The 72,089-nt window shown below is 40.5% G+C and overlaps 3 protein-coding genes across 3 annotated transcripts in view; 2 read left to right on the top strand and 1 right to left on the bottom strand.

Moving 5' to 3' along the window:
- Window positions 1-1,704, top strand: part of LOC139714612 (uncharacterized) — a 12,155-nt gene extending 10,451 nt beyond the window's left edge. Inside the window, exons 8-9 of the mRNA XM_071626293.1 lie at window positions 1-131; window positions 1,549-1,704. The exon at window positions 1-131 is cut by the window's left edge and continues 11 nt beyond it. Coding sequence (XP_071482394.1) covers window positions 1-131; window positions 1,549-1,704 — 287 coding nt within the window. The remainder of the gene's footprint in view (window positions 132-1,548) is intronic.
- Window positions 1,705-16,910: 15,206 nt separating this feature from the next.
- LOC139714611 (uncharacterized) lies at window positions 16,911-26,308 on the top strand. The gene is made up of 4 exons (XM_071626292.1): window positions 16,911-17,119; window positions 23,884-23,987; window positions 24,825-25,013; window positions 25,897-26,308. The coding sequence occupies exons 1-4, from the start codon at window positions 16,911-16,913 to the stop codon at window positions 26,013-26,015; spliced, it is 621 nt and encodes a 206-aa protein (XP_071482393.1). The 3' UTR covers window positions 26,016-26,308.
- A 19,755-nt stretch (window positions 26,309-46,063) lies between these two features.
- On the bottom strand, window positions 46,064-51,636 carry LOC139714609 (palmitoyltransferase ZDHHC12-B-like). The gene is made up of 5 exons (XM_071626289.1): window positions 51,472-51,636; window positions 51,071-51,204; window positions 50,066-50,209; window positions 48,166-48,332; window positions 46,064-47,433 (listed from the first exon to the last, which is right to left on the bottom strand). Exons 1-5 carry the CDS (start codon window positions 51,581-51,583, stop codon window positions 47,109-47,111), a joined length of 882 nt encoding a protein of 293 aa, XP_071482390.1. The 5' UTR covers window positions 51,584-51,636; the 3' UTR covers window positions 46,064-47,108.
- Window positions 51,637-72,089: the final 20,453 nt, after the last annotated feature.

Genomic DNA, 72,089 nt, shown 5'->3' with positions numbered 1-72,089 from the left:
CTGAGGATGACCTCTATGTGACCTATGAACTCTACTCCGTAACCCACGACAGCAGTAGCACCCTTGTGATTGAGACGCCACAGGCTCCGTACCTGGTCGCTGTCACCATTGAAATGATCAAGACGCTACAGGTATGAGATAGCAAATAACTGTGAACCATTGACCAGAATTCGTTTATACAAGTTATGACTTTGTATTTGCATATGACAAATCATGTTCACCAACAGACCTCCAGTAATAAATGCATGCTGACACGTGCATGTGCAAGGTATACATGCATATTTCAAGCTTGTTCGTGCTTGTGGACTTTGAATTGAACCCATGCATTTCATTTAAACCAACTACAACATGTACTTTAAAGATAGCCCTTCCCTTTTGCATTCCTTCCCAAATAGCACAGAACATGATATATTCTACCAGAATGACAAGACTATTGTAAATCTATAACATTTATGTGATATTAGAAGGTTGTTAGCCGTTAAAATTCAAATAATGCACCAAACGCTCACCGTAATGTATTTTGTGTACTAGGCACAGCTGCATACATTAATCTTCCTGTGGTTGTAATAATTATACTTATACTTCGAACAAAAGATATGCATATTAAAACTGTCAGCTAGAAATGAAGAATTCACTAGCTTCTCTTACTTTGTTGTCGATAGCAAATAACAACACACCACTTACATGAACCACATGTGCAACCAAGTGCATCACACAGGTCTGTAAAACTAGACTAGTAGTTTAGATTTGTAATTTTTTTGTAGTACGAAAAAAATATTCAAATCTTAACGGTCAATTTACTAAACAAATAAAAACCCTCTTGAGTTCAAAATTTACTGGAGGTTTCCAAATAATGTTTTCTTCAATACCTAAGTGTTCTCACCAATTTTTCAAAAATTTGCATGTAAAAGGGATTGGCTGTCTTTAAAGGGGATGGCTAGTAACTGATCAGTGAGAATCAGTGGGAATTCTGGGGGATGATTGTTCCAATCCTTGTGGGATTCATAGAGCACATGTATGATATATCTATTGTTGTGTGAATATTGTTCGCTTCAGAATGGTCTCATATTCAAGTAATGTGCAGTTTACTGTTTCAAGGTTAGCATGCTTGTACAGTGACGGGGCATTAAACTGAACATTACTTGAATATGAGACCGTTCCGAAGCAAACAATTTTCACATAACAATAGATATATAATGTACTCTTAAATGAATCCCACAAGAATTGGAACAATCATAACCCAACATTCCCACTGATTCCCACTGATCAGTTACTAGCCATCCCCTTTAATTCAGGCCAATATATATTAGTGAAATGGAAGAGTTTCAATGCAGGTGAAGGTAACTGGTTCACGTGACTAAATGATTACAAAATAAAAGATGGAAATAGTGGGCAAGTTTCTGTTGAAATTATTGAGACACTGTAGCTTTAAGATAACAAATATTGGTCATAGTTTTAAAGGCAAAACATAGTTCTCATACATGTATGTCAGCAGGGACCGTTGAATTTTAGTCTCACAAAGTTGTTCATCTCCCTTTGATTCTGTAGGCGGAGATGAACGGCATGATCTTTCAGACGTCAGATTTGAGAATAGGGGAGAATGGGGAAGTAGTGGAGTGGAACAATATCACCTTTGACCCCAGGCAGTTCAACGCAGAGACAGAGGAAGCCAGGCGGTACACTGACCTTGCCACGCTCGCGTAGGACAAAACCCTCCGCATCATCCTAGTGACGTAGATGCAGTCTGTATTGCAAGTACAGAGTGGCGTCATTCACATTATAGATGCAGATGGTTCTCTTTACGACGAGGATGAAGAAGCGGCCATTTCATTTGCTGGTGTTTGATTGGAAAGGGGTGACACAGATGCTCCTCTGTTGGCACAAGATTTGAGCGCACAGCCCAAATAACATCATGTGGGGACCGGCTGTGGATCTATATGTGAGCACAGCAAAGCTGAATCGTGTAATCCAGGAAAGTCGTCTGCAGATGTTTGTGAGAGCAGACCACGTCAAGAGCGGTGCCAACTAAACAGCCTCTTATTTAGGGAAAGCCTATTATACTGGTCAGCCTGTTCCTGCCCAGTAGGTATTGTGAGCTAAAAATCGGATATGTCAGAGAAGATATACCGGTAAATACATTTTTCAAACCTCCAATTGAAGGCCATTTTCTTACCAATTTCTACTGCAGAAGTAGAGGACTCTCTATATATCAGGGAGCATGTGAAGTCAGCAAAGTAAGAAAAGCCAAACTGTACTTGGTTTAATATGAAGATAGATATTTCTAGTGAAAGTCTATTTCTGTGAAGAATATCAGTTGTAGAGTTTAGCCGGGTTTCTTGATAGTTTTTCATACTCTGACAAGATGTGGAGCGAATTTCAAAGTTAGAGTAAACTAATATCCCACTGTACATGTATCAGTACATGCCAGATGCAAGAAAGTAACTCTTTGTCAAATTACTAGATTCGACTTACTTCTCAACATATTATGCCATGACTCGCTTTGCAGTAATGGATGAAGGCAGACTTTTATCGCAAATGGTGGATTTTGTGTGCATTGGTGACTAAACCTCCTTCTCTGCTCATGTGATACTGAATGATGTACATTGTACAGTGGCTGTTGGCTCTTGTGCAGCCATTATGATTACACTACCGGTAGACATTACAAAAAGCCCTAAGGTCGGGCCCTATGGTGGAGACTTAGATACTAAAGTATTATGTCATGAGGTTTATGTGCAATGTATGATAGTTTCACAATATTCTGCCATACAGTATGCTCCAGTTGTGGTTGCTTTAGAATCCTAATCTCAACCAGAAAAGTAGGTGTCATTACACGCATAAATGATATTTTTCCCACTAAAAGATAAAGGCGATACTGACACAAATGCAGTATTCTTACTTTGAGATATGCTGAATATTTATCTTCCGTAGATACTGTAAAGTAAGACATTTTTGCAGCATGAAATATTTTGTGAATTGGAGCTGACGGCCTTTTTCGCAGCGTAAAATTTTTGTGAATTGCCACTGGCATTCAATGCATACACTGTAGACAAGAACTTTTGTGAGTATTTAATTTCGCAAATCTTGGCTTTAATGGACTTTGTGAAATTAAAATGCACACAGACAGTTCTGGTTTTACTGTAAGTCCATGAGATATGTGAATTGTTCATGTTTGAATCATCTACATTGAACTTGATTTTGCAACTTTGAAAAGAAATGGTATGTGTAAATTTGCTGAAAATATTTCAAAAATGATCAAATGTACATGTGTGATCAGTAATGAAAAAGAGGTCTGAAAAGTTCTGTAACTTCCGTTATTGTTCCCTATTTCCTTCTTAAACCTGATATAGCTGTATGATTGGGATAGAAAATATTTAGAAATATAATTCATGAAAAAGGTGTTTTTAACTCCTTGTACATGTTTTCAGCTTAATGGGATGGTACAGTATTGGTGGAGATGAAAATTGGGCTCTTAACTTTTTGCGAGCTACCAAGAAAACACTTATGATATAGTACAGAGCATACCATTTTAAGAGAAATTCAAAGTTTATTTGATGAAAATCGGGTTTGGAATGACTGAAACAACCAAAAACAAAGTAAAACAAAGCAATCGTAATAAAGTTTGGGTCCCACACTTTATTAGAATCGCTCTTTTTGGATATCTCAGCCATTTCAAAACCAATTTTCATCAAATAAACATTGAATTCCTCATAGAATTACATGCTCTTTCATATTTCATGAGGTTTCTCATTATCTCACCAAAAAAATGTTAAAAACCTGAAATTAGGTCTCAACCAAAACTATATGATCCCTTTAATACCACACTTGTTGAGTGGGATACTGTACATGTAGGTTTAACTATACCATGAGTTTACATTTTCAATGCCTACCTTGTACTAAATCAACAGGTTTGTTACTAGGGGTGCCAGTGTTTGAAAGTGAAATGTTTAATGGCACCTTATTCTCAGATATGGATTTGTGCCTTGAGATAGGTAAACAATATGTGCATGTCTTTCAAATATTGTTATGCATGGTATGGTAAATACTGTTAAGGGTTTGTGCATGATAGAGACTGTACAGTGGACTGGCAAAAGATGGTCTCCATATTCCAGCATGACAAACTCTTGGTATGTTTTTGTTTTGTTTTATTTTGTTGGTTTTTTTAGTAGATTTTGATGTTGTAATCAACACCTTGATTGTGTTGTTTTGCTCTACTAACTTTGAATTATGTTTTTATTTTTCCTTTCCATCTTTTTGAATCAGTTGTTATAGAGGAAAAAAAGTGTTGGCTGCTTTGATTGCATGTTTAATAGCAAACTACTGTATATTATGTACCATTTTGTTGTCATATTCCAACAAATGGTATGGTTTATTCAGTTGCCAGTTGCAGAAATTTACATTTAAGTGACTTACAATGATGATCATATTCCAGTACTACTTTGATGCTCACAGTGAAATTAAGGTCTTTGTTTAGCTTGCTTCAATCTGCTACCAGATCTTTCAGTTGTTGTTTTTGCATGTGTAGGAATGCAGCAATGAAATACAGCAGTTTATGACTCCTGTTCAGAAGTACAGAAATGTAGAATCACATATTAAAGAGTAACCAATAGTACTAGCTTAAAATGGAATTTGAAAAAGATATGAACATTGTTCTTCAGATTTACAACATGTTGCATTAATGAAGCAGCTATATATATATATATATATATATATATATATATATAATGATTGCAAGTATGTAGCAGAGAAGTCTAAAGATTTTAAAAGCATGCTGAAAACTACATGTTTTGAATTCACTGTGAAATAGCCTGCTTATCCTTGACCCTAAGGAATGTATTTCAAGTAATGAATGCAATTAGTTACAAGGCAGGCAATTTCACTAATTCAAGTTGATACAACTGTACAAAAATTTGTTATTTGTTTCTTTCTTCTTTTTCTTAACTTTTTTTTTATTAAACAGGGCCGTTGACATTGATACTTGAACATCTCAGGCCTAGATTCTGGTTCAGTTTAGTAGTGGTGCTGTTGAAAATGCTAATAGGGAGCTTTAGATTTTCGACGCGCGGATGTTCAAAGGAAAAAAAACATGTTCTGAGCGTGCGCAGTAGCGTGCGTAAAGTCAATCTATTTTTAGCTTGCGTCGCCTGGGTTTTTCACTACGCGTACTGGGCTATTTTCACCTCCGCACAGTTTGCGACGTAGAGAGCTTCTTCATGCACTGATCATATGGGGGCGCGATTTTATTTTTTATACGTTGCGTCCCAGCGTAATCTAAAGCTATTTTTCCACACGACGCAGGGAGAGGAGAACGTCCAGCGCAAGCGTCGGCTCAAACGTCCGTGCGTCAAAATCTAAAGCTCCCTAATAGCATGAAGAATATGGCATTTATTTGAAGCGAGAGATTCTGCAAATTTCTGCAGAAACTGCTTAAGAAGTCTTTCACAAAATTTTCACATTGATTCCTGGCATGCTGTGCCTTGCCTTTGTTCTTTCTAGATCATTTTATATATTGAATTTACTATCCAGGGGAAAAAAAGAAGAATGAATATGCATGCCGTGGTAATACATTTCCAGACGGTGCGAAGACATCTGGGGAAAGGAGGGGAATTAGATCTATCAAAGAACAAGTTTCAATTCCACTGGACCTGGTTTTGATGATATGAACTAAGTCAATGACCAGTGTAGGTTGAATCTAGTGGATATTCTGGAGCTTTTGATGTGGGACTATATGGCATTCAGGATGTGTGTAGGGTTAAGCCATCATGACCGTCTTTGCTCCATTCTGATTTGTTAGGTGTTTCCAATTTCTGAGAACAGGGATACTTACATCTACTGTACTGTGTGAGCTGTCACACATGTGCTGTACCTAAACATACAGCAGCTTACTGCTCCATCCTTTTTACACACCAAATGCTCTTTCTAATGAGAACAGTCCTGTTTTTCAGGATGGAGAGATATTCGGTTTCATGCGTGTGTCGATCAATTTTACGTTTCACCTACCTGTACCATCCTGTGCCTGCTGTGATAAAATCCTTATTTTTTGTCACTGTCTTTCATACCTCAGATTTTCTCTAGCCACATGTACAGCACTAGCTACAATACAGGATTGATGTAATTCAGTAAGTGCATTTTGGGGCTTTTTCTACCCACACTGCGCTTAAAGCAATTTGCTAATTTTGGCAGTGAAACTATGTGTCGTTATGGAACTATTTTCACTTTTAATCTGCGTCTCAGCAAAAATTGTGTATGATGTATGAAATTGTGATTCCATGTATGTGTATCAAGATGCAATAAGTAGTTTCATTTCATTTTCATTTTATTTCAACACGGTGATAAAAAGGAAACTTGCTCAGCCATCGGCTGTTATTCTGCAAGTCCGTGCATGTATACATTATAACAGAACGAAACATAGATTCAGTAACAGCGTAATATATAGCGATGATTGAAATAAGAACAAAAAAGAGAAAAAAAAAATCACGAAGAAAAGGAAAAGTATATCTACATATAACAGCATATGAATAAAAAATACAGACATTGACAAGAGATTGATATAAAACAAATGTCAATAGTACTCATCGCGTAACATAATAGGAAACGTTATGATAATTGATATGATGTAATATGATATATAATGCAGTGGATATCAAACTAGAACTGCTGCTGTTTCAAATAAGACCTGAAATTATTAAAACTCATAATCTTGATATTATCTGGGAGATCATTCCACACTTTACATCCCCTGTACTGTAAACTCCTACGTTTGAAATTAGTTGAAAATCTACATAACTCAAATTTTAACATATTACATCTGAAAAAATAATTTGTATATTTAAATGAAAACAACTCACACAAACTTTGGGGGTAAACCCCATGAGCAATTTTATACATTGCGTGTAACATTCTATATTTCTGTCTTATTTTAATAGTGGAAATACTTAACTGATCATATATCAATTGTGTTGAAAACCTCCAATTAACCTTCAGAACGGTACGCAGTGCCCGATTTTGTAATCTTTGCAATTTATAAATCATCATTTTACTGCAATTTGACCACACTACATCACAGTAGTCAAATCTTCCTTGTACAATACTCTTATAATATATCAATGCTGTCTGTTGTGTTATATAAGGTCGTATCCGTTTCAATAAATATATTCTACTTATTATTTCCTTTGATATTTTTCCAATATGCTGTTCCCAATTTAGATGTTCATCAATAATAACGCCAAGATATGTAATATGTGTTACTCGTTTAATTTCATATGATTCAATATGCACGTTAAAATGCTTTACACTTTTTAGTCGTTTTTTGGTACCAAGCAATAAACATTCACATTTATTTACATTAAGTACAAGTTTATTCTCTTTAAGCCAGTGATTTACTGCTTCCAAATCCTTGTTGAGAGTATCGGCCACAGATTCAGCATTCTTATGTGCAGTGTATATACAGGTGTCGTCAGCATACAGAGACACCTTACATTCATTAAGGCATTCCGCCAGGTCATTGACATATATAACAAACAACAGAGGACCTAAGGTGCTCCCTTGTGGAACGCCACACTCAATAACTCTCATGGGGGATTTTACACCATTCACAACAGTATACTGAACGCGATTGAACAAATAGTGTTCTACCCATTTCAGTGCATTACCGGTGACACCCAGTCTTTTCAGTTTGGATAACAATACCTTGTGGTCAACAGTGTCGAAAGCCTTTTTCAGGTCCAATGTTACTACCCCAACTAGATTGCCTCTATCGAGCTTGTCTAGCCATTCCTCTGTTACTTTTAACAAGGCAGTGGTAGTCGAATTATTAGGGCGAAAACCAGACTGTTGGTCGCAGAGAAGATGATGACTGGTCAAATAATCATATAGTTGAGTAAATATTATCTTTTCAAAAATCTTGGCAAAAACAGGTAAAATACTGATTGGTCTATAATTTCCAATCACCATTTTATTCCCACCTTTAAAGACAGGTGTAATTTTAGAAACTTTCAGTTCATCTGGAACAGAGGCTTGTTTGATTGACATATTCAGTATATGTGTAAGAGGTTTAACAATTAAATGAGCAACCGGTTTGATGAGCGACATTGGGATATCATCGTTTCCACAAGCTTTTTTCACTGACATCTTCATAATTACTTCAAGAGTTTCATGCTCTTCTATGTCTTTAAATGATGATAAACATGACTCATTACAATGATCGGACAGGTCGTTGTCAAGATCAACATAATCAACGCCGTTCTTAGTGATACTATTCTGAAGTGTTTTTCCAATTTCCGCGAAGTAATCGTTGAAGTTTTCAGCCAGGGCTTTTTTCCCATAGTATCGGACACCATCTCGTTCAATTTCATCTATTCTTTCATGACTTTGTTTCTTAGGCATCACATAACTTAGCGATTGCCATACATCACTGGATTGACCATTACTTGCCTTAATAGTATTGGTAATAAAATCTCTTTTCGCTTTACGTATTTCAGTTGTTACACAATTTCTTGCCTTTTTATATCGATTCCAGTCGTCTTTTTCGTTAGTCAGTCCAGCTTTGCGTTTCAACATATTACGATCTCTGATGAGTTGTAGCACATGATCAGTAATCCATGGGGATTCCTTTTTCTTAATACGTTTACGTTTCAGTGGAGCATTATGGTCTATTACTTTCAAGAGTTCTCTTTCAAAAGCAGAGTACGCAGTACTAACATCAGTGGCATTATATACACAGTCCCAGCGCAATTTACTTATATCTTCTGCATATTTAACAATATCTACTTTTTTAATATTTCTGATAACTTTAAATCTATGTGAGTGTTCTTTACACATTTTTTGTTTACCCCATGTACAGAAAACCATATAATGATCACTTAATGAGACTGGAATCACATCTACCCTTCCAACTTTATCCAGGTTATTAACCAATATAACATCAACCAAACTAGAAGTATCAACAGTAACTCGTGTAGGTGAAGATACCACTTGGGTTAATCCGAAAGCTTCAGTCAACTCTTTCAGATGCTTACTTTGCCAGGACTGATGACCTGTAAGCATGTTACAATTCAGATCACCTAGTATGATATAATCCTGTTGCAGATCGTCCAGTTTATGAAGTACAGATTCAAACAAATCAAACACTCGTGCATTAGCGTTTGGTGGTCTGTACCACACAATAACAACAATTGATTTTACATTCAATGGTTTAACCTCAACTGCAATCATTTCCAAAGATTCATCACATAAATCTGGCCTTACATTATAACGAATCGCATTTTTGATATATATTGCAGTTCCTCCACCCATGCGATTTCTATCTTTTCTAATCACATCATATAAATCAATATCAATTTCTGCAGTAAGTATCTCTTCATTCAAATGTGTCTCACTTAGAGTCATCACATCAATATCAGACAAATCTACAATTTTATGTATTTCATCAATATTTTTAGTCAGGGACAAACAATTCAAATGAGATAATTTCAATCCTTTTTCAGCTCTGAGAGATTGAAGTTGTGATTCGACAGTCAACGATCTCTCTTTTGTTTTTGAGATGTCAATATCACTTTGTATTTCAGGGTCCTTTGATTTCATATCATCATATCCTGGTAATTCTGCTAAGTAGCATCGAGTACATATCCAATCTATATCACTTTGAAAAACATCATTACTTTCACCACAACAGTCTAAGTGACACCATTCACGACATTTAACACAAAGAAGTGCATTTTGATTATTTCTGACCATTTTTTTACAGAGTATGCATGGATAGCTTAGTCCCATCCTGTCTATTTTCCTTGCTCTTTTGAGTAATGTTGATTCTCACCTCGAATCATTCCAGTCTCTCAATATCTCTGGAGTTTCTGATGGTGATCTTTCTGTCGTGTGATCCAGGGAGAGACAGCAACGCTGTGATTTTTCCATCGTTTGTCCAAACTCTCTTCACTGTTGATTTCTGCTTGGCAGCGTTGATCAGTTCCCGTCGATGTTGAGTCAGGTCTTCTTGGATGAAGATCCTTGTACCACGAAGTCTGGCCTTGGCGTCGAACACTGCTCGCTTGGTGTTGTACGTGCTGAACTTGACAATGAGTGGTTTTGGCCCTTCAGTAGATCTCGCTCCCGGTCTCGACTTCGTTGTGATCCTGTGACTCCGTGAAATATCTGACAGGCCAAGTTCGATGTCAAGGTGCTCCTTCACGACACCACGAACTACTTCATCTGTTTTCTCATTTTGCTTTTCAGGTATTCCGTAGATCCTGAGGGACTCTCGCCTACTGTACTGTTCCTGCTCCTCCTGTATGTTTTGCACATCAGCAAGGGACTTCTCCAGGTCCTTCACCTTTTTCTTGAGTGCAGACACTTCGTTCTCTTTCGCAGCGATATCGTGGTTGAGAGCCTGGTAGATGTTTTGCGAAACTCGATCCATGATGGCGTCGGCTATGAGGGTGACGAGCTTGTTGAGAATTGGCTCAGAGGTGATTACCTCTTTTATGTGGTCCCTGATGGCCATTGTATGCTCATGGTCAGTTTCAATGGCTTTGCTGCTATCATTGTTCGCCTTGATGGTTGGTTGACCAGCTGCGTTGAGGGAAGAACCATTGCTGTTCTCAGTGCTAATTCGGCCGGGAGCGTCCCCGTGCCGGGCTGACAGTCTCTCGCTACGTCGATTTTCAGAGGATGGATTCGCTCCGTCATCGGATTTTGTCTCCATTTCCTTCCTTTTCTGTTTCATTTCCACAGCAAACCAGCCTTATGTGCAGCATCGAGTGTTCTTCATTCCCTTACACAGAGATGTTCACCACATTAGGGTCACAAAGCCAGCAAAAAAATTAGAAATTCCAGCGATTAAGTTTGCACCTGCATGTCCACTTCTTCTCACATGTAGATAAAATATGCCAGTTTGAGTCTTGATAAAAATATGTGTGCCTCAATATTTGGGGAGTCTAAGGTGTTTCCCCCTAAAATTTCAATAGGAACATGACTGCAATGAATAAAAGTGTGTTCTCTTTGGGAGGGGAAATTTTTTAAATGTGTAGCCCAGAATTCTTTTCACCAATCCACCTGCTTGAAGTTAGTCTTCCACTTAGCAGTAGGGGAAAAAAAAAGTTTTAGTGCCAGTTATGTTACATCACCATGGTAACTCAATGTTTATGGAAATGTTTGCTCTGGATAGTCAAAATTTTTATGGCATGATTAGCATATAATTCTCAAGATCCTGAAATTATTTCAGTATGAATGCTACCATCTTGAAACAGAAGGCTTTTAAGACTTGATTATTTAGTCTGTTCAATTAGATTTTTGAAAGGAAGAGCGGAAGAAAATGTCCATACCAGTTGTCCATCTGTGGAACATTTTATGTTCAAATTGCTAAATTGAAAATGAGAAGAATATTGTAATTGTATGTGTCAAATTTGTGTGAATGAGTATCTTATCAACTTCAAGATTTATATAAGAGGTTTAAATCAGAAATAGTATGTATACATGTATCAACATTTTGTGTGTATGTGTCTTTTACTTTCAGTTGAGAGAGCACCTCGCAACACAACCCAGATTATATGTACTTGTCAAAATGTGATACAAAGAGTATGTGTAGCATGGAGCTATGTGTATACCTGTCTTGGCAAGACATGCTGTTCTCAGTTACCCTTTAATACTGCTTGTGTGTCTTACATGAGTGATCTGTGAGTGCAAAACTTCTTTGGTAAAACACTTCATCTTGTTGTAACATAGTAGCAATAAGGTCAGATGTGCTTATTAGTCATATTCTCTCGTCCATTTTTTTTTTCTCTCTCTCTTTTTGTGGTTACTGTCAAGAAAAAGAGTATGGATGATTTCGCATGAATGTTTCTTGTCTCTGTTTACAGCATATCCTGATAAAAAGTCCAGTTTTGAGGTGTGGCATTTCATGATTAGAGCTCCGATACAGTATTGTGAAACTATTCATACTAGTATTTCAAGCGTAAATTGTATAGACTTTACCGACGAACACTCAAAGGATTCTCTATTTGAATATTATGATGCATTATTTCTTGTATGGGTTTCCAAACTGTAAAGACAATGGAACTTTTTTTTTTTTGGGGGGGGGGGGGGGGAAGGGGGGGGGGTGGAAGAAAAAATTGTTGTATTTGCTTAATCCATAGACACTTACAACCTCCCTTCTGAACGTGGACTTGGGTATGTGCAAATATATTGCGTGTTCTTGCGCTGAAAGTTGTTCTACAATTTCTCAATGCTGTCATAATGCAGAGCTAGTGGGACATGATTGCTTTATCAATTCAATTATTTCTCATTACTTTATGAATAAATTGAGTGATATTTTCATGGGAAGAGAATTGACACTATTTTTCTTACTGTTTATTATAATAGTAAGGATGGGTAACTTATGAATGTGTTGTGGTATCATGAAATACTAGTACTTTGGTCATTTTTGCATGGAGGGATTAAAAGGTGCTGTAGGCTACCAGCTAATCACCAGTACAATACTTTGGCTAAAGAAGACAGCAGACTTGTTGAATCACCAGCAGATGACCTGATAGGTAATATGATTTCATGACCGGTGTGTCTGACTATTTATGAATACTTTAGGGCAAGACTCCTGATGCATGTGTGGATTGAACATCAATGACAGGGGCGGATCCGGGAATTCCGTAAAGGGGAGGCGCCTTTACAAAATGAAAGGCCCCTCATTTTTTCCTTTTATTTCTTATGTTTTAACAAAAAATAAAGAGGGGATGCACATGCCCGGCGCGCCCCCCTCTGGACCAACCACTGAATGAGCTACTAAGAATTGGGATCAGAAGGTCATGGAGTCATAGCCAAGACTGAGAAATTAACACTTTGGGTCATTTTTTATGAAATTTCTTTTAATTGTAGCTGATTGAGCCACCATACGGGAATTCGCCATTGCCATTGTGGATGAATGTGGAGGAAATCATAATTTGATTGCTGAAATGTTTTTATTCTTGCCATAACTCCAAAATAAGTATTTGATGATATTCAATCTAATCTGGTAACAAGATATGTAAAGAGAAAATGACAGGGTAAGGGCATTTTTCTTAGCAAGTTACAAAATGCCGATCATATTACGAAAGTAATATACAGGTCATTGAGGTCAAGCAAGACTGAGTATTACCTGTATCAAATTTACAACCCAAGTTTCCATGTTGAATTTCAATTTTCAATCCAATTACTGACAAATCCAAGGCAGACCTCTGAGAGTTCGGCAATTTTAACCTTTTGAGTACCACATTTTATTCCCTGTCCAAAGATATGTGCGTGAAATTTGTGCACATTTGATTCATCGACATAGAAAGGGTTAATGAAAATTATGCTTTTTCAGAGACTTTTAAGGATGCTTATTATGTTTTGTGGAAACATTTTGTTGCCTCCTCTTGGTACACCTTATTAGGGCTCACTGTTTGCTCAGCTCCCCCCCCCCCTTCCCCTTGCTGTTGTTGCTATTTCACTCTTTTCCTTTCTTTATCCTTCTGTTGTTCCTTATCTTCTAAGGTGTTGCCTCCCTATTCATCCTTTTCCTTGAATGGTTGCCCCCATGATCCTCATGATCATTACTGACCCTCCTCTGCCTTATGTCTGTCCACCCTCCAGCTATAATCCCCCTCCCTTTACCTGTTGGGCTCCTTGCCCATGACCTCCTACCCTCTCCTTTTGTTTTCTTTGTTTTCTGTACCCAGCCTATCCCTGACTATTCTTGTTGTGTGAAGTCCTTAGTCTATGTGATTGCTTTCCTGACCTGTTTGTCATTTGCCTCTGACCAAGATTCTGCTAGGATTGAAAGCTCAGGCCCCTTTTAACTGCATTTTGTGGAAACAAGTACATCACCTTATAAGTGGAATGCAATCCATTATATTGTCTCAGTATCCAGAAATTATAGAATATTTTTGGTATTCGGATTGCATCAGTTGTTGAAATTAACTTCATTAATGCACAGATTCTATTTTATATATTTTATGTTTTGTTAATTTGATCACACAAAAATGAACTTCATGACTAGATGCTTTCATTGTATATTGCCTCTAATGATTTCCTTTATGTATATGTACATACCATATTTATAAGAGAAATACACCTGTCTTTGAATTTGTAATAAAGTTTGTCAGTTTATTCTATATTAAACACTTGATCTGGAATGTTGGTGTGTTTCATATTCGAGATACTTCATCTGTTTCTTTTATAGAGAGAGAAAAATGATTCAACAATCATATATATATGTCAAGTCAAAGAATGTGTGTTTGTGTGTGTGAATATATATATATATATATATATATATATATATATATACATGTATATATAGTGCAAGAGATAGTTCCCTTCCCAAACGTATGTGGTGACTCATTGTGGGTAGCCGCATAGAGTGAAAGAAATTAGACTTGAGGCGGATGTTGCTCTTGATCTTTTTCTCCCTTTTAACCCGTTGAGGACGGTTTCATTTTGCTACAACACACATTTCCCATAGACGCTTGCCCGAGTATACTCGGGACTTGTCCTCAACCGGTTAATCAGTCGAGCTTTCAGCCTGTCATCGGGCCTTCATCAGTGATGATGTTAGATTGTATTTTCATGTTGAACTGAATGATAAAGGTAATACTTCCGAAGATTGGCATTATATGACATTGCATTATATATCATGACATATTAGGCCATTTAGATAGTCTTGTTCCGTTGGTAGATCCTGATGAAGGCCTGATGACAGGCCAAAAGCTCAATTGATTAAAAGGGAGAACAAGATCAAGAGCAACCTCCACCTCAATTCTAATATATATATATATATATATATATATAAATATATGTATATGAAGGGTTTGTTTGCAAAAACCGATAAGTCCAATTTTGAAGATTTTGAAGTGCGATCTCTGTCATTAAGTTCAAAATAATACCTTTTAAATGATATATTGTTCACTACATATAATGGTATATTCTTTAAGTTATGGTCAAAAGAAGCAAAAATTTTCTTATTATTCTCTTTATTTTTCTTGACCTTTAATCGCAAATATCTCCATTTGACAAATATGGACTTATCGGTTTTTGCAAACAAACTCTTCATATATATATATATATATATATATATATATATATATATATATATATATATATATATATATATATATATATATACATATATACATATATATGAATACAATGTATTCATAATGATGGACATGACCCTATGATTATGTATACCTAATCATTGTTTTCATTCTATCACTGTTTTTTTTTCTTCTTCATATGTGATATCAAGCTCTATTACTGTCAAATGGGTTGTTGATCATATATCTATCGTATACTTACTGATACATTGATTGTACGTGTATCATTATGTTAGCATTTTTCCCGCGGAGGCGCAGTTTCTGTGAAGAGAAAGAGAGAAAGAATGCGAGTCCTTCGCCAGAGTCGAGCGTCTCTTTCCAGTCATGTGTGAATAGTAACGAGGCGCAATAACAGAAAGGCTGCAGCTCCCGTTGGCTTATGCGGACAGTGAACACAAGAGGGCGACATAAAGGCCAATACGGACACACACAAAAAAAAGGACAAGAGCCTTGTCTGGCTGAAGAGGGGCATCGGCGCTGAAGCGTTCGCCCGACCGGCCGGGCGGCTGGCAGCTGGGCTATGCAAGAGTACTAGAGCGTGGTACGCTAGTTGGTGACCCGTGTACGGCTAGCTTCGTACCACATTTCGCTTGTTAGTTATCATCATACCATCACTGGTTGTTACTTACGGTGTGTATTTTGATGACACGTCCTTGTCCCGTCTTCTGGCATAAATTCGGGCCTAACTTCGTCATAACAGCAATCGGTATGTACCACTTTGAAAACATGCCACGTTAGTAAATAAACGTTGTTACATATTCGGCAACGTTTTGACGCTATTGCTAATATTGGTAGGCATATTGCTGTAGAAGTACAACTTGTATACAGCAATAATAGCGTCAAAATGTTGACGAAATATGTAACAACGTTTATTTGTTAGACTTCTAGACAGTCTACTAGAAGTTCAGTTAACCATGACTGGTCCATGGGCATGGTTAGACTTAAATTTACAGATAAATTCGAAATTTAGCATGGTTAGAAGCCTAGATAGAGTTGTGCATGTTCCTCAATCGTTTAGCACGTTTTATTACTAGGCATCCAGCTTGCCCCCCCCCCCCCCCCCCCCCATCCCCAGGATTGCTTTATTACTGTATGATCTAACGTTAGACAGAGAGATCTGTCTGTCTGGAGAAGTCTTTTTTTTCTTAAACATCATCACTCTCCTGGGGATTCAGTGAAGCCAGACGCAGTCTCCGGCCGCGGAACGTATCCCCAGACGACCAGTCGATACAGACCGATCTTTTGCCTGGCTGGTCAATGGATGATCGTGGTCATGCAGCAGTCTTACTAATCATACGTGTATCGGCTGACTACATTTTATATGCATATCGTTTATAATAACTATTAAAACTAGAAGTAGAAACTTAACTGTTTGAATGGGAGAATTAAATGATGGAATGCGATATCATATCAGATACGAACTGCTACCAGCCCAGGGGAGGATCCAGGGAGGACAGCAACCGGCGCACGCCCCCCCTTTATTTTTTGTTGAAACAAAAGAAATAAAAAGAAAAAAATGGGGGGAGGGGTGCGTGCGCCCCCCCCCCCCTTTATTTTTGTAAACACGCCCCCTCTTTACGGAATTCCTGGATCCGCCCCTGCAGCCTGAACACGCCAAGCGTTTGGCTGCAGTATAAACTGTGAAGAAGGAGCGCTCCGGGCGGTTTAGTTGAGTTTTATCATGCAACTCATTCACCTCCTGATTATAAATCAGCAGTGCAGTGTCACTGTAAACCTAAAAGATGCAATTGAATTTTATTCTCATCATTTTGCTCCTGCTCAGAGTGAGACTGACTCGACCGAGAGACAAGACTGAACATGCCTGGGTCGGGCAGACTGCAGCTTCTGGACACCAAGCAGGTACTGGGGGAGCATCTCTTCTCCAAGGTGACGGAGCTCCACCCTGAGAAGGCGGACCGCATCACGGGGATGCTGCTGGAGGCAGAGAACGAGGACATCATGAAGATGCTGGAGGACGACTCCCTCCTCCGGCGGAGGATAGAGGGCGCTCTTCGGGTCATGCAGGAGTGAGTTGCATTACGTATGAACAGAGAGTAGAATGGTTCAAAAGTCCCTGACCTATCTATTTACAATGCAATATAAGGAACAAAATAATACACTGAAATTGTGAACCTATTTGACATTTAAACTGTACAGTTATGCTGTAAGGCCCATCCCAGTATATTGGCTCAAATTATGCAAAAATCAAAATGCTGAAATTAAAAGTTATTTGATATACATGTATTGTTAACTTTCTGAAAGGAAGCCATGAACTTCAGAAATATTTTTCTAACAAAAGAAACTTTAAGTACAGTGGTGTTGTAGGTCAGGAGAACATTGATTCACAACCTCAATTTTCTTGCTTGAAACTTACGTTACCACTCACTTCCAAAGAAAAACATTCAATGAATCTTTTCTAGAGGCTGTGACAGTGCAAATAAACGTTACAATTGTTACATTGTTGAAATATAGTTCTCAAACTTTCAAGCAAATGGTATGCTCTACAGTATTGCTGTTTTGAATACAGAAAAACAAGCTTTTGAAAATACATGATCGAAAAAATCGTTGAAAATATATGGAATGTTTCTAGATATTCATTTCTCTGCAAAAGTGATGTTGAGGGTACATTGGTATCATAAATCAACACAAATCAACATGCATTTGGATATCACGGCCCCTTTAAGATAGATTGTGGTATTCTTGAGTACATCCAACACATCAGATATTCATATTCAGGCGGTTGGTATGGATGTATTACAACTTTTATGTAAATTTGTCACTTGCCTGGCAGAAGAGCCTTAACTAAGGCTTGAGTGCTCAAAAAAAATCACAAATCAATGATATTACATTATATAAAACAGCTTTCTAAACTGTTGTTGTAAGCCGGGTTAATGATGACGCTGACAGTCTCCATGAGTTGAAATTGCAATGATTTATTGAGCAAATCAAACAGACAGTCTAAACTCCGCACTATCCTCAGCTACATGTCGAATACAGAGTGAATAACAGATACAGGCCTATTAACTATTCAACATAGCAGAGCTCGTAGAGAATACATTAGTATACCATTCATTCTCTCTCAAGTGAAAGGTCAAAGTGAAGAATCAAGAATCAATCAAATCTGCGTCATTATATTCACATGAAAAATAAAAGTTGCGTTGTGCCCATGCCAACCACACGCACACTGCGCCATTGGCATGGACACAACGCGCCTCAACGCATTGACGCAACAATAACATACCGCATATTTCCATTTACCACAAACTTCCCCGCGATTATATAACACAACCATGGGTTATATAATCCCAATTACATCATATCATTTTCATAACATTATACATAATAATACATAACAAAAAATTCCCCGCTCTTCATGTCAAATCATTACACTTTACAGCAATTCCATATAAGAGCGGATTAACAGCACAGAATACAAAATATACTTCAGGAAAGTGTGTGTTCCCCGCTTTTCCAGTCAAATATACAAACGTTGAAATACTACAAAATTGAACTTTATACATGAAATCTGCCAAGAGCTGAAACTCTTGAATCTTCCAAATTTACAGTAAATCATACAAACTCATATTTGATACATGGCATAAATGTTCCTCGCCAAGAGAATAACACATCAATATGTTACAATTTTCTTCAGTTCTGTTTCGATGTAGAACTCAGCGGTCCCACATTGTCAGTTATGTAAAGAATATCCGAGAAAACAATGCATAAAAACCCGTCAAACATGCCGTAACAGAACATGTTCTATACATTGTATACATCAATGTGTATAGTTCAAATTTATCAAGACGCAATATATAGACAAGTCTCTTAATACACATGCCAAATGCATACAACACAACAACTTCCCCGCGATTATATCATACGACCCGTATGATAATAATCGATTTCCTAAAAGTAATGTATTTCTCAATGAATCAATATAACACATACCACGAAATTCACAGTTGAAACAAAGTGAAGTCACAGAATGTTAGAATTCACTAACAAAAATAAGCTTCCCCGCTTTATTTGTCATATCGTCACAGTCAGCGATTTGCTCATTTACAAAACTTACCTTGATACCTTGATACCTTGATGTAGTAATCCCTTGAAGCAGCTTGTACATGAAGCTATACTGGGATGAACTCGAACTGTGTGTCATGAGGGGGTGTCATTCAGTGTATGTACAGATGTCTCACTATCATACAATAAAATGTGAGTATAGGTGCTCAGTGCGAGTAAAAACAGCGTCGATCCTCTTACACAGTGGCTGATCCAGCAGGAGGCTGCATTGCCCTGAGGATGGGCAAAGCAGCTCCTTGGAATAATGTTGGGTTGGCGGTGCTTACTATGGGTCCCGGCAGGCGATTCCATAGTCTTATGGCTCTTGGGTAGAATGAATACTTGTGGGAGTCAATGGTGGATCTAGGGATTGTGTATTTGAGTTGGTGATCTTGTCTTCCAATGTAGTTAGCTGGGGTGATATCGGGTGGGAGGGGCATGGCAACCAGGTGATGTTGGATTTTGTGAAAAAGTGTGCATTGTGCAAGAAGGCGGCGAGAGTGAAGGCTATCCCATCCGAGTGCTGTTACTAGGGCTGTGGAAGATGATGTTGGGCTGTAATCACATAGGACAAAACGGGCTGCAGACTTTTGTACTTGCTCGAGTGAGTTGATATTAATAAAAGTGAAAGGATTCCACACTGCAGAGGCGTATTCTAGTTGTGGACGGACCAGTGCAGTGTAGGCTCTGGCCTTTACTTCTTTAGTACATGGAGACAGGGTTCTGCGGATGAGTCCCAGGGTTTGGCTTGCCTTGTGCCTGATGGTCTGGCAGTGCTTGTTCCACCGAAGGTCAGCCGTAACCGTCACACCTAGGTACTTGTACTCGTTGACTCTGGGAATTACTTGATTGGAAAGGAGGTACTGATAAATACTGGGAGTGCGTTTGCGGGTTATTGAGAGGATGCCGCATTTCTTCACGTTGAAGTTCATGAGCCAGTTTTGGGACCAGGCCGATAGTAGTTGAAGGTCTTGCTGTAGTAAGTGAAAGTCATCATCAGTCACAATCTCACGGTAGACAACACAGTCGTCCGCAAACAACCGGATGGAGGATTGGATATCATCTTGTATGTCATTTATGTACAAAAGGAAGAGAGTCGGGCCAATCACAGATCCCTGGGGGACTCCTGATGGTACAGCTCTCCATGAGGATTGTGTACCATCAATTACCACGGCTTGCTTCCTTTCACTGAGAAAGGACATGACCCAGTTGAGAGAGTCTCCTGAGATTCCATAGTACTGGAGTTTCGTACGCAGGCGTTGGTGTGGCACACGATCGAATGCCTTCTGGAAGTCCAAGAAGACTACATCAATCTGGCTGCGTTTTTGTAAGGTAGAGGACCAATCATGTACTGCTGACGAGAGTTGGGTGGTTGTAGAAAGCCCTTGGCGAAAGCCATGTTGAGCATCAGTGAGGATGTCATTTCTTGCTAGATGCTTCGATACATGACTGAGTACAATGTGCTCCATGACTTTACAGCATATACAGGTGAGTGAAATGGGGCGGTAGTTGGAAGGATCACTCCGGTCACCTGATTTGTAGACTGGGGTAACTAATGCCTCTTTCCACTGGGGTGGGACTAAGCCACAGTTGTAGCTCTGCTGGAAGACAAAGGAGAGAGCAGGGGCAATCTCATGGGCAATGATCTTTAGGAGCTGGGGAGGAATCTGGTCTGGACCACTTGCCTTGGAAGGGTCAAGTTGGAGTAGTTGCTTTGCTACTCCTGTCCTGTGGATATGTAGGTGTCCTATTGATGGGTATGGTGATGGACCTTTCTGTGGAACTTGGACCTTTTCTGTGGAACTTCACACAAATTAAGGGATCATTCAAAGCATGAATTCTCGACCAACTATATCTCATTATCAAATGTTCCTGAATCACTGAACAACCACTAAATATTGTCAGAATGCCATGTTGTTCAGCTTCCAACAAAACAATGAAAATAATAGTTTAGTTCCTTCATTTTTCCATGTAGTAGTGATTTCAAATACTTTCTTATCACTATTCCAATATCTCATTAAAAACTTCTTATCAATCACATATCAAAACAACCATTGGTTTCTCGCATCGATATTGCATTTCTAAATGCGCATAGTTGGGTCTAATTCCATTGCTACTTGAGATGGTACACAAGTTTCAGCTGCAGTCATGAACGTATACACTGTAAGCGAATCAACTCATAACAAATTCCATGAACGGACAGCGGATTTCTAACCTGCAGCGACCAACCCCAAATCCGGTCTCCAATTTGACTCCCAGGGCCCCCATACCGTTCCCTGAACATGACATCCATGTTTCCACACGTTACAGATAGGTATGCATGCCTCCCTTGTTGTTAAATCATTGACAACAATGTCACCATGAGAAAATTTAATATTCTCCCCTTTTGGAATTGATCGCTCCTTTGGCGCTACGTGAGTGCTTAGTGGCTGCACTTTTGCATGCTTCTGGACATCCTGACCTTCATGTGATAATTCGGGACCCCTCTCGGTACCCTCTCCTACAGGTTTTGCAATTAGAAGCACCCCAGCATCTAAATCCTTAGCATCAACCTGTTCATCACATGACTCATGTCCATGTCCCCCAGCATCAATTTCTGCACCACCCTCATCTACATCAACGCAACCCAGAATCTGCGATCCCCCATCCAAAAGAGATATGACATCCTCCTTCTCCTGTCCAGCTGTATCTAAGGAAAGATCTAGCTGCTGAGCAACCGGGTCAGTGAACACTCCTTGTGTTCCAGCATCAGCACTCCCAGTTTTCAGCCCATCTCCCTCTAGCATACAGTCTTCACGGAGAACTAACAGTGCTTCTCTCCTAAGCACTTCAAATCGGCATCCCCGATTTTTCATGTGCAAACGCCTCAACAAAAGACGTTCCCTCTCATCCCGTGTTCCACTGATAAATCAACTGGACAGAGCTCCGTCTCTAAGCTGCCTCAGAGCCGCAGCTTCCTTCTCATCGTCTGCAGCATCTACCAATTTTGCATAAAGACGCATGAGAGCCCTACTGAAGTCTGCCAAGTCTTCACTATCATGTTGAACACGATTATAGAACAAGCATCGCAAATAGTGAGAATTCTCTCGACTAAAACACAGACGGAGAGCTTTTACAATCTCTGTGAAACTCCTCCGCTTCTCGTCAGACAGACAATAAAGAATTTCCTCTTTTGCTGGCCCCGTAAGGTTGCTCACCAAAACCCAAGCCTTCTCCTCATCACTGAAATGGAAAGGTTCAATAATAAAATTGAATCCTTCCATCCAGTTAGAAAAAGGTGTTTCAGTGCCATCTTCACAATACCCACTAAACTTTTCAATCTGAGCATGGTCTAGAGCGAGATTTATACACAACCCTATTGCCTGTCGATATGATGACGAAGAGCAATTATCACTTTGCACGTCCTTATAAACAAACTGTTCACACATGACTAAAGACGCAGTTAAACTGACCAATTATAAGACACGTCATTTTCAAACATGAAACGTAATGCCCAAATGGCATCATAGGTCAAAATCTGCATTAAGTCCAATCGGTTAATTAAGTTCAGCATCATCCATTATTTCAGTTATCAAATACTTGTTCAGTGCGTGAGATTCTATGCCATCGCAGCTCCAACCGTCGCATCCCGATCGATGTTCAGCCGCCCCCGACGCACGCCAGCACTCCGACGTCCACAGCAAACCCGCGACTCACCATCAGCTCCAGTCTCCAGCCCGCCATCGACAAGCCTGATCATCTTGAAGCTGCCTCACAGAGTAGTGCTGCTCTACCAGGGCTGATCAACGTAGACCATCAAGATCACTCCTGCATACTCCTGTCCGCTACCAAAGTGTCGTCAAAACAGCAGGTCTCCTCGGAGCGAAACGTGGATCGTTCTTCCGTCATACTCGAGGCTGTTATTCGTTGATCAGGGTTCTTCAACTCGATGAACCGTCAGAACGTCGCAATCCGCCAGGCTGTCATCATCCCACTCCTGACACCATTTGTTGTAAGCCGGGTTAATGATGACGCTGACAGTCTCCATGAGTTGAAATTGCAATGATTTATTGAGCAAATCAAACAGACAGTCTAAACTCCGCACTATACTCAGCTACATGTCGAATACAGAGTGAATAACAGATACAGGCCTATTAACTATTCAACATAGCAGAGCTCGTAGAGAATACATTAGTATACCATTCATTCTCTCTCAAGTGAAAGGTCAAAGTGAAGAATCAAGAATCAATCAAATCTGCGTCATTATATTCACATGAAAAATAAAAGTTGCGTTGTGCCCATGCCAACCACACGCACACTGCGCCATTGGCATGGACACAACGCGCCTCAACGCATTGATGCAACAATAACATACCGCATATTTCCATTTACCACACTGTCAAATTATGTCGCATACCAAAATTCTATTTGGGGGTCAAAATTTCATGCTAATGCCCTTCTGCTGGGCTGGCAGACATAAGACCTTTTTATTTACAATTGCTAGGCTCTGTCAATGGAGGACTAAAATGTAAATTGAGAAAAATATTCTTTAGTGAACCTTAGCATGTTTACATTACTTCACTTGGCTACCTGTGCCTTGAATTTCATGTCTGGAAATCCTTACTGAGAAACTTTGCAGTGCTTTTAATGTGACAAAGAAACAGTGCCCTGTTGGTCTGTGATAATGATTCAGATCGTCATCAGAAGATATATTCAACGTCAAAAGTAACCAAGTGGTGTTCGTTTTCTCCAGACAAGACAACATCTGTGGTGGTGGTGGTGACAGGGAGAAGTATGGAGAAGAACTGTATTCCCTAATTTCTGAAATAGAGCCCATCCAGTGTGCAAAAATAACAGGTGGGTATGGTAAAGGGAGAATTTTTGATAAAGTAGCATCATAATTTTGTTTTGTTTTGTTTTGTTATGTCTTGTCTTCACTGAGAAATGCATTTTTTTTTTTTAACCAAGACAGCGGATGTTGATTTCCATAGCACATAACACTTGTTGACTGGATTTGAAAATGTCAACCTAATGGCGTAAAAACTATAAAAAGCAAAGTAACAACAAGAATTAGTGAGAGATGAGACAATGAGATGTGAAAAATGTCACATGAAATGTGTGTATTTTCACATTCTTAGTCAATTGAGAAGCATGAACCTTTGTATGCATGATACCTCCTTGGTGTCCAGCCAACAAAATGTAAAATCAATTCATAGATGTGTTTCAGCTGTCTCTCTGGCATTGAGAGAACAATCGCGTATACTTACTTCAGCAGGTAAGAAATTTGAATTAAAGTATGTCCTTTCAGGCCATGCTTCTCAATATTCTGTTAACCTGAGGCCCACTTTGGCTCCTCCAAAGTCTTTTGAGACCGAGTTAGATCAAATGTAAATCCTTTTCTTATTTATTTATTTTTTATTTTTGGAAGACGTCACGCCCCACTGGCTGAGAAACACAGTTTTGAGATATCCCCCAAGCAAATGTGTAGAGAAAATCAGGAGTAAATCTTGTTAGTCTAGAACCGATAGAATTGCAGGTCTTTCTGTTGTTGACTTTGAATGCTAGTACTTACAATGTTTGATTACAAACAAACATTACTGTCATTATTGCATGGATCCACATGACAAAGTTGTTACATGATATCTAATAAAAAATGCAAATTCATTATCAATCAGAGTTCTTGTCATTGTCCAGGCATGCTCCTAGAGCTGGATGTTCCCCTCATCCGCCACCTGCTCTCCTCTCCGCCGGACCTTCGGGGTGCCGTGCAGAAAGCCATGGCAACGCTACGAGCAGACGGCGGCCAGAGGGAAGAACTTGGAGAGAAACTCTACAGGATAGTCGCTGGTCGATATGATGCGGATTCAGCTGCAAAAATTACAGGTACAATTCCTCTGAATAACGGTTGCACTCTGTGAGTGACGATCTTTTTTTTTTCTCCTTTTTTTTTTTTTTTGTTAAGGAGGAAAATGTGGTATACAATGTGGAGAATCATTCTACCTTTGTTCCAACTTGATTGATGTATTGAAAATATGTTTATTTTAAGGAAATGCATCAGTAGTTACATTCACGTGATGCTTATCATTAAATATAGAACTTGTAGGAAGTTAGCAACAAGCTACACACAATGATAACATCCTGATCCTTGTCTCATGCAAACCAAAACTGGCTGGCAGATTTTAATTTTAACACCAGAGGTAATTCATTGCTTGCAGGAGTTACGCCCAACCACAAGCTTGTTTTAAAACCATGTTGCATCACATCAGCCCACTGACATCTGGTACATGGCATTGCTGGGTGCCCTACACTACCCTTATCATTGAGCTATGCACGTCCTAACCACAAGGCATCTTGTGGGTACGAGCGCAGTGCTCATTTTCTTAGCTTTCCCATCACATTTCCATATTTTAAAGTTGGAGGCACTTTGGGTACGTCTGTCATCAATGTTTGCCAGCTATGAGTAATAACGTTAGGTTATGGCAGCTCCATATAAATCTGACCAGTGACATTTTGTGTAAGCAGCGAATGACAGCACCATAACATGCAAATCATCCAGTCTTTTACCAAGTTTGCTTCACTTGAGATGCCTACATGAGGCAGTGTTGAATAGGCCCTACTCATAACTTGTAATGCTAACTTATGACTCATCAGAGATAAATCCAGTCTTTATTGAAATATTTGCCTTCATCTTGACAAACACCTCTTCAGAACAAATTCTTCCTGTAGTCCTAGATGACCTGTACATACTCTTCAACTTTCATTTCAGGGATGCTCTTGGAGATGCAGGACGCCCAGCTGACCCGCACCATGCAAGACCCATCCCTCCTGGAGGACAAGATACGCCTGGCGGAGGAGGCCCTCTCCAGGCAGCAGCAGGCAAGATGACCTCCGACCTCAACTGCACCCTTTGCATACCAATGGGACAAGCAAGGCCAAGTTTGTAAAATGCATAACAGAGAAGTTTTACAGTTTGCTGTATGAGAGCACAAACCTTAATCTTGCCTTCATCAGAAACGATATGGCACCATACTGGAATGTCGCTCTTAACTGGAAGAGGGATGTACTCAGAGGTGTTCAACATTTATCTTTTTTTTAATCTAATTGGAGCTTGACTTTCCACCATAAAGTTTCAGCATATCTCTTTACACAATATTTTATGTCTTGAATAAGAACATAAACAGGGCCAACGAATAATGCTTTGGGGTTAGACTTTGGAATAGTTCTTCCTATTTTGTACTGTGTGGAAGACCTGTCCCAAATTACATCAACAATATATTGCTTTGGTTTCCTGCAATCCTGTCGACTTACTTGATATGGATGTCTGTGATTTGTGATTGTGGATATGAACTTTGTGGTTGGGATCGTACAAGATAGTATCAACAGATTTGTAATCAATGTACAAATTGGCTGGCAGCATTTTGTGTTGCAGTTAAATTGTGTTGAGAACAAATTTGTGAGATTTCCCTCCCAGATATGAAGTAAGCCTGTTAAGATCCTGAGGGGCAATAATATTAACTATGCCCCAAATTAAAAGCAGTCTATATCTGTTTTTGTACTCAATAGAATTAAAGAAAATTTTACTTGGTTTATTGCAATCAATTTACTTGGTTTATTGCAGTCATGCTCGCCAATTCACACATCAGATGCTGCCATAGACGTTTACACTGTGATCACATCATACATGAGTCACCTCTTGTGCTATGGAAGCCAAGTGTTTATAGTACATGTACACATTTCCGCGTATGTACCGTGTATGTAGTAAACAGAGAGTAGTTTAGTGCTATGGGGCCGTTTAGTGCTATGGGGGCAGTTCGGGTCCTATGAGACTATGGGCAATTATTTCATTTATGATCCCGATGTCAGCCAATCAGACTCTAGGATTCATCAAATGAGGTATGTAGTGAAATATACCTGTAGCAGTTTGATGTATACTAGTAGGATTTAACGAGAACTTACCTTTTGATGTTCGCATGCATAGTAAATATTCAAAACTACAAATGTGACTACTCTCTGTTGTTCATATTAGAGATTCTACACTTCCATTTGAATTTTTTTATGGGTGAAGAGGGCATGTAATAACTTCCTCTTCAATATTCATATATGAATCTAACCACCCTACTCTCAACCAGCTCACCCGCCCTGGTCTGGGGCGACCAGCGGCAGGGGGTAGGCTGGGCTTGTGTCCGGTCTGTAAAGACGCGAGGGGATTGGTCAGTGCACTCACTGACTCATCTGCCACATTGCCATAAATTAATTTAGCTAAACAACAACAAATCAAAAAAAAAAATATTACGCCAATTTCATACTGCTAATCCTCTTGTTAATTTGGCGCTGAAGACACAAAATTCAACTCGGCATGTAAACATTCGTATATATAGTTTCCGTTGCAGGACTTACAAACACAGCATCGATGCAAGGTGTAGGGCAGGGGGAGGGGATTAATAGAGGAAAGGGGGTAATTGTCAGCGGCCACGTAACCACTCAACAATATAGCTCTTTGCAATCTTCTCGCCTTATCACCTTATTGCTGTACCACCAATGGGTAGGGGCCAACTCACTAATACAGTGAAACCCCGTTATAACGAGTTCGGATATAACGAGGTACTGCTTATAACGAGGTGATCTTGCTGGTCCTGTTTTCCTTTGCGTGTTAATCTATGGCAGAGCGCTTCGGTTATAACGAGATTCCGGTTATAACGAGGTAATTTTCTGTGTATCATGATAAAGGAAAAACATAAGCAATCTGATCGGATACAACAAGGTTCCTTTTCTTGACTGAGCGCCTCGAATGCGCGACGAATAAAACACCGAAAAAAAGGACGAAAACAACTAACCATCCACCTTTTTCCTGCTCTGCAACTTACGTGTGCAGCAGCTCCATTTCGCATGTTGGGCATTCACCCAGGTAGGCACCCTATATGCAGGTATAGTGTACATTTTACGTACATACACAACATTCCGTGAACTACTCAGTACTCGTCGAAGCACGGAGACATGGCTGTAACACACAACGATTTGTGTGTGTAAATCTTGGCACACGGGAAGCCATGGAACTTGTGTGATTGACAGTGTGGGCGTGACTTCTGCAAATTGCGAAACATGTAGCGTATACAGATGTATGTAGTACTCTGACGTGCACAACCATACACACACGTGTGCCATGTGAGCTTTCAAAACTGCTTGCGTGCAGTGTGTGAACGGCGGCTCCGTGGTTAGTTGTGTAGATTTTGTTGACGCATGGCATGTAGAACAGAGCATGTGGTCCCCTCCTGCTTGGTTCTCTTTCCTGATTGGACAACAGGTAGTGTCAGAAATCAGGGATGATTCATTCGAGGAAGGGTAAGATGAGGTGCAAGAAAATCAAAGGAAGAATCCAAGCATTACCTAAATGTCGGATGATTTATCAAGTGTGTAGAAACCAAGCACCCATTAGTACAATGGATTCTTTTTGGGCTAAACAGAGCTCAAGATAATGAATTATTCATTCGGGTAGTTTTTTGTCTCGGAGTGATTACCCTCTTTCGACACCTATGGGATGTAGGCAGCTTGTACGTAATTAACTTTTTTTTTCTCTCTCCTTTTTCTCTTTCTTTTTCTTCTTGTATTCATTTTCTTTCTTTTTCTTTTTGTTTTCATATTGTTTTCTTTTATTTATTCTTTATTCATTCTTTTATGTTTCACCTTCGTTTGTTTTCTTTTTTTCACATTCATTCATTTTCTTTCACACTACACATTGTTTTGCTGTACATGGGGGTTTGGGAAAGTTGTATATTTTGTTTGGCATTTGCTAAAAGATCGTACACAGGTACCGGTACATATAATTGTGTACAGGGTGGGGTGTTTTTGTTTTTTTTCTCTCATTTCTCTTTTTCATTTCGGTGTTCATCAAAGTGTGAAGTTACTTCAACACACGTTTGTCGCATTCGTAATCAACGGCTGAAAAACTCTGTTATCTTCTGCTGAACGAGAGACTTGTCACGACGCTTCTGCACGAACTCCTCCAGGCGGGCAAGTCACTTGAACTCGTCGTCGGTTTTTCTCTTTCTGGCTGTAGAGAAACTCCTTGACGTGGGACAAAGAGCAGAGAGCATCTGCTGCAGTCGGTGGTGGAGGAGGAGGAATCGTCTTCCTCGTCGTCTTCTTCTGTTTGCCCTGCCTGCTCGAGTGACGTCCTCGCCGCTTTGACCTTGTCGATCAGCTCCTCCTCTGTCGGGGTAACGCTGCATATCACGTTGTGGTCAGCCATTGTGTACTCCTGAAAGGAGGATGAGAGTTGCATGTGACGACCAAGGCGATTCCAGATATTCCGGTCGTCACGGAATGTCTCGTCGGACTGATCTCCGGAATCAACGTCGTGAGGAGTTGTTTCGAGTGCGGTATGCCCGATCCTCTCCCAGATGTTGGCCCAGGAACATCAACATCGATGTCGGGTTCTTGTCGCGCCTCCTCCATCAGCTTGAAGCCTGCCCTGGCGTAGCAGTGTTGGATGCACGATTCCGTTACCTGCTGCCAAGACGCCTGAATGAGGTCAATCGCGTCCTTCACAGTGATGGGGGCGGGTGAATCTCCAGCCTGGTAGCTTTGAAGGAGCCGCTTTACAAGGCGTCGTCGGTAATGAGTTTTAAAGCTCATTATGACACCTTGATCCATTGGCTGGAGATGGGACGTTGTGTTTGGCGGGAAGAACTGGAGCTTGACTGCCTGTAGTCCTTCAACATTCGGATGTGCAGAACAGTTGTCTACGAAGAGCAGGACACGTCTGCTTTCGGCCGCAAAGCGTCTGTCAAGTTGCTTTACCCAAGCGGTGAACTCCTCCGACACCATCCAGGCCTTCTTATTTGCTGTATACGAGACTGGCAGCGATCAAACATTTTTCAGTGATCGGGGTTTTTTTGCCCTGCCAATGACGAGGGGCTTAAGTTTTTCTGCTCCACTCATTTTTACACTGAGCATCACAGTCACTCGGTCTTTATTTTGTTTTGTTCCGTGGCATTCTGTCCTGGAGAAGGCCAAAGTTTTGTCTGGCGTCATCCGGTAGAAGAGCCCCGTCTCATCTGCGTTGAAGATATCACGCTGATCGTAATCCTTCACGATTGCGGGAAGTCTCTCCGTGCGCCATGCATCCACGGTGACCTCGTCCACACCGGCGCTCTCACCACACACTCGTAGCTGGTGAATGTTGTGTCTTTCTTTGAAACGGGCAAGCCAACCATTGGAAGCCTTGAACTCGGTGTGTCCCAAGCTTCTAGCGAAGAATTCTGCCTTCTCCTTTAACAGTGGGCTGCTCACTGGAAGGTTTTTATCCCTCACATCGCAGAACCACTTGATAAGGGCCTCTTCGACATCGTCAAGTGCGGCTGTATGGAAGCGCTTGCGTGACGGGTCGAACTTCGCCGATTCAGACTGCTCCTCGATTCGACGTTTATTTTTTATGATAGTGGACATCGTGCTGGAAGAGAGTTCGAATTCTTTTGCGACATCACTCTTCTTCCTCCCACTATCAACAGCCCGCAGAATTTCGATCTTGTGCTCTAGACTTAGAGACCTTCGCTTTTTCTGAGACGCCATTCTTACAATGGAGATTCGACGAAGTGAGAGGACGAGCGAGATGCAGGAGGCGCGAGATACTGAAGAATCCTCCCTCTCAGCAGCAAAGAAAATTTATGCAAATATGCAAATACAGTACTCAACCATCAAGCACGGGAGGGGGAAGCTAATCACAATTAACTCCATTCTTGTATAACAGTTTAATAATTATGAAATATCACATTTTATATGGTTGTAACACACACACCTTACACTGATTCTTAATCTTTCATTGCTGCACAATATATTAAACATATTTACATTACTCTTTTGTCAACGATATTGCCCCACAGCTATATTATGAACAATCCAGTTGATTACTGTAAAAGTGGATATTTTCGCGCGACTAATTTTTCGCGCTTTGCCAGGTAAGAGTTTCGCGTGTTTTTAATTCCGCGGAATCAAGACACCAAGTACACAAACATACGGCAAGCAAAAATATTCGTGTGCTTTTATTTTCGCGCTGGCTTCTGGTTGCGCGAAATGTGCGAAAATTTCAACACCGCGAAAATTTCCACTTTTACAGTAGTCCAATGAAATCACTGTTACTAAGTCATTAATCCCACCATTTATCCAGTCAAAGTGCACTGTTTTGCATACGTACACTGCTTTCTCACCTTGTTGTTCAACATCACTAATCTTATCTTTTCTGCTCGTTGTAATAGTTTGTTCCCACATCCACTGCCTCCACCTAACACCCAAACAGCACCTCATAGAACCTCTTTTTTCTTTTTTTTCCCGCTGGATTAGCACCTCTACTAATTGGATTCCGTCATCTCTCTCCCTCGTAATCGCGACCTATACAAAAGCTCTCTCGCTCTTAAAACTTTCTTCGGTTCGTTAAAAGAGAAAAACAACATACCTCATTCAGATTTCAGTAGGCTAAATTTTGCGCAGTGAGCGTTGAAACCTTTAAAATATTAGATTATAATCTCCAAAAGAGTTGGCTGTGCGTACGGATATAACGAAGTACCGGTTATAACAAGGTAATCCCGGCGGTCCCGAGGACCTCGTTATAACGGGGTTTCACTGTATTGTCAAATAACTGATTGTCATTAAATTTGACCAGTTTCACCTGTGGCATTTGGCTCAACATGCCAAACCATGGCCTCATTCTGCCCTTCATCCAGGGGGTCATCATCAGCTAGTTTCCTCCGATTCAAAAGGAGGAGGGGAATTAACATCTTGTTTCCGTTTGAGACCAGAGGCCATGGTCACTTTGGGGATGAAATTACATGGCACTAACCGATTTCTGTGAAGCATTTGCATTCTCTTTTCCCCGGTTTCTGTTTTGACTTGGTACGCAGGTTTATCTTCATTTGGCTGATCCACCACAACGCGAACATCTCTACCCCACCTATCAGGTAACTTCTGCTTCCGCTTCAACCCTACGTTACGAATTAACACCCTATCACCAGCTTCAAGCTTATTCTCCGTAGTGTTTACATCATTCTTCTTCCTATTCTTTTGAATCTGCTGGTTGGTTTCCGAAGCAAGTTTGTATGCGTGTTCCAGTCTTTCACTTACGCAGGCAACATATCCATCTGAGAAGATAGACTGCTCATCTGCACTCGCTCCTAATAAGGCTTCTACTGGTACTCTGGGATGCTGCCAGAACATCACAAAAAAAGGGGTGTACATAGTGGACCCATCTTTAGTGCAATTGTAAACATGGACGAGTGTAGAAACATGCGCCCTTCTAGTTCGCTTTTGCTCCTCAGGAAAGGTACTGAGCATTCCTTCCAAAGTCCTATTCATGCATTCACAGGCAGACGCTATTACCCTGGGGATGGTGAGGGGTCGTTCTGGTTTTCTTTATGCTAGCTAATTTACATAACTTACTCATGGTTTGTGATTTAAAATTGCAGCCTTGGTCGGAATGGAGGCGCTCTGAAAAGCAGTAGTAGAGGAAAAAATGTTCATACAGTTGTTACCCGGCTCCCGGGTAACTGGGATGAGTTCACAATCCAATATCACTTTCTATCTGTATGCAGAGAATGATGTTCAGTGGTCCCAAAATTTTGACGATTCATTTTAACAATACCTATAAATGAGCAATATATTTCTATACTAGTGGTCATCAATCCGTTACTGGTGCGTCCTGTCCGTTGTCTCGGCATTCTTGGATGGCAGGCTCGCTCAGGGTGGGTAAGTAATAGGTTGACCATAGGCTTGGCTCCTGGGATCCTGGGTCCACGGTGGTGTCGGGTATCTGGCTTTTCTGCATCCTTCTTTTTGATCTGCAGCTTCTCTGCGAGGAGATGGAGTTGGTCCTCCTGGAGACGGTGCATGCCCTCCTGGACCCTCAGGGTGACCTCTTCCAAGCTCATTTTGGTCGATCGGGTAGATGTCTTTTAGCCAGGTACTGGTTGAAGGCTCCAGGCTATGGTCCTAAAAGTTGGCTAATGTTTGACAGTTCATGATATACTTCTGTGGCGTCCTTCTCTTGGGTGTGGGCCTTCAGAACTGTCCTCAGAGTGACCAGGGTCAGGCGAGCGTGGTTCTCGAGGTAGGACCTTAGGCATAGTCTTGGGGTGATGGTTCTCACTACCGCCTCGATCACTTCCCTCTCGCTGTAACCCTTCGAGAGGGCGGCCTCTATCTGGTGGTTGAGGCTGGTGTAGGTTAAGCGATCCCTCTGATTCCGTTCCCCGATTTGCCCACTGATCCGCAGTTCCTTCCGGAAAAGTGGAGGAACAGTTGAGGGTGGCATAGGCATCGCATGGTCCGGGCTGGTGGCAGCAGGTGGTGGCGTGGAAAGAGGCAAGGAATGCGGTTCTTCTTGTCGATGCGGGTTCTCTTCAGCACGGGCTTCCAAAAGACGCAACCTCTCGTGGAAGTTGCTCTCCAGCTGGCTCATCCTGGCTTTGTGAGCCTCTCTTAGCACCTGCATCTCGTCCTTGTCATCACTGGAACCATGCTTATTCGCATCAATCCGTGATTTCAAGGTCTCCAGTTTTTCCTTGGCTCCCGCCTCCTCCGGGCTTAATTTCCGAAGGGAAGACTGCACCATCCGCACTAGGGTTTGTCTGGACCGATCCTCGTCAGGTGTGGGTATGCCCAAGAGAGGACATACCTGTCATAGCTCCTCGATGCGAAGACCAAACAGCTTCTCTTCTATCTCAAACTGAGCTTCCTCAAAGGCTTCCATGTCTAAAGTGTAGGGTTCTTGGATCTGCAAGGTCAGGCTCTCTGGCAGCTTCTTTGCTGATTTTCTGCCCCTTATCTGGCCCTGTAGACTAGCTTTCCTTCACTTCCAACCAAGCCTTCACTGTGAAGTCTCAGTATGTATAGCTCTCTAGCCGATTGATCGTCCCATCAGTAGGTGGTTACGCCAGGTTCAGTATCCAAGGACATTAAGTCGTCATCCTTTAAACCTGTTGATTTGCCGTCCTGGCAGGGTCGCCAGAAATGTTACCCGGGTCTTGGGTAACTGGGTTGAGTTCACAATCCAATATCACTTTCGATCTGTATGCAGAGGAAGATAACACACGTCCAGTCAGGATGGATGCAGGGATGAAAGTGTCTTTAAATATTCTCAGTATAAATCATGCTGATTTTCAATGATCATATTGTGGCGGTCCACCCCAGCGACGGTCTTCGATCTTATCTGAGCGGCTGGACCCGGGGCGGATGCCGTGTTGTGTTCGCCTCCACTATCGTCTGTTGTGGGCGCTGTTGCCATCATCCCTCAAATTGTCTTAGTTCAGTGCTTGTTGGAGGCTAGACGTGAAGCCGTTTTCTCCAAAGTATATGGAGGGTGGAGGTTTGGGAGATAGACTTTTCCGGGTTACGTCTTAAATTTGTCTTCCCAGCCAGGGAGAGGTGGTCACTAAATCCCCCTTTTTGTACTACTTGTGGTACTTGTCAGTTTTTGAGTGACTGTGTAGTGTACATGTGTCTATGTAATTCTCATACAGTGCTTTCTCTATTTATGGTGTGGATGTTTCATGTGTCTGTGTATATAGCTCTGAATCCCAATCGCTTATTATTATCTACACATTCACTCCAATCATTTAAGTTCGGAAACGACAAATCTGGACTTTGCCAGTTTCAACAGTTTAATACACATAAATGAACATCGTATATGTATATATACATGTGATCTATTTGAACGCCAGTGTCTTAAGGCCAAAAAGGTAAAACACTTCAGAGTTATATGAACTATACATGAATGTCTTTATTAAAGGTTCTTAATCTTTCATACATCAAATTTGGACTTAAACATTTTGCATGCAGGTTTGTTTGCTGCCTCTACCTAACGCGATGCATACACCACCACTGTGCCTTCCGAGATAAGTCTGAGCCCCAGTGGCTCGACAGTTTCGGTACTTGGGAAATTTTCATCTTTCGTCTATACGTCTGTGTACAAAACCTTAATATCTTCTGGCAGTATCTTTTGTGTATACAGAGCCCTTCTCATCTGTAGCCAGTAATAGCCAGTATCGTCTGTGTACTATGCCAGTATCATCTGAGCCCTCACTTCTATTCGTTTTCTTCTTGGAAGAGATCCCTGGCTCGTCTGTAGGTATCAGTTTACATCTTCGTCCCCGTTTCCGGTGGTGGAAGTGGTGGTGAGTGCATCATGCCTAGGCGGAGGAGAGCTTCCTCTTACCTGCTTGGGCTAAGTGCCCAGTCCCACTGAAAATTCCTGTGCTCGCACTTGCTTTTATAGTGGATCCTAGCCAATCAGCTTACACCTCTTCTCCGTAGCTTGTAACATGTCAGTCACAGAGCTTTTCACCAATAAAAATACGAGGAAGGCTCCCTGGTATCCCAAACCGCACCCACTTACTACACTACAGGCTCTACACACGGACCGAATGCGTATGACCCTAAGGTCAAGCCGTTCCCCTGGCAATGGGTTGCCTGCCTGATAAGGGTTGTGTAGTGAGAGAGTGTGAATTAGCATAACGCATTTACGCTTGATACATCATGTTTACAAAACATGTCCCAGTGTTGTTTGCATTTATACACATCGCTTATATTGTGAGATGAGGTATAGACAATCGGCAGGGGGAGCAGAAAGGAAGTGGGAACAGAAAGTAGCTGTCAGCATGTCAGAAGATCTTGATGAGAGAAAGAAACCAGAGAACTATAACAGCTTGACTGTGGAAGGGTGGTGGTGAGATGGATGACTATAGAATGAATGAGACATGCTGTTCACTGTTACACCATATAGACATAATACTTCTTGTATAGACACAATACTGGCTGTCATTGCATTGATACCCGGTACGTGGGCATTGACGATCTAATCAGCGGGCTCGGCCTATCAATGTTTTGGTCTTTTGGTCTCAAGGCAGTCTCTCATTTTCATAAGAGACTGCTTTGGTAAAAACCTCTTACAGCTCTTCGTTGGTGGCACCCTCTTTCAGAACCAGCCTTAGTTCATGCTTTATGGTAGCCTTTTGTCAAGGCCCTCTTGCTGTAATGGGCGAGCAAAGCGAGCCCAGCCGAGCGCGCCAGCGTGAGGGCCTTTTGAGATCTGCTTCACACATTATTATTTATGACACGTGAACCCTTCTGAGTACTCATTTTAATGGGTTGCGGTCAACCAATGGAATGGCGCGCTCCCCGCATCCTCAGTCTTGGTGTTGTCATGCCTGTTCGCATGCATCACTGACCACCCGCAGAGGTCTGCCACAGAACTCTACGCACTCAGTGTGTAGAGTTCTATGAGGTCTGCGGCGTGCATTCGCTCTATTCAAATCAGGTTCGAGCAGACAGACACGCAGATTGGTCGACTTTTGCTCCCGAAATCGGGGAGCAAAAGTCAGTAATTCAAGGGCTAACAAAAGGATGCAAAGCAGATCTCAAAAGGCCCTCGCGCAACCCCACTCAGCTGGGCTCTCTTCACCATACAGTGAGAGGGCCTTGACAAAAGGCTAGCTTTATGGTTGCGTGCTCATCCTCTTCATTTGGACACCGTTGCAGCCGATTGTAGCTCCAGACTCCTCTTCTGTTAAGACTCTCAATTTTGCCAAGTCTGTGAGGCATTTCTGTGAAGTCCTCCTTTTCGTCAGGCTTTTTGTCCTTCTTTCTTAGGCCTGAGTCCTGGGTTTTTTCCTAGGTCACTTTTCATTTGATTTAATTTGATTTATTTTTCCATAAAATCATGTATATAATACAAACAGTAAAAGATTACAAAACATCAGTGAAATTATTGATAAACAAAACATATCAATTCTTAATCTTTGTAGAGGGACCCACTGTGGTTTCGCCTGGCAAGATTCCAGTTGTGCTCAGCATTTTGCTGGTTCTGTGACTTTAGGGCGGTGTTTCTGTTTCCTGGCGTGGCCATCTTGTTTGCGGATTTTGGTTAGTAAAAACTTTCATTGTCCAAATCTGTCATCTCCATTTCTCAAAATTCTTCTAGAAGACAAAGAAGAGTTTCTCTCTGTATGGAAATACAGTGTAGTTATTGTGGGCTGGCGGCCTTAAAAGAAAAAAGAAAAAGGAAGATATAAAGCCCAAATTATAGTACATGCACAGTGCATTTTGGGTGCTGAGGGAAAGTTGCTTTCCCTGTGTATTTTAAAGGGAAGGTAAACCCAAAGGGCAATGTGGATTGAGTGAAAGCAGCAACATTAGTAGAACACATCAGTGAAAGTTTGAGGAAAATCAGATAATCGATGCAGAAGTTATGAATTTTTACAGTTTTGGTGTTGGAACCTCTGGATGAGGAGACTACTAGAGGTTATGACGTATGAGTTGACAACAATACATAGAAAATATAAAGGAAATTCAACAAAAATTCATTTTTCTAGCATTATGAAAAGGCACTTGACTAACCACTTTCAGAAAGTAGGGGGAATAATTAATACCCTTAACATATGTCAGTATCAAGTTGATGGAATTTGTAATTTTCATAAAAAATGCATTTTTGTGGAATTTTCTTTATATTTTCTTTATATTGTTGTCCTCTCATACGTCATAACCTCGAGTAGTCTCCTCATCCAGCGGTTCCAACACCAAAACTTAAAAGATTCATAACTTTTGCATGGATCGTCCGATTTTCTTCAAACTTTCACTGATGTGTTTTCCTAATGTTGCTGCTTTCACTCAATCCACATTGCTTTTTGGGTTTGCCTCCCCTTTAAGTGTGCAGCATTTTGACTGCTGCTGCAGGAGTGGGTCTCATGTAATAATGATTGGAGTAATATGAAATAAGATTCTCTGTGAGGTTTAACAAGAAAAAGGGGACTATTGCAGATAGATGTTTGTAGGCATTTCATTGTATCCATGACTCTGCTCTGAATATGAAATTCCGTGTGGTGTGTAAGACAGCACAGCATAACTTTGTATTAACACAGGTGTGTAGTGTTAACCCATTGAGGACAGTTTGATTTTGCTACAACACACATTTGTCATAGACGCTTGCCTGAGTATACTCGGGACTCGTCCTCAACGGGTAACAATCGTTCAACACTCACCATGCTGTCCTGATGAAGTGACAAGTCCGTAAGAAGAGAAAATGTCACATAAGGTGATCACAGTAAAAGATTTTTTTTTTTTAATCGTTTTTGTTGTTTCTTTTTAAAGAATTTAAAGTTTGGTATCCACACTTCCTTCCTAAAGTTTGTTGTCTACAAAGGTTTAAAAATGTGTGTTCGCTGAAACATGTTACTACATTTGTGTCTTTTAACTTTGTATCTATCTTTTAGCTACCTCCTTCCCAAAGTTATGTCTACAAGAGTCTCAAACTGTGTTTTTGCTGAAGCATGTTGCTATATACGTGTGAATGTAACCAAGTAGGCGGAGACTCGGCATTGAAGTTGGCTGGAAAGTTGAGAAAGTATACAGGCTATCTGTTGTTGTACTCTTGTAGCCATCCAAGAGCGATGTAATTAGCTGTAATATGTATAATGATTATTGATTATGTATGGCGTAACATATGGTGATACAGTGTATTAGTACAGCAAATATCATTACTCGGTTCATGTTTCATAATGTAATGGCATTACAACTCAAAACCACAAATGAACCTGTGAATGCAGACGTGTGAATTCCATTTCCGAATTTTATTACCAATAGTACTTCAATGTTAATTGTTACATGTATTACTGAATGCTGATCATGCATTTATGAAATATGTACAAGCTGTTTTTAATAAATATATTCCAACTATCTCATTCAATTGTTTTTTTCCATGTTTCTGCTTTACAATCTCTTTTGACTTCAAAGTTTCAATCATTAAAGGACAAGTTCACCTTCATAAACATAAGGATTGACAGAATGTAGCAATATTAGTAGAACACATCATTGAAAGTTTGAGGAAAATCAGACAATCCGTTCAAAAGTTATGAATTTTTGAAGTTTTTTTGCAGTACCCGCTGGATGAGAAGACTACTGCAGTGTATGAATAACTTAGATGTCACATGCGTACAACAATATAAGGAAAATATAAAGAGAATTTCACAAAATTCCATCTTTTGAAAAAAGTACACATTCCCCTGACTCGTTACCGATAAATGTTATGGGTAATATTATTCCCTCTGCCTTTAGAAAGAGGCAAGTCAATTGCTCTTTTATTATGCGAAAAAAGTGAAAATATGTTGAATTTTCTTTATATTTTCTTTATACTGTTGTACGCATATGACTCACAAGCTGTAGTAGTCTCCTCATCCAGCGGTTCCAACACAAAAATTTTAAAAATTCATAACTTTTGCATCGATTGTCCAATTTTCCTCAAACTTTCACTGATGTGTTCTACTAATATTGTTGCATTTTCTCAATCCTTATGTTTATGAAGGTGAACTTGTCCTTTAAGAGCATGGATGATATCACGTCATATCCAAATCAATCGGCAAGTAATGCTGTGATGAATACATCCTCACAACACTCACATTTTCTTAGTCTATTACAAAAGATGTATGAAGTGCATCTTGGTATGACATATATCATGTCAGTCAGTTAGGATGGCAGCTAATTCTAAATCACTGCAGTTTTAATGGTACATGTACTATATCATTGCACATCAACACTTCCCTGGTGTATTATGCCCATTCAACATCACCTCCTGTGCAATCATTATGCTCAACACTCCTAGGTACAGGGAAACCTCATTATGTAATGAGGACACAGAAAACCATAACAGTTACCTTATAAATATCAGGTTTCTCACTTAAACAAGGTACATAAACAAAGAAATATACATTGTATTTAGGAGTTGCAACCTGCAATATCTTGTTATTTTGTTATATTCATCCTTCCTAACAACGTTCAATTATATTGTGGTACTTGCATTAATTATGCCTGTTATCTTAAGTCTCTTATACAGTACAATGCCTACAATAGTCTAGTGTTACTGAGTAGTTTCAGTGGAGTTTTGACACTTTCATTGGTTTGATTGTCGCTAATCACAACAACGGTAAATAAAAAAAAAACAAAAAAAAAACACACACACAACTAAACATATAAACAGCACCAAACCAATATTCACCCATTATGCTACAATCTGATATAAGCATGGCAAATAAAGATCACCGAATTCAAACACTGAAAATGAATTTGCTTCATAACTCCTCCTCCCTCCCCCAATAGAGAAGGAAAACATTTACCAGCTGTATACGAGGATGAAAAGGGAGCAAATTGCCTGCAATCATTCAAGTGCATGTCAGAAGTTGCTGAAACCTTTTTGCATTGAATTCCATTGTACAGCTATGGGTAAATATCTTCAACTACATGTTGTCAACAAACTTCCTAACTAACAGGTGAATAAGTCCTATGTGGTGTTATTCTACAAAACATTTTGTTTTCACATTTGTTTTCACTTTGGTAACTACATTCTGCCTTTCATCAGTGTCTAAAAACACAAACCGTGTCAAACATGTCCCAAATAATCACCTTTCTTGTACACGTACTGTACTTTATGACTATCACACACAGAAAATCCACTTTACCTAATGTACAAGCAATACCTGGTATGTGTACAGAAGTAAATATCAGATGTTAATTTCTGTGGAGAAAAGATAGAATAACACACAAATGGGGTATGTACACAAGTACCTGTTGTACATGTACCATCTCAACATGGCATGGCAAATGCTCTTTCAGTGCAAAGCTTCTATCGAGCATGTCATATCTACACTGTAAGTATACCGTAGCACACTACAACGTCACAAAATGGAGAGTGCTATATCTTTAATACTTGACAGACTCCATAATATGATTTGGATCTGTGTGTTGTACAAAGCAAGGAGCATGTTACAGTGCATGCCAGGACCACAATGCAAGCTGGCTGGGTTACATAATACCGGTAGTATTATACAACAAGTTCCACATGGTCTGTCTGTGTTTGGTCTTTGGGTTTTTCCTATTTCCCCTTTGGTCAATGCAGGTGTGAGATAAGATATGGAATATTTCACAAGGGAAAAAAGAAAGAGAATGAACACGTGTAATCCAAGTCCTTTTTTGCATGGACTTGGTTTTATGCCGTAATAGATGAGGCCGACTACAGCTCAACATGCTGATTTTGATTACATAGACAACTCTGCCTGATGTTATTGATAAATGCTCCCACACAGCAATAATGCCATCTTCGTCTGTTATATTCATCCCGGTAACTGCTCATTGAGACTGATTGGAATACATGTACATGCATACACTACATCCTGCAATCATACTCCCCCCCCCCCCCTTTAGAAAGTATTTCCTCACTATAACATCACAGGGTTGTACATCCACGAAATGCGTCTTATATATGTTACATACTTACAGTCAACATGTCAACATGTTTTGTTTTGTTTTGTTTTGTTTTCATGCCTGACATGGTGTTTGTGTGTTTATTTGAAAATGGAGGAAATTAAATGCTTATGAGCAAGCTACCAAAAATGGCTTTAACACCCCTCCAAAGGACTGGGCAATGAGTGTGAGGGGCCTTAGCTAGGGGTACAACTGCTGCTGCTATCGGAGTTGAACCTGGGACCTCACTGGCTGAGAGTTCCGGGTCTTAACCACCGAACCGTGGCTATGGATCCTTTTGATACCAAGCGTGTGTAGAGCGTCATTCGATAACTAATACAAGACTTCCACAGTGAAAGGTCAGAAAAAGTAACAACCATATGCTTATTAAAAAAAAAAAAAAAATACAAGCATTTATCCAATGCAATTATCGAATGCAGAACAAAATACACTTGCCTGGTATTAAGACAGTATGCTAAATCAGTGCCCTGCATGCAATTCATGCACTGATACACAAACCAAACAGTTGACAGCTACAGTGAACTACTATACATGGGCCTACCTGGTCTGACATAAAACAAAAATAATCCATGTTACAACTAACTCACTAGATATTGAATAAAATCACGTTAATTCCAGTATGAAAAACAATCTAAATTGTAGATAGCAAAAAAGACTGCAAGTAATACACATACAAGACTTTACCATTTGTGGCATGCTTATAAAACTCAACCTGCTTTACCTTTTCTGTAATGAAGAGCACAACAACATAAAAATGTTCAGTCAACTTTTTTGTGTTGTTTGTTCACTATTGTTACAAGGGAAACTTGTGAAGTAGGGTGGTGCAAATACTACTTGCTTGATTTTGAAGTGATTTTCTTTTGCTGTGGGTGATCTCCATAAAGAAGCTTACATAGGTATATGTTTCTGGGCAACATAAATATGTGACAAAATGAAGTCTGCAGTTTTAAGCACCCCTTACCTCTACAAAGTAAGTACACAGGCATATTATTCACACAAACACTTACACATACACAAGTTTGATACTAAAATTGCCCCACGGCAGTAAACACACCACATGAAATCTACTCATTCTGGAAGCTCAGCAAGAAAAGAAAACAGAACAAGGCATCAATGAGAGGATGTTCGTCTGAAAACAACATTTCGTATGTTTTGACTAGTGCCATCACTGTCCGTCATGCCTCTTAACCCGTTGAGGATGAGTCCCGAGTATACTCAGGCAGGGGTCTATGGGAAATATGTGTTGTGGCAAAATCAGTCCGTCCTCAACGGGTTAACCTTCCCCAATACAATTTGCTTTCCGGCCCCAGTGTCCGATCGCTGCTCTCCATTTTTACGTTCATACGTTTGCGACTCGCCTACTCAGTCTTACTTGCAGACTGACAACTCTCAATTAATTTCGAAAAGGCCACAAGCTGCAGAAAGTAAGAATGCAAAATAAATATTTCAAAACAAAATAACCCTAGTACCAGAGCATTATTGCATAGAACATATATACATATTGTTTTTGCTACAATATACACAAAATCCAACAAAGCCATGCCTGTTTTGTACACTTAAATTAGTAGCAAAACACAGTATTTCCATACTAAAAGAGAAATTGCACTACACCGTTAATGGCCCAAGAACTGAAGGGAGGAAATACACATAGATTTCATCATTACTTAGAAAATTTACAGTAGTAACCACAACTCTACGGCAATAAAAGCACTGCAACAAGTGTTCCAGAAGCAGAACGGAATTATATCTACCCACAAATTCTCACTTCTGTTGTGAGTAAACCCGTACATCCAGTTTCAAAGAGACAGAAGTATTGGATTTATATCACAAACTTCCACAGGTAAAGAAACAAAGTGTCTTCAAAATTTTGAATAAACAGCAAGACTTACATTGTACTACCATGAAGTGTAAATAATCCTTGACTTACCCTCACCTGAAATTACTGAAGCTGGCACATTTATTTCCTTTTGTATTATCTGTAGTAACCATGACTACGGACTTAACTTTAATTAATCTAATTAAGTTAACAATCTACTAGTATGTCTACTATGCACTCATAAGCAGATACATACACTGACTAATTGTTCATTAAAACATACTAATATAGATAAACAATAATTCCTACAAAATTTTGGGGGAAAAACACATCTGTTTACACTTCAGTTCTAACGGTCACAGGTGATGGGAGTTTTACCATATGATCTCTGATATGTAGGCCTCAATAAAGGGGGAACTCCGCTCTGTTTTCACATTGGCTTGAATGAGTTTAAATAAGCAATGTCAAACAAACCTGCAAGTTCCATTTTACTCTGAGGAAAGAGCAAGAAAGTTGTGAAATTCTGCTGCTCAGTTTGCAACATTTTCCTCTTAATAATCAATTCAAGTGGATTTTCTGATACAATCTTTTTTTTTCTAACCTCATGAATACCCAATGTGAAATCCACAAGGCAGCATCTCAGACAAAAAGAAATAAAAGAACTACTCTATTTGTAATTATGCCATATATCAACAAAGTTTCATGTAAGCTCAAGGAACATACACATACAGTGTATACATATTTGAATTATACACAGGGAGTCGCCTTATCTGCAAGCTTTCCCGGGCGCAATATATTCAAATTAGACATGACAAAAACCAAAAACAAAACAGAGATCGAATCTGTTGCCCTGTTTCAGATGACATCAATGTCCTTCTACAAAATCATTCACAAAAAAATGCCAAGTTTGATTGACTGTTGAGGCAACTTCCAGAATAAGATGTATGCTTATATTAGACAGGACGGCAAGTCCATATAAACCATTCATTCATATCACTCATCCAGTGCCCTATATGTATATGTGAGAAAACATATCTTTATAGCCATGAGGGCTAATTAGGATTCAATACAGTACACCAGTTTACCACAAATGCATAACAGTACATGGATATGACCAAAGATCATGACATGAAAAAAATAAATCATAAACTGCATGCATCACTTTTAATATAGGATCCAATTTTCCTCTGAATATCAATACTCAGTATAAAAAAAAATGAATGTGAAAAAAAAAAAATGTAGGAAAACCATATGGGCAATGTCTGAAAACGAGTATATATAGTCAATCCCTGAATGCCCACATAAATGTTGATGATCTGTTGCACTGGATGCATATTTTGATCACATTTTAGATGTGAATACAAAAACAAATACATTTCTTTAAAAAAAAAGGAAACTGCAGACAATGCTTCCAGAGAAATGGAACTGCTCATTTCAACCTATGGCACCTTGTAACAAAAAACAACAACCAACAAATAAACGAACAAACAAACGAGAAAGAAATACAAGAGATGGGGAAAATGAACAAGACAGAAAAACAACATGGAAACAAACAAACCAACAAATGAGAAGTGAGATTAATAACAATTTTGAAAGCAGAATGTAGTCACACACAAAGGGGAAAGAAACTGTGTGGAATGTACACTCTCATACTTCATAAATAAGTGCAGGACCGAATTTCTGCACTACTTTCATGAGATTTACAGTACATCTTGGTCCCGTTGCATAAAACTTTTTTAGCAGCAAATTTGGGCAAATCCCAACCTGAATTTTTGAAGGTTGCTAACCTAAGAACGTAAAATCCGTTGCATAAAAACTCTGGTTGGGAGTTTCAAACCGGAATTTTGTGATTTCAACCAGAAAAAAAATCCGGTTGGAGTTTTATGCAACGGGCCCCTTGTATTTCGTGCATACAGGAACAACAATAACAATGTACAACAACGCTGCTTGTCGTTCAATTTGCACTATATCAATGTGACTAATAAAAACGCATTGAGCACAGACAAACCAATGCACTGAATGACAAAAAGTTTCAGAAAAGCGAATGGATTATTGGAACCTCCGCCTGACAGAAGAGGGCGCTGTTTCCAAACAAACCAAATTAAAAAACAATAACAAAAATAGAAAGCCTTCACCTCATAGAAGGTTTTCGAAAAGATGTACAGGGTTTACAGTGAAATATGCAGTCAAGATAGCACAGTGTGGTATCTAAATGGCATAACACTCAATAAACAGATGCATCTTCTAGGGTACAAACTGTAAAACGAGGAATGTTCGCGTGCATTTTAATTTCGCAAATTTTGCGAGCACCAAGATTTGCGAAATTCAAATGCACGCGAAAGTTCTTGTCAGCACTATATGCACTGAATGCCAGTGGCAGTTCGCGAAAATTTCATGCCGCAAAAAAGGCCGTAGGCTCCAATTCGCGAAAAATTCGTGCCGCGAATATATCATGTTTTACAGTATGTACATGTGTACCAAATCACTGAACCAGTTTTATGTAAGATTTTAGGTGGTACTAAATACATGTCCATGATAATTGAGAGAATCAAAGTTATGATTTCGACACCAATTGAAGTTGGAAAATAAAAATGCTCACCTTTGCTGCAGAGGTGGGCATACACTACAGTCATGCTGCCGAGATATTGTCTTGTACATTGTAAATTGAGAGACTTTGGAATACAACTAATGTTCATGTGAGTCTAATACCACAAGATGACAAACAAGTTTTCTTTTAAACACTGCTTGCCCTTACGCAGCAAAAATTTGTGATTTTTTTTTTTTTCTTGGTGGATATTCCACTGCCTCCATCTTTAATTTGTGTTAGAAGGCAATAACAGATTAAACAGAAGTGATGTAAAATTGGCCATAACAGCATAAATGCACCCATCCTTGCACCAAACATCTCGATATGAGTTGTATGGAATACAAAATGATAAAAAATATCATCATACAAAAGAAAAAAAAATAAATGACTGACTGTCAAACCTAGTACAAGGAGGAAAGAGTGAAGAAAAGAAAGAGAAGAGGAAGGAGAGAGCAAGAGAGAAAGAGAGAGGGAGAGAGTGAGAGCTGTGCCATTTGATTACATGCTTGAACAGCTACTCTGTACCTGCTACTAAAAGAGTTGGCTAAAATACAAAGAATACCAAATGCCATCTTAAAGGGGACACACACACACGGACACTTTGATTACTGTAAAACGAGGAATTTTCGCGTGCATTTTAATTTCGTGAATTTCACGAAATTAAAATGCAAGCGAAAGTTCTTGTCTACACAATATGCATTGAATGCCAGTAGCAGTTCGCGAAAATTACATGCCGCAAAAAAGGCCGTCGGCTCCAATTCGCGAAAAATTCACGCCGCGAATATATCATGTTTTACAGTATCTAAATGAGACAAGGGGTACATTTGAGCGCTCTTCTAAAGCGTACCATACCGTACCCATACAAGAGGAGCACTTGAATGCTCCTAAATTGTACTGTACCATACTACATCAAGCCAAAAGTGGACCAATTCGTGATGTGCTCCAAAAGCGTACTATAACCGTACTAGAAGCTGACATGAGAAGAATGCGCATGACACGCACATAGCATTGACTCTCTTTGTTTGGGACACCTGTAATGTAGCGTAAGCATGGTAGGTGCATGAGCCTGTTGCTACAAAACGTGCGACCACCCCTAAAAATAACTTATGAGGTACGCTACCTCCACAGAGCACTTGAACACGCCACATCAGGCATGATATGTTACAGTATGCACAGGACTAATTTGTTTTGGTTCGCTTTAGTGAACGCTTGAACATGTCCAAGGTAACAGAGGGTTAGATCTGGACAAAGAGAGACTGAGAGAGCGGGAGCTTAAGAATGATCAGGCCGAGCTCTTGGAGCTACTGCTGTACCTAACCAGCATGACGTCCCAGCTGCGGTAGGGGCAGTAGCAGAAGAACTTGAGGCAGTTGCGGCAGTAGCCCTCGTCGAAGGGGTTCGCCGACTCGTCCAGGTTGCGCAGGTAGGTGATGCGGTGGCGCGACATGAACTCCCACGTTGTCTGGTTGGTCAGAAGCATGAAGGTGTGGCAGCCGAGCAGCGAGACGACGGCCGCGGCGCTGATGCTCAGCACCAGCATGCAGATCAGGCAGAGGGCGTTGGCCCGCAGCCAGTCCTGGATGGTGGGGTGCCAGTGGAATCCGCCCCTGCCGGGATTCACGAGAGAGAGCATCGCAATTCAGCATTCCATACTTGAGTGCACTAGAAATAAATTCAACTCCTTCTTGCTTGCCTCATTTTCACTTAAATACTATTTCAACTTCTTAAGCAAAATAAAATACAACAACAACAACTGTATGCACCATGGAAGCATTCCACTGTCAAGGCAGATATTAGATTCCATATTCTTCCATTTTACAAATAGTTGCATTTCATTTCCACTGGAAGTGTGATAGCACTTAGTATGCAGACATAAGCCAATGTAATTTTTTTTCTCTAATCAAGTGTGTTTTTCCTCACAACAATCATGAAAATGTCTGGCTCCATCAATGACTGGTATGGACAGGAACAAACAGAATCCAATCTCACCAGGTCCATCGCTGAAGAGGCAAAATACTTCATTTACGAAGTGCAGGTACAGGTTAAGACAATGCCCAATAACTAATGTAAACTTTCCTCAAAGAGTATCAAAAGTCAAGTTTATGCAACAGTACAATAAAGTAACAACTGACATGTTTTAGTAAGACACACCATAAGATATTGGAAAGACAGTATGCCGTATTACAAAAGCTTTTGTAACCATAGCTCAGATATGTTTCTGATTTATATCTACAGGTAAAATACTCAGTGGTAGCTTGTACTAACACGCAGAGATAGTGGGACCCTAGAGCATTCTAAAACTGAATTGATATCTAAGATTCCTTTCAAGTGTGTCATACCAGGTGATTTTGATGGCCCAAATGATGAGAGTGGACTGGAAGAGGAGGAAGAACCAAAAGAAACGGTGGTTCCTCTCTCCGACACAGTTCTCCAGCCAGGGGCAGTGGTGGTCAAACCTTCGCACACATCTCCCACAGTCATCACAGTGCTTGGTCCTCACAGGTTGCTAGGATGCAATGGTAAAGGAATATCATTGTCTTAAACGTAACATATGGGTAGTGTTTTCCTGTTGCTAGGATGCAATGGTAAAGGAGACATCAGTGTCTTAAATGTAACATAGGGGTAGCCTCTCAGGTTGCTAGGATGGAATAGCAAGTAGAAATCAGTGTCCTTACTGTATTACATGGGTAGTAAGTCTCAGGTTGAAAGGATATAATGGTAAAGTAGGCATGACCGTCTTACAAGAAACATATTTTCAGGGTAATCTCTCAGGTTGCTAGGTAGGCTGTCATGGTAAAGTAAAAATCAGTGTCATCTACTTGATATAAAGGTTGTTGGTCAGTTATCAAAGATGTACTGGCGAAGAATAAATTATCATCTCAAGCCAAGATCTAATAATGAAAGTAGAATTCATGGTCTGACCTGTAGAGTAGGCTGAGAGTAGCCTCCAGAATCTAACATTTACCCCCCCCCCAACACACATACACACACACACACACACACAATCACACATTTTCAAGGTATGCACTTCACTTTGAAAAGTCATGAGCACCACATTAATACAATACATGGATGGGAAAAATCATAACTGTTTGTGATCTTAATGAGAGTATTGTTGATATAAACAGAGTTCTTGTACCAGTAATGCATCAAAAACAGTTACAAATCAGAAGTGGGGAATGGTCCCAGAATTCAAAACAATCATTTTGTGCATTACTGTAAAACGAGGAATTTTCGCGTACATTTTAATTTCACGAATTTCGCAAGCGCCAAGATTCGCGAAATTAAAATGCACGCAAAAGTTCTTGTCTACACTATATGCATTGAATGCCAGTGGCAGTTCGCGAAAATTTCATGCCGCAAAAAAGGCCGTCGGCTCCAATTCGCAAAAAATTCATGCTGCGAATATATCATGTTTTACAGTATTAAGTGGGTACCAGTGAACTCATTAAATATAGGCAGATGAAGGATCAATACAGCCCTATAGTTCCTGCTGGCAACTACTGCTGGCAAGTAATTGACAGTGGTTGCTTTTGATTATATTCCACTGAAGCTACTGAGGCAGCAGATGCGCAACCATTGATCACCTATGGGCATTTTATGTGGTATTTGTTACTAAGTATGGTAACTGAACAAAATCTGATTGAGATACAGCAAAGAGAATGGCTGGAGTATGTGGTCTGTTTGCAATACACTTTAATTAAAATGAATCTATCGACAAAGCATACCTGGGTGGCATTTCATGAAGCATTTTGTCAGACATTTTTTCAGACATGTCAGACATAAGCTATTGAAATCCTTGCATCTCATTGGCTGGGAGCAAAGTTGTCAGAAAAAACATCTGACAAAATGCTTCATGAAATACCCCCCTCCCCCCCCCCCCCCTCCCCTAGTGACTGCATAGCATCTTTGATAAGACTCTTCAAGTAACAAATTGGCATAGTACAAATGTTAAAACAAGTTCTGTACAAATTGTATTTCTGGGGTCCAGATATCAAAGAGTAAAATTACAGGAAGGACCAATAATGTAGTAGATGATGAGAATGTAGACCACATGTTTTTGACTTACAAACAAAAATGAATACAATACCACTTATTACAAGAGGATTACAGATCTCCCTAAGAGATCAGATATCCCTCCACTAAGAAGGAAATCAAAGAAATTGATGTCTGTGACTCAAAATGCAAAGCCGTTATGGCACAACACACTAGCTTCGGCAGTAACCACTTCAAACCAACCTTCACTCTGCAGTAGCTGCACTTCCTGGTGGCCTCTGCTTTCTTCTTCTCTTTCACCATTTTGGCCGTCTCCCCGCTGTCTTCGTCATTCACCGTCTCATCGGCACTTTCGTCATCGCTGGAGTCGACCCTACTCCAGCCATTCTGCAAAGGAATTGAAGATGTCAATGGTTACTCTGTCTTTGACACTTGTTTTTTCTTTCTATGTCTCTGAATGGATTTTACATTTTGTGTCATATCATAATAAACACCTGATCTCAGATCTATGTCGCACACTGAATCTTTAGGGATTTTTTTTCTTATAAGCATGATGAATATCACACCTAGTACTCATCTGCTAGTGAAGCAAATTTGAAATTTTCTCCAACGATAGTAATATACTGCTCTCATAGAATGCATAAAACATCATACAAGCATAATCCCTTCGTGATACGAAGGCAGAATAAGAGAGAAGAGAAATGAGGGGGAATTTAACTTGCTCAACTTGATCGAAAGTGTGAGCATGCATTTGAAATGGAAGGAAAAAATACATGAATACACTCTTTATACCCGGATTATATATTCCCAGAATATGCACTTTTTCTATTCATTTATAAATTCATTTACCTATCTACCTATTTATTTATCTATCTATTCATTAATTCATCCATTTATTCATCCATTCACTTATCTATTTATTTATTTTCCATATGTCTTTTTTTTTTTGGGGGGGGGGGGGAGGGGGAGGAACCAGTAGATATTGTCTCTCCTGTGACGACACAGCACTCACCTTTCAATTCTACATAACACATTTCTAGCTCAGGCAGTACTTTTCCACTACCCCCTACATGGCTAATCATACCCACATTTGTAAAACAGTGCACTCTTATGTTGTTTGTCGTACAGCCTTTGCTCATTGTCATTGATCACTCTTCTTGTTTTTGTTTTATTTGTTGCTTTGTTTTGGTACATTGCTACATCACGGTGTGAAGATGAAACACACTATATCACAAGATATCTACTTACCATTTCTTCATCATTTGTCACATAGCCCGGATTCATGAGGCTGGCAATGAAGTAGAAGATGCTTGTGAACACGACAAGGCAAACAAATGCACCTGTGTATAGTATGCTCTTGTTGTAGATAGCATGATGTAATTCTGTCAAAAAAAATGAAAAGTAAATACAGAGACATTAACTAGAGGGGCACTTCATGGCATTTATCAAAATCTTATTAAGTTAAACAAGTGGAGTAAAGAAATACCATTGGTAAACTACATTCTTGTACAGTTAACACTGATGTCTTCCCCAAGATGCTTTATCACTACACCAAGGATGCAATTTGTGTAAAGATGAAAACAATATTAAACACACAGATTACACCCGACACTAGATGTCGGTGTTCTGACACGGGAGGGCCACATTACCTGTGTCGGTGAAGACCAGCACACAAAAGATGCCCACTGTGAGTCCAGTGTGAAAGAGTCGGATGAAGATGGCTGACGCCAGACGGGACAGACGACTTCTAGCCTTCCTCATGACTCAGTCCCAATCTCAACACGGTGTACAAGCTTCTGCCCATATGACTCTATAGGTGTGTCAGTGAAGTCTCTGTAATGTCCAATTTGTCATAAATGTAAAACTGGATCCAAAGTCCAGAGTTGATCCACCTCAAGACTTGGCCATTCTTCCCCAGGCTGTCTGGATGGAAAAGATGCAGAAAGAACACATATATATTTCAACATCAAATCACAACACTTTCAACAAAATAATTGGATAACATAAAATGGCAGACTTTTAAATATAAGTGACAGATTAGATAACAGAAGCATGCACTAGCTGGTTCTTGTTTTTATAATTCATGTAATTATTCACTGGTAGAAAGTTGATAAAATCAGTTTGCAGCATCAGCAGAAAAACAAAACATAATACACATACATAATTATAAAGGGCCTTTAGAAAGAATCTTACATGGTATATATGTTAAAAAATAAAGCATGCAGTATGTATTTGTGTATCACGTACAAGTGATCGAGTACCTGTGGTACTCCATTGTCATGCAAAATCTCAAACAAGCAGTACGGTTAGTACCAGGTCAGGATAAGGTAAGTGTACTCTATGTTAAATGGCAATCTTTTCAATGTACAGCAGTGATAGATTCTTTCATAGTATCTTAGTATCATTAACTTGTTTCTTTATCTCTAGATGTATTCTGCCACACTTATGATAAATGTTTGGTTTTTTTTTCCTGAAGACACAAGTAGTCATTCTGTTGGCAGTGCAGTAGTGACAATTCAAGCAAATGTAAAATAAATTATGGAAGCGTCAAAATAAAGATGTTTATAAATGAGACCAAGGCAGAAAAATTTGAATACTGACTAGTGCTACTACTAGGATATTTCATATTCTTAGGAATACCATACCCTCCCATCCCCAACCCCCTCCATAGAAAATCATAAATCAGGAATGAAGAAACACACATGCACACACATGTATACATAACAAAAAATGTTGTTGCCCAGCGAGCTTGCTTACGCAAGTCAATACCAGGGCCTTGATCTTTCATGCCCATACTACATCAATTGTTGTTAAGGATTTCAATACAAAATACAATATCAGTGCCTAGCCAGGAAGGAGTGATGCCTTATATGCTGAAAACTGTAAGGGGAATAATAGATCGATTATGTAGAACGATTACGATAGTAGATCGATTATGTAGAACGATCACGATCACGATTGGTGGAGATCGATGTAAGAGAAAGAAGAAGGAGAAACGACGATGTAACGATGAAGAGGTAAAGCTTGTGTGCTGTGCCGGCAAAAGTAAAAGAGAACAGATTGCATATTCCTGGTGTCGATATCAGTCATTCTGTGTGTTGTCTAACGAACCCTTACATTTGGTGCTGCGAGCAGGGTTAGTGATGACTATGAATGTAGGATATTAACCGGGTTTGACACTCTCGATTTGATGTGGCGACATGCTATTGGTGTCGCATTGTGTAGTTACTGTGTAGCCCCAGCTATACACTTTTCCGTGAGCAGTGAACGTAGTGATTCCCAACGCTGCGTATCATCGACGGGTGAATAGATTAGAAGCACTCGTCGGTGGATGGTTTCGATGTGGAGCTTTTTCACATGGTACACAGAGAGTTTGCGTGAATGCTGTCCCTTGGCAGACTTACTTGAGGATCAGTTCACTTTTCTGTCCACATGAATTCATTGCTGATTTAGCGTTTGTGGTGAAAACGGAAAAAGAGGTGAACCCTAAACGAATTTACCAAATACACCACTTAATGGAAAAGAGATACAAGGGTAAGGAACATCACCACGGTAGACATTCCATCAAAATATCGACACAGACGCAAGACAAACAATAAGGCACATGTGTATGATTTTTTTTATTGCATAAGTGGATAGGAATTTTGTATGTTACTTTTAGAGTAAATTTTTATATTAAGTTTTTGTAATTGGTAGCTTTGGTGGTTGAGATTTAATTAAATTTAAATTGATTGTAGAATTTAGATGAAAAGGGCTTAAATAAAGAGAGAAAATATAACAAGTAAACCAAGTATTTTAATATCCTGACACACTAACACTGCATTGGCTGGTTTGAGTTTTTTGGTTGTGGTCAAGATAAATTGCTTTGGTTTTTTTTGATACTGTGCGGCCTCTAGTGTGTGAGCTCAGTTTTTCTTTTTCTTTTTTTTTCCAAGCTTATATGTCTTGAGGTCACCAAGATGTCAGGTCGGTCAGCATATCTGAATCGCTTTACTGCGGAATACATTGCTAAGCTATGTGAGTTGAACCACATAGATACACAACTAGTGAAAACCAAGGCAGAGAGAATAGAATGTTTGGTGGAGTTGCCTCACATGGTGGAAGAGGTACGTTCCCAAGAGAATAAACCAGAAATGCAAAAAGCCATTACTGCAGATGAACTCCTCAAAGTAATGCAACATATGAACATAGCCAGACAGGAGGAGACTGAAAAGTTATGTGATTCATTCATGCAAGTAGTAAACCAAAGTGCTCTGAAGTCGAGTCCACAGTTGATAGGTTTGCATAATGATGATGATATCGAGTGTTACCTCAGCACTTTTGAACGCATTGCCAAATCTGTAGATCAGGATAGAGCAGATTGGCCCCGTTTGCTAGAACCATATTTGACTGGCAAAGCACAGCAGGCATTTCATGCTTTGGATGGTACAGACAAGGAGGATTATGACACAATTGTTCGAGCCATAAAACGCAGATACAACCTGACCCCTGATGCCTATCGGGTCAGATTCAAAACTGATGCAAAGAAAGGAGGTGAGACCTTTGAAGAGTTTGGATATCGACTCCAAGAGAACTTGCTGAGGTGGCTAGAGATTTCAGAGAGCACCTTTAACATACCCGAGGTGAAGCGCAGCCTGAATTTAATCATGATGGACCAGTTTCTTGTGTCTGTGTCTGACGAATCCCTGCGTCTGAAACTGAGAGAGGCACGGTGCAAGTCATTGCATGACTTGGCACGATTGGCAGATGAGCTACTGCTTCATCGCAAGGCCAATTTTTCCATGGTTGAAGACAATCCTACTCCTCGCAAGCCAAGAACTGGTGGTGATCCAACTCGTAGCAGAAGAACATTCAACATGAGTTGCTATGGATGTGGCCAGCTTGGACACCGCATTGCGGAGTGCCCCAAACACGTCCCCAAACTCCCAGCCCAAGAAACCCAAGCTTCAACTCAAGCTTCGACTCCAGTCAAAACTAGTGCAGACTGCAGTTTTTTGGCACCCCATCGAGAAGAGATGCCAATGGTGGATATTGGGCTGAGTGGTCCGCAAACAACCTCTTGCAAGATTCATGCCCTGGTAGATACTGGCGCCAGCGAATCTCTCATGACTACTAGGCTAGCTAATCACCTTGGGCTCAATCCAGCATCTCAAGATGAAGATGGATCCCTTCGCATGGTTGATGGCACCATATTGACTCCGGCGGGAATGGTGCATGCCAAAGTCGAAATAGGGGGTAGTGTTGTGGATAGGACCTTCAGAGTTGTAAACAATCTCCCAGCTGAAGTCCTTCTTGGAGTAGATTTTGCCAAGCAGGTTGGCTTGGTCTTGGATTTCAGTAGTGGTTCTTTCAGCACAACTGGTCCTGAGGGAAATGACAGGTGCATGCAGTTCTCAATGCAGGGCTTCCACCCTGAAGAAACCACAGAAATCGATGAGAATGATGAAGTCGAACATATGGGGCAACCCACTCAACCAGAGATTGCCCTCACCCCTATCGAAAGTCAACACCTTCAAGACTTAATAGAAGAGTTTCACACTGTCTTTTCACCTGAAGCGGGGCACACCAATGTTGCTACACACAAGATAGATGTAGGAGATGCAACCCCAGTGCGTGCGCACCCGTATCGGATGGGACCAGAAAAGAGGAAGGCTGTAGAGGAGGAAATTGACGGCCTCCTGAAAACAGGAAAGATTGAACCTTCAGAGTCCGCATGGGCATCCCCAGTTGTGATGGTTCCAAAAAAGGGAAATAAGTACAGAATGTGTGTTGACTATCGGCGTCTGAATGCGGTGACAAAGCTGGACGCGTTCCCGATGCCCACTGTTGATTCCATTTTGGGGTCACTACATGGTGCAACAGTCTTCTCATCTCTAGATCTTCGCAGCGGATACTGGCAAATGGGTATTGCTGCTGAAGACGTTGAGAAAACAGCCTTCATTTGTGACCAGGGTCTATTCCAATTCAAGGTCCTTCCTTTTGGTCTGGTGAATGGCCCAGCCAGTTTCCAAAGGCTGATGTCAAAGGTTCTTGGAGAGCTGATCGGTCGCTGTTGCTATGTCTACTTAGATGACATTGTGTGTTTCTCCCAAGATGTTCCCCAACATTTGGAAGATCTTCGAGCCATCTTCAAGAGATTGGAGGAGGCTGGGCTCACAGTCGATGAGGAGAAGTGTCAACTGATGAGGGCCGAGATGAAGTATTTGGGCCACATTGTCAGTGCCGAAGGACTCAAACCGGATCCGGAGAAACTCTCAGCCATCAAATCCTACCCATCCCCAAAGAATCTCAAGGAATTGGAACGGTTTCTTGGGATGATGGGCTGGTACCAAAAGTTCATTCCCCATTATGCAGATGTGGCTGCACCCCTCTTTGCCCTCAAGAAGAAGGGAGAGAAGTGGACCTGGAATGACAAATGTACACATGCCTTCCAAACCCTGAAGGATGCCCTCATGACTGAACCCATTCTTGGTTATCCGGATGAGACTGCAATGTTCACCGTTCACACGGATGCTAGTGATGTGGGGCTTGGTGCCATTCTCACGCAGAGCACACCATCAGGGCCAAAGACCATCGATTTTGCTAGCCGCACCCTCTCCAAAGCAGAACGCAATTACAGTACCACTGAGAAGGAATGCTTGGCTGTAGTTTGGGCCTTGGAGAAATGGCGACCATACCTTGAGGGGAGAAGCTGCCGAGTGGTAACTGACCACCAGGCACTGTGCTGGCTCTTCCGGAAAAATAAACAGAATGGACGACTTGCTCGATGGGTACTTCGCTTGCAGGATTTCCGCTTTCAGGTGATCTACCGTCCAGGTTCCCAACACCATGTCCCAGATGCTCTCTCTAGGATAAATGGGATACCCATGGTGGTTGGGGTGGTGGAAGTAGTGCCAACTGAAGAGGAAGAGTGTGACTTCAAAGATTGCTGTCGGCCTAGTGGGAAAGTGATCGACTGGATTCAATGCGATCAGTGTGATGGCTGGTTCCACCAACGGTGTGTTTCGCTCACCAAAGAAGAGGCAGATGCCATGGAACTCTTCTCCTGCCCGGCTTGCCAAGAGACAAGTACCAACACTCCTGAAACACACGCCAAAACAGTACACACTGTGCCCCTGGATAAGGTGGCCTTTTCCACTGCACAAAGACGGGACCCGACGCTGAATCTCATTCGTGAGAAGATGGCAACAAATCCTGATACCAACCATGGACACTTCTACCTCAAGGACAACCTATTGTACTGCCAGGATGGGTCGTTAGTAGTGCCTAAGGAGCTGCAACCAGCAATTCTACTGGAAGTCCATGCAAAACCAAGTGCAGGACATCTGGGACGAAGAAAAACGCTCCAGAGGTTGAAGGACATGAATCTATGGTGGAAAGGAATGTCCAAAAGCGTCCGGAGTTTTGTTCGGAGTTGCCGTATCTGTCAACAAACCAAACCAGTGTACCAAAAGAAACCAGGAAAGATGATCTCCACTGGTTCAGTGATTCCATGGGAAAGGCTTGGTGTAGATCTGATGGGACCACTGCCTCGAAGCTATGGGGGACATGAATATCTTTTGGTTGCTGTGGATCGATGCACCAGGTTCGTGGAAGTGATCCCACTGAAGTCTGCCACAAGTAGTTCAGTCGCAAGTGCCCTGGTCAGACAGGTTTTCTGCAGATATGGACCTCCCAAGGCACTCATCTCAGATAACGGTTCACAATTCCGGGGGAAGAATCTCAGAGCGGTGTGCGAGGAATGGGGAGTGGAACAAGTTTTCACCACTCCATATCATCCTCAGAGTAATTGGGTGGAAAGAGTCAACCGCAATTTGAAGGCAATGCTCCAGGCACACACTGAAGATGATCATCGTCTATGGGATGTACATGTGGCGGAATTCGCCTTTGCTTTGAACTCCAGTTGCCACGACGCTCTAGGAGTGGAGCCTGCCCGCCTCATGTTTGGTAGGAAACTGAACTCCCCAATGACGAACAGGCTTGGACCCCCTGCAGCAGTGTGTACCGACCTTCCAAGCGACCCGGAGTTGGAGCTTCGCCAACAGAAGGCAAGAGATGACGCAGCGAAGCATTACAACAAGCGCCGTTGTGAGGTACGCGTGCAAGAAGGGGACCAGGTGCTAATCAAGACATTTCCATTGTCAAACACAAAAAAAGTCCTTCAGTGCGAAGCTAGCGCCACGATGGGCGGGACAATACATTGTGCGAAAGCGTGTGACACCTGTGACTTTCTTGGTTGTCCACAAGAACAACCCCCGAAACACACGCATCGTGCATGCGGACCAAATGAAACTTTGTAAGGACGATTGAACACTGTCACAGGAAGTGTAATGAACACTGAAAAAACTGTGTATTGCACGACAACAACAAAGAATATTAGGACAAGTGAAAGTTTTTAATATTTTCTATCACCTTGGACATTGGTGCTTGCTGATTTTGGAGAAAGGACTGGTGTTTTTTGTTGTGTTTTGAAAGATGTGTATGTGAACATGGATTATTTTTCCATGTTGTATCTAACAGTATCTGTTATGATGTTAAGGACATTAATGTACTGTATGTTTATAGCATGCTGACAGTGCACTGGTATTTTGTTTTAGCCTGTTCAGAAAGATTTCAATGAAGTGGTGAAAAGGCCTAGGAAATTCAACACTATATTCACAACACCTGTCAGATTTGGTCATTTATGTGGACAAAATAATACTCTCACATTTGCACGTTTCATGGACTTCAGTCGTATTGTCATGTACCACTGACACAGCGCCTGGGTAGCAGCATATATGAATACTAAAGTTGTTTGTATACAGAGGTTAGAATACATAGTTTTATTTACACTGTGGTGTAAGTGACATTTAGACGTTAAAACGAAAGTGTAGTTCAGGGTAGTGTGCATTGTTTAGTATACAAATAGTGAATGGTCACGAGTGCAATGGTACGAGATTTCGCACGAGGTGAAAGATAGAGGCGCTCTATTCAACAAGGCGAAGCCGAGTTGAATAGAGCGCCTCATCTTTCACCGAGTGCGAAATCTTGTTCCATTGCACGAGTAAAGACCATACACTATTTGATTTATACAACGTCCAAGTAGATCTTTTTGGTCTAAGTAGGCCTAGAAGTCTATATATGTATGAAAAATATAGCCATACTTACATGTGGATCCACTGCGATTCTCTTTCTGGCTTGTGCAATCAGTGCGTTTAGATACAGGTCACAGCCTAGCGCTCATACACGTACACTACCACTACGAAGGCCTACGTACGCGCATGCATGTACCGCACACGTACACTGCGCTAGCTGCATGCGATCCTCAATATGCAACACACAGTACACGCAGTACCGTACAATTTCTCGAACCGTGGAATAGAACGAAAAAATCGAACCAAGTTGCACGCAAAAATAGAACCAAAATTGCACGGCGCGCTGAATGGAGTACTTATTGAATATCACGTGACCGACAATCCTCCAATCAAATTACAAGGATCTACTTGGACGTTGTATAATAGCTGTAGTATTTAAAGTATGAGAAGTTGTGTTAACCTGTCTTTGTTTGGTTAAATGTTTGAAAATTCTGTAGAAGAATTTTGAGGGGGGAGTGTAAGGGGAATAGTAGATCGATTATGTAGAACGATTACGATAGTAGATCGATTATGTAGAACGATCACGATCACGATTGGTGGAGATCGATGTAAGAGAAAGAAGAAGGAGAAACGACGATGTAACGACGAAGAGGTAAAGCTTGTGTGCCGTGCCGGCAAAAGTAAAAGAGAACAGATTGCATATTCCTGGTGTCGATATCAGTCATTCTGTGTGTTGTCTAACGAACCCTTACAAAACATACAATAAAGATATTTCCAGTTAAAATTCATGCAATCATGGCTTACCCACTCACTGGTTACGGGCTTTAAATCATTATTTTTTTTTCTTAATTTCAGAAAATCTTCAATTTCAGACCATGGCTATAGTGTCAGTTGATTGTTTAATAATTCACTACTATACGTCGTTATTTCCACTCACAACATCCCAAATTTTGATCGTTTGTCTACTTCTTTCAGTGGACTGGACAATTTACCCATTACTACAAACGTAAAAAAGACTTTTCTCTTTGTCGTCCACTCGAGCTCGGTAAGATTAAGAATGTGTACAGTGAATCATGGGTAAGATTCTACGAATTGTGATTCTGGTGCACTGACAAGATGTGAAAGACATCAATTATTCCATTACAAAAATCGTGTCCAGAATTATGATGCGATTTTACACCACGCTAAAAGACAACTTTTCATTTGTAGAGGGGTGCTTTTGAAGTCTATTTTCCAAAAATTGGAGTGAATAATTTTCATAATTTTGCTAAATTCGTAATGTTCAGGACTTTGTGAATGACTGGTGCTATTTTTGGTCGAAATTTCATCCTCTGAGTACGGAATTATGAGCCACAGAAGAAGGAAAAAAAAAAATCCAGTGAAACGATCCACTCTCTTACCTCAGCTCAGTAGCCCCCTGACTCTTTGAGCCGAGCCATGACTCATGAGCATGGCATGATGAGGGGTTCACTACAGTAGATATAGATCTAACGTTACTTGACGAACAGTTCCTCTGTACAAATCTACCACCTTGTCAATGCAATGCCTGGAATGCTTGTCTCCCATTATCTGAAATTTAAGTTAAAATGTGATGTAAAAATGGGGAATTTATACACTCACATCTCTTTACGCCACAACATTCAAGTAAGCCGAGCGAAAACGTCAAAAGCGATAGCAGCTAGCAGCCAAGCAATACAATTATGCATACAACACAGCACACGGAACTGACATAATAATGCATGCGTATAATGCACAGCCCGAGTGCTATTGATGGCATCGGGGCCCCAGCTCACTGCGGCCGCAGAACGTAGCGGGTGAGGGAAGGGATGGGAGTGGAGCAGTACTCGTTCAGTGATGTTGCACCGCATCGACTTTGGCGTTGCAACCAAGATAAATGTCATCATTTCAACCCACGGACACCGTATTTCATAAATCTATAACTACCAATAAAAGTGCTAAAATGGTTGAATGGTATGTCAACACCATTTTCATGACCTACCTTGCTATTACCAAAATGTTGTAGAAGCTGGAGATGTAAACAGTCGTCAGATTGTGCTCCTCCCGGCAAAGTAAATAAGATGGGTGTGATAAAGTTCATTTTCCCATAACGATGATGGTGTGGTAAAATGTGAAATAGTGCTAAATTCATTGTGTGCGCTACATTGAGGAGTTAGGACTGGTCCTGGACCGTTTCCGAACTAATTATTATTCATTCATTATCGTCAACATTTTGCGGCTTCCTTTTATTTTCTCATCATTTATATATTTCTTATTATACTACACAAAACCAAGGAAACATCTTGAATTGTTCAACAGTTATGGTGATCATTATCAAGAGAGAAAACAAGTGAAACTAAAGTATGTCAAAGACTCTTGTCACTTCAAGTGATTGCACAATTTAATATCATGAAGCTAAATAAAATATTTTGAAGGTGCAATAGCACAGCTCAGTTTTCACCTTTTATACTGATGCATGTACTACTAAACTTAGTTTATAATATGTCAAACTTATAGAATCCAGTGGCCAGATTTATGCAAAACATGAAAATAAATGGTTATTAGTTAATTCATATGCACATGCCCTTTGTGTTTAAAGTCATATTCTCCACAAATGAAATACTAGAATATTACCCAAGCTTTATCAAAGCCACATGACCATGCAAGCTTATTTCAAAGCAAAAAGTAATTCTGAAAATCATCCTTATTATTCAGGGTATTTACAACATAGGCCTGTTTGGGAAAATGTAACTCAGAAATAAGTCACTGTTATTTATCTCCAACATGCGCTTCATTTTTCACAGGGAATTGTCCTTTATTTCCTTGAGTGCTCTTCAGAATCGAAAACTGTTTATAAGCAAAGAAATAAGTTCAGTAGTAGCGGGATGGGGGGAACCCAACTAAAGATCTGTTTAGCAAAACAGTAACAGCATGGCCGTGCAGATATCACCAAGTCTGCTATCCTCTGGGCCATCTTGACGAGAGCATCCATTATATTTACTGAATTGGGATATCCGCGCCCTGTTGTATAAAAGTTGAGATCCCGTCTGTGAATACTCAACATGGCCGGTGGAAACAATTGGGGGGTGGAGGGGCTCGCCCCCCCCCCCCATACTTTTTTTTTGCACCATACAAAGGAATACATAAGGTGTCACCACTGGCTCCCTCCCCCCCCCCCACACCTTTTTTTTTAATCCCGAAAGTATTAAGTGGCACTAAAAAAAAATAGATAGAGACCTTGAAGTGTGAGCACGGTAAGGTTATGTTTTTGCACTGAAGACCTTTTTTTTCTTTTTTCTTTTTTTGATTGTTTAGCTCATGAAACCCAGAAGTGCCCCCTCCCCCACACTTTTGAAAACGCTCTGCCGGCCCTGCTCAATTCTGATTGGCTGATACTTTGCTTACGTTTGATTTTCCGACTAGCATGGTTGATTGCATTTTTTTTAATGTAACAAGGGGCCTGTTCTGATTAATGAAATTCTTCTGTGTACTCGTAGTTGTTTTTATGCAACGATTGACAAAAAAATAGTCCTACAGCTACATAAGTAAGCATTTTTTTCCCAGCATTTTAGTATTTAGCCGTGCTTATTGTTAATGTAGGGCAATGATATGCCAATCCGTTGCATAAGGAGCCTGTTGTCTGCTTAGATAGTGGTACCTTTAATTTGTCTCTTGGGGAAACATTTTTCTCCTATTATAGACTATGGCAGAAATATCAATGACATTGGGTAAATTTATTCTCCTCCCCTCTCCTGGATCATTCCTGTCTCCTCACACCACTCTTCACAGTCTACGACAATCTCCTCTACTCTGCACTCATCTTTTACACTCTACACCATTTTCCATTATGTCTACACAAATCTCCTTCGCTCTACACCATTCTCCTCTTGTCTACACCATTCTCCTTCTGTCTACATCATTCTTCTCTTGTATGCACCAATTTTCTCCCCTCTAACACCAATCACCTCTTGTCTACACCAACCTCATCCACTCTACATCATTCTCCTCTTGTCTACACCATCTCCACTCTATACCATTCTCCTTTTGTCGACACCAATCTCTTCTTGTCTACACCATTCCATCTTGTCTGTACCAATCTCCTCCACTCTACACCATTCTCCTCCACTCCTACACCATTCTCCTCTTGTCTACACCAATCTCCTCCACTCTACATCATTCTCCTCTTGCAGTTGTACACCAACCTCATCCACTCTACACCATCCTTCTCTTGTCTACACCATCTCCACTCTACATCTTTCTCCTCTTGTCTACACCACTCTCCTCCGGTCTACACTAATCTCTTTCACTCTACACCGTTCTCCTCCTGTCTACACCAATCTCCTCCAGTCTATAATTCCATCATTCTCCTCTTGTATGCACCAATTTCTTCCTCTCTATAGAAGCAAACATCAGTCACCTCTTGTCTACACCAACCTCATCTACTCTACACCATTCTCCTCTTGTCTACACCATATCCACTCTATACCATTCTCCTCTTGTCTACACCATTCTCCTCTTGTTTACACCATTCTCCTCTTGTTTACACTAATCTCCTCCACTCTACACTGTTCTCCTTTTGTCTGCACCATATCCACTCTATACCCAGGGAGGTGGGAATGTCTCTTCCCATACCTCCCTGCTATACCATTCTCTTTTTGTCTACACCATTCTTCTCTTATCTACACCATTCTCCTCTTGTCTACACTAATCTCCTCCACTCAATATCATTCTCCTCTTGCAGTTGTACACCAACCTCATCCACTCTACACCATTCCCCTCTTGTCAACACCATTCTCCTCCTGTCTACACCATATTCCAGACCTCTTGTTTGCACCAATTTCTTCCCCTCTAACACCAATCACCTCTTGTCTACACCTACCTCATCTATTCTACACCATTCTCCTCTTGTCTACACCAACCTCACCCACTCTACACCATTCTCCTCTTGTCTACACCGACCTCATCCACTCTGCACCATTCTCCTCTTGTCTACACCAACCTCATCCACTCTACACCATTCTCCTCTACTTTACACTCTCCGCCAGTAAATAAGGAGAAACATCAGACGATCTTGGTATGTGATGTTCAAGAGTTTATTGGCCGTGACCGAGTCAGCGGTACTATACGGTACAGGTACACACGTCGGGTGTAACACGTTGCATGCACAACACGTGGAAACCGATCAGAGTATGGAACGCCACTTGATACAACCTAACTATAATTATAATCATAATGGCGTGATCCCTTTCTTCATTCCTCTTATTATTAAAATGATGGTACTACCCTGTACATACAATCTACTCAAAACTGCTCTTTCTGAAATAACCTTGATCAACAACATACTGTACGCATCTACTCGAAACTGCTGTTTCTGAAATAGCCTTGATCAACAACATGGTGTCAGGCTATATGCATGAGCAAAACGACAATCATACACACTATCCTTCACATCACATAGGGCCCAACTCTGAACAATGTAGCAATGTATAAACAAACAACTACATGGTATTAACTTCCTTCTTGCTGAATAACTAAAAACTGTTGCATGACTGTTATCTATAGCGGCCTACTCTAAGAATAAATGTTGATCACATACATATATAAAACAAATTAAACAATCTCTAACATAACATTAGAACAATTTAGGTTGATTACGCAACGATAACTGCACTATCACAAACACACATAATCAGGCCTACCTTACTTACACAGTGAGTGAACATAACATCACTCATAACACAATTATCATGCTGAAACTATGTTGATTAAAACACCTCCATTAATCAAAACACTCTTTACCACCATCAAACTGCCTAACACATCTATAATTTCTGAGCACACACAGTAACTCATAAATAAGTTACACTAAACTCCAAACTTTGACAGAGTAAAATCAATCACAAAATGTTATGTACGGGACTGTACACAGCAACCAATGAGAGTACATACAACTACAATTGTACAAACTGTACCTACATACATAGTTATAGTGTACCTCAATACGCACCCCTATCAAAAATACTCAAAAACACTTACATCATACCTCACTTCCTCTTTACTCCTTAAGCCAAACACATCCAATGAATCAGCCTTGCAAAAGGAAGAATAATGTGTACAAATATTAATATAACAGCCAAAAATTAATAATATCATCTTAACGATTACTTATACAGTACTAGGTGTAAAATACTGACAAAGGGCCACACACATATACATGTATGTGTGTAGATGGGAGAAGTGTGAAAAAAAAACACCTGCAGTTGCCCAAGACTACAATGAGCAATAAATATAACCATATTTAGTACAGATGCCCACAAAAAAAAAAGGAAAAACACTATCCAATATCTACCAATACTGGCTGTAAAGTGTGAAATCTATCTAGATATAAAAATTGTCCTGAAGTACAAAGGAAACTGTTATGATATACCAAAAATGACATGTACTGTATTCACATTCATGAAACACATTCATTCATGTTACAGATATCCGCATAGGATACTACAAAAGGTGGACAGCAGGACAGGTCTGGAGAATGGGTACATGTATCTGCCCCACAGAAAATCTGTGGTCGTAAGCGAAATAGGAATACATGTATATCAAATATGTATATCATATCATGAAAATGAATGACTGGTAGAAAAAACAATGATCCGGCATGCAATATGGCAACAATGCCTAGAGATGATACAACTTACAACTGACACTGTATATAAAAATGTGCGAGATGTATGAAAATTCAATATGTACAGACGCCAGCATAGGATAAGCTGGTATACAACTTTTTAGGCATTTTACTCCAGAAATAAAACAAAACCGACATCACAATGTGAATTAACCAGCAGTGAGTACCAATAGGTAATAAACCTAGTACATATTGAAAACCAGCACATACACTTTAAAAGACTTCAACACACAGTAGAAAGAGGAGAATGTGCGTTCCCTTCCGGAAAGCAAAATACGCGTACAGCTGTATGTCACATCTGAAAAAAAAAAACTCCCTGTGGACTTGATACTGAGGTAAGTATGGAAATAATGGGAAGTATTGGACTCTTCAATACATGTATAAAACATGCAGACTGTAAGATATGCTGCAAGGAGCTGGCAAATAAAAAAATATACCGGTAACAAAGTTTTATGTTCATAACTTACTACAACTTACTACATGTGTATTGACACTGAGCCGCAATAAGAATGATAAAACACTTGAAACATATAACTTAACATATTCCCTTCATCTGTTAAAAAAGAAAAAATCATAAATTTTGAGAAGAAATGGCACACTTGTGACAATAATAAACACAATTAACATAACCTTAATGCCAATTTGAGAAACAAAATATCCTGCAATGCGGAGGATATGAAGTTATAGTCTCCCTACATAAACCTATCAGAATTATGTCTGTAATTATACTAACCATGGTTTAAGGGAAAATAAAAAACAAAACAACTTATAGAGTAATACACAGTAGAAGATGACACGGGGGTAAAATACCCTACTTAAGTCCTTCAACCTGGAGTTACTGGGGACAAGGGAGGGTGGTACGGCACTGCGAGGCCAGTACAGGCTGGGGGTGCTGGGGGATGCGCGATCCAAGGCACAGGGGAGCAGTTGACGTCCATAGTTAACCAGTCGGTGATGTCACTGGTAGGAGGTTGGGGAACAGGATGGCGCTTGGTGGTCATCATCCAGCTGGCAAGATGCAGAGCACCATCAAGGGGGCGACAAGAAGGACCTCCTTCAACAGGGATTGAAGGCAGGCGGTGGCCAAAGGTCCAGGGGAATGAACTCCAGGTTGGGCTAGCGTCAAAGCAGGCAGGGTCAGCACTATCCAAGGACAGGTGGAGGCCCAGGGTGTCATCATCGGCATTGGGGGTTCGTGACTGGTCAGCAGCGAGGACAGAAACCGCAGTCTGACTGGTTGATGGGCACACGTCTGGTGACAGAGTACGGCAATCCAGCTGATGGACAGGATCACGAGGCTCTCCAGCAACAACCAGGGCTGACAGCTGGTCACTCCGGTCAAGGGAAGACCGACACTGGTAGCTAAATGCTGCCATGTCACGATAGGCATTGTGATGTAGCGGAGGCGAAATAGCCACACAATCACTGTTGTGGGGAACACCTGGCGTCTCTCCATCAGGGCTGATGATGGGCCACTTCTGATGATCATCAGGAGGGGTGGTGTACTCGGGATACAAGGAGGGAAATGTCTCGCCAGCACTGGGAAGACCAACACTCTCAGGAGATGGGTGGAGTCCCATCAGTGTATGTCCTATGGGATTCCCAGAGCGAGGCTCAGTGATGAACACAAGCATATCAGGATCACACTCAGAAGTACATACATGTACAGGGGGATCAGAGCTAGGCTCAGTGATGGAAGTAACACACGTGATGTCAACAACTGGGGATTTAGTGTGTGTACATTCATTTAGGGAGGACCCAGAACTATCCATGGAAACTAAGGAGCAGATGCTATGTTCACTAGAAGAGGGAGCAGCACCAGTCCCATGAGAGTCACACTCAGAGCTACGCTCAGTAACCATGGTAACACTACTGACCTCCGTACAGGGAAAAGCAGAGCTGGGCTCAGTGACAGGAGTAGCAGTGGGACGGTCAACCTCAGATCCACTACATGGAATGGTCAGAATACTAGAGGACTCACTCCTATGTGTAACTGGAAAATCGTCCAACCCATCACCCTTAGCAACAAGGTCAACGCCAGGATTGTCACCTTCAGACTGGGTACTAATGCCACATTCATCTTCCCTCTCATTCTCAGGAAAGCATTCACATGTAACAGATTGACATACTTCAGACTGACCACCAGTGTCACTTTCTTTCTCCATACTCTCGAGAAACCACTCACGACTACCATCTGGCTGATCCCCAACACATTGCTCATGTGTCTCACTCTCTTTGCACTTCTGGGCAGACATAGTACTTATCTGAGTATTGTCATGTTCAGACTCGATTGATGCAGACTCATGTGAACGCTCATACCCACATGCACTAGTACTTGTTGCAGTCTTAGTCATCTGCACAGGGACATCACACTGCCCATGAACTGTATGTTCAGGTGTAGGCTCACATACACACTCACACTCTGTCTCCATCCTTACTACACGGACAGCATCACTCATCACTGTGTGCACAGGCATATCAACACAACCTGCGGTTACCGTCGAATCAGTGTAAGTGAACACAACCTCGTCACCAAACATGATCTTGTGTTTGAAGGGCCTAATAGACAAATCGTTGTGTTCCATGAATGGAGCACCTGCTGCGACTGCAGCATTCATATACCCATCCTCAACCACAAAGCCGTCAAACCACATCTCATAACCACTAGCACTGTGGACCAGTCGGAAAGAAGTGAGACCTACAATGCATGATGGGAGGGTAAACGATTCATCACAATCAATGTAGTCGTCATAGCCAAAATCGTCAACGACGATATCCAAACCACACGCTTCAGCAGTCGATTCACTCACCAAATTAATGGGAGAACCAGAGTGCAATTCAACCTGTAAAATCTCTTCATAACCTCCCCGAAGGGTAACAGGGAAATGAGGGACCTTATCGTCAGGCTTGCGTGTTGCTTCGAAGTCCGAAGCGGCATTGCCAACCGGGCGCCAGGGTTGGGCTTTCTCCACCTCCGGCTTCGCGGAGGCAGCAGCGCAACGCCGCTCGCGCTCGGATGCCGTGCCGCTACGAGTGGGCTCGGCCACAGCCGCGCATCGCTGCGTCGACGATGCTGCGGGCATTGCAGTGCGTAGAGCTGCGGCAACTCAATAAACTCGAACTCTAGTGTCTTTAACCTCGATTGTCACACCAAATTATTTGGTGAGCGTCTGACCCCTATTGATTGGGCTTGATTCACCTTAATCTAGGATCCTGGTAGCGTCTATTGATGAATTCATGGATTCGAATCAGCGCTGTCACCACGCCAGTAAATAAGGAGAAACATCAGACGATCTTGGTATGTGATGTTCAAGAGTTTATTGGCCGTCACTGTTGGACCGAGTCAGCGGTACTGACTATACGGTACAGGTACACACGTCGGGTGTAACACGTTGCATGCACAACACGTGGAAACCGATCAGAGTATGGAACGCCACTTGATACAACCTAACTATAATTATAATCATAATGGCGCTCTCATTCGCACCACAACACCACTACCCTCCACTCTTTGCCACAATATCATTATACTTTTGAACTATCGGGTGATGGAGTTAACTTCTTTTTGTAACAAATTTCAATTGTACATACCAATGACTCTGCTAAATTACTCCTCAATATGTTAACACATTAAAAAAAAAATTACATCAAAACATGTGTGACTGCCCAGCTCAAAACCCACACAAAATCACAGATTAGGACTCCCTGTAATGAGCAAAAATGTACCAATTTAGGTTGACCGACTCAAATTTTCAATGTTTGTCTTACCTGATAAAATAATCTATTCTCTTACTGTCAAAATTTGATGGCTTAAAACAAAAACGTTTTGTGTTTTTTCTGAACCACATCTTCTTCTTTTTTTCAATCATTGATACTTTTGCACAGCATGCCCTAGTGACCCTAATCTTTAAATCCTCTTTTCTCCCTTTTCCATGAAACTGCACATCCTAATATTCTCTTATTTCAGCCAATTTTACAATGGGTTAGGATGGTCCAGTTGTAACAAGTTATCTATTCAAAACTGAAGAGTTTTCTTTTTTAAACTATGTGGAAAATGAAAATTCATTTTGTTCTACTTTCTCTGGATTTTGACCTGGGCGGTCACATATTTTACTAACAAAAAAAAAATGCAGTCACACACACGTTGTCATACAAATTTAAACACACAAATGAATCTGCTCAACACATTGCAGGACTGAAGCATATAAAGCATACACAATACCAAAAACACCACACGAGACATAAGCTCCATTTATACAAAGTCTTGATTACCCTGACTTGCTGAACTTTTATTTCACATCAGTGCTCACACGGTCTGACATAGAGATATAAATAAAACATGAGAAAGAGCATGTCTTGCATGCGGGGACACAAAATTCAAAACTTCTCGACTTCTAAGAAATCAAGTGAAATGCATGGATAACCTATTTTTCCTCGGAAGGAACTATTTTTCCTCCTACTCCTCAAAAGTAAGATCACCTTGATTTTCCCGAGGAAAAAAAAAAGTCCCAAGCCCTGACTTTCAGAAACATAAATAGTGACAGGACAGAACAAAGTCATAGTGAAGAAACAATTACTCATAAAACACCATTTGATTATTAAATCAGGGGGAAAAAAAGTTGCACAAGAAATGCACCTAACGAAGCACAAGTTATCAAGAATGAGACCAGAAGAGATTGGATCCTTTTTACTGGACAGTGACATAACGTCGCTGCGGCGACAAGACCTCGTATCTACAAAATGGCAAATGTTCAGGAGAGCAAAAAAAAAAACATGGCAGCCAAAGCAATGTATCCGATGGGATAGATATTCCTTTGACATGCTGTGGTGGCCTCATTCTTTAAGATAAGACAGCTAGGATTTGGACAGGACATCACTTAACTGATTATCTGACCACTGATCAAAAAAGTCATTTTCACCAAAATTTCAGATACAAGGTCTTGTCACCCCAGACATTGAGAATTACATGCTGCGCGAGGCGTCAGGTTTGGGCATTAGCTATCCACTGCAGTCAACACAGAGAAATTTACACCAATATCTTTTCGGAAAGACAACTTCTTTTAAAACCAGCAGCACAAATCTATGAGGTGCCAAAGAGTTCGTTCATTCATTCATTCATTCATTCATTCATTCATTGTTCATAAATTTGGATGATATCATTTCCTCACATTTTATTGAAAGGATTCAATCAAGTAAAAAAATCAAAGGGCTGACATAATGACAGTTTCTTCAGTGGCGTTTGAATTTGAGAACTTGAATCATGCACAAAACACAATAGTCATTACCTGAAGAACAGAGGAGCAATAACTCCATCGAATATGTATATATCTAAAACCCTGCTGATTTTCAGCAGATGATTTGGCAGAACAAAAATACTAAATGCCTTCATAACTCCAAAGTGAAGCCAAGACTGAAATACACCTTGTACAAAAATAAAAATAGGAAATTAATCAATGCTAAACTATTATAATCTGATAGTGAATGACTGCAATTACATAGATAAACAGGAATCTTAATTTCTGATTAAACTGTGGATAGAGTGTTGACACTGATGCATGCAATAAAAGTGTTTGTGTCACTCATACCACTTCTTGGTGTTAGCATTTTATTTTATCTGATAAGAATATCTATTTATTCATGGATAGCTGAAAATAATAAATAATAATCACAACTAAAGGATCCTCACAACCTTACATAGCTCACTCCAAGAGCATTGAAATCAGCAGGATCACATTGTCATGTTAGGTTACAAATTTTACTCATATTTGCAATATATAAGTACCGGTATGTACTGGTATAATCAATAGAGAAGTACATACTGTGTAAAGTACTGTAATGAATAGATATTATCTAATTCATGCATTCTGCAAATGTATCACTCACCAATGATTACATTTGGAACTATAAATGAAAATTACATAGTTCTGTTAATCTACTTTTGCTTGATAATGATTATCTGTTCTTTAACCATGCCAAGGTAAGATACATCATAAAAATATCAGTAAGGAAAGTACAAGATACAAATGAATTGATTCTACCAGTGATCATAGGAGATAGTAATACAAATTCATGCTCATCAATTTTTCATCTACAGATGGGAGATAACAGATTCCGGTTCTCATACATGTTGATACATGCCTAATCAGTCTGCAGCACAAGAGATTGGTCTGAACATATGCCTATACTTTGCTAAGTCACAAAACAAATGTTTTATCACAGAACAGGCTCTGACAATATTTGGAAAGGGCGCCATCTTGTGGTGGGATGTATGCAGTGTTCTGGCTCACATGATCTGCATTTATGATGACCAAAGTCAAAATTTAAACAGCTGTATGATGACGAATACATTACATATTCATGATTTAAGACATCAGCAGACATCTTTCAATATGTATGAATTACCTTTATGACAATGAGAGCAATTGTGAAATGTGAAATATCTACATCCCCAAAAACCTTTCACTGTTAAACAAAATTTCATTTGTAGCTAGTGATTCGTATCTGGACAGAAGTT

The sequence above is a fragment of the Diadema antillarum genome, unplaced genomic scaffold (genome assembly GCF_040938485.1).
Source record: "Diadema antillarum isolate AM-2024a unplaced genomic scaffold, OU_Dant_1.0 seq00002340_RagTag, whole genome shotgun sequence".
Lineage (NCBI taxonomy): Eukaryota > Metazoa > Echinodermata > Echinoidea > Diadematoida > Diadematidae > Diadema > Diadema antillarum.
This window is presented reverse-complemented; position numbering and strand designations above follow the sequence as displayed.

Excerpts from the sequence above, each read along its gene's own strand:
- LOC139714611 (XM_071626292.1), top strand. The coding sequence starts at position 16,911 with ATGCCTGGGTCGGGCAGACTGCAGCTTCTGGACACCAAGCAGGTACTG. Across the intron at positions 17,120-23,883 it reads GCTCTTCGGGTCATGCAGGA|ACAAGACAACATCTGTGGTG; the intron begins GTGAGTTGCATT and ends CGTTTTCTCCAG. Across the intron at positions 25,014-25,896 it reads TTCAGCTGCAAAAATTACAG|GGATGCTCTTGGAGATGCAG; the intron begins GTACAATTCCTC and ends CTTTCATTTCAG.
- LOC139714609 (XM_071626289.1), bottom strand. The coding sequence starts at position 51,583 with ATGAGGAAGGCTAGAAGTCGTCTGTCCCGTCTGGCGTCAGCCATCTTC. Across the intron at positions 48,333-50,065 it reads GCAGCTACTGCAGAGTGAAG|CAACCTGTGAGGACCAAGCA; the intron begins GTTGGTTTGAAG and ends ATTGCATCCTAG. Across the intron at positions 47,434-48,165 it reads TGGGCCATCAAAATCACCTG|GGGCGGATTCCACTGGCACC; the intron begins GTATGACACACT and ends GAATCCCGGCAG.